At 35.3% G+C, this 72,089-nt stretch overlaps 3 protein-coding genes and 1 long non-coding RNA gene across 4 annotated transcripts; all 4 read left to right on the top strand.

The window, feature by feature from the left end:
- Positions 1-22,827: 22,827 nt before the first annotated feature.
- On the top strand, positions 22,828-24,925 carry LOC105444054 (secretory phospholipase A2 receptor-like). Its single transcript, XM_011677823.1, has 4 exons — positions 22,828-22,908; positions 23,238-23,347; positions 23,824-23,954; positions 24,576-24,925. The coding sequence occupies exons 1-4, from the start codon at positions 22,828-22,830 to the stop codon at positions 24,923-24,925; spliced, it is 672 nt and encodes a 223-aa protein (XP_011676125.1).
- A 17,461-nt stretch (positions 24,926-42,386) lies between these two features.
- Positions 42,387-59,692, top strand: LOC115922326 (macrophage mannose receptor 1-like). The gene is made up of 8 exons (XM_030981115.1): positions 42,387-42,465; positions 43,967-44,121; positions 45,559-45,665; positions 46,282-46,436; positions 51,561-51,700; positions 53,995-54,113; positions 58,164-58,300; positions 59,661-59,692. The coding sequence occupies exons 1-8, from the start codon at positions 42,387-42,389 to the stop codon at positions 59,690-59,692; spliced, it is 924 nt and encodes a 307-aa protein (XP_030836975.1).
- A 1,360-nt stretch (positions 59,693-61,052) lies between these two features.
- LOC115922324 lies at positions 61,053-63,017 on the top strand. Its single transcript, XM_030981104.1, has 3 exons — positions 61,053-61,178; positions 61,750-62,070; positions 62,623-63,017. The coding sequence occupies exons 2-3, from the start codon at positions 61,779-61,781 to the stop codon at positions 63,015-63,017; spliced, it is 687 nt and encodes a 228-aa protein (XP_030836964.1). The 5' UTR covers positions 61,053-61,178; positions 61,750-61,778.
- Positions 63,018-63,745: 728 nt separating this feature from the next.
- Positions 63,746-66,056, top strand: LOC115922273. Its single transcript, XR_004063401.1, has 3 exons — positions 63,746-63,867; positions 65,497-65,646; positions 65,974-66,056. It is a non-coding gene; the product is annotated as an uncharacterized LOC115922273 (long non-coding RNA).
- The last annotated feature ends 6,033 nt before the right edge of the window (positions 66,057-72,089 follow it).

The raw sequence follows: 72,089 nt of genomic DNA, 5'->3' as shown, positions 1-72,089 counted from the left end.
AAACTAAGGATCTTATATTAGGAATGACGAAATTGCCAGAAACGTTCTGGGATTATCAAGTGCATAATATATGTCGGATAAATGTCTTTTTTGTTCCAATTAATAACATAGTTTGCCTTTTTAACGAAATTTCAATGCCTGAATCGACCTCCTTTTCACCAGAGAGGCGCCTGCAGTGACGTCATAAACAGCTTTTTCTGAGCCTTCTGAGTCATCATTTTAAATGAGTCATGTTCGGAATCTCTGTCAAAAATTATTCTACATGTCATTTTTTTTTCTTCATTTTTTAGCCCGCTTTTGGTTAGAGTGGCCCTTAAACCGGCTGGCTGAGTCGTTGCGAAATTGTTCATGAAATCCTACCCCCCCCCCCCCCCCATTCCCCTGCTGATTCAGCGGCTGGTTGAGTCGTTGCGAAAGTTTCGGCGCGATTTTCAAATTTTAACCCCCCCCCCCCCTCCCCCCTCAAAAAAATCATGCGTACTCCCCTGCCTCAGTATAACTCTCATACATTTACTTACCACCACCGACCAACCCACAAGGAGGAAGTACATTGTCTCTAATTTGATTCTTGGTATATTAGACTTCCTTTTCAAAACTCAGTCACAATATTTGGGTACTTGAATCAGATCACAGGATATTCCAAGCTGCTCTGTCGTATGAGGGTATACAGCTCAAATGGATATAACTCCAAGCGCAATCTGTTTTGCTATCTGTACATAGGACTTGATATATTCAATATTGGACTTCACTATTGGGCACTGCATCTCACTCTCTGTGTTCCTGTGATATTGACAATGTCTGGGGATTCAATACTTGGATGGTTCAGGGTATTCCTGCCTCTTACTCTGATATGGATTATTTCATCTTCAACAGGTTTGTATCAAACTCACTGAATGTTTTACTGTATTTTTTAAAAATACATATATCAAATGTGCCCCCAAAAGGGTCAAAAATTAAATTATGTTAACATACTTCAAATGTGTATTTTTAGGATCAAGACTATTCATATTTTTGAGAAATGCAAATTTTGGAGATTAATCTATCTCCTTATTTATTCACCAGATATGAATACTATGAGTTCTTACAATAGTATTGTGAATTATATACCTCACTTAAGAAATCCAGTCATCTGATTGGTCGAAATTGCAGTCGTGGTTTTAGCCATTCCCGTAAATAAACGAAAAATGCCAAACCTATGTAATAGTTCTAGTAAATCAATAAAATCCCGGCAAAATTCCAGTTACCGGCAAAATAGTTCAGTCTTGCTGAAATAAAATGGTTCACGTGTTAAAATCTGGTAATTGTGTGCGCATACGTGTACGTCGCTGCAGCTATACAACATTTAAACTACTACTACGAATTATGACATTGTTGCATCGATTCGACCATACCATTGACGTTATAAATTGGGGCGAAACGCATTTGAAAGCACAGAATATCTGCTATTTTGTTGAGTGGAAATCATTTCTGGGAACTTGTACCCCGCTGCCTTTTGTTCTTGAATGTTGTTACGCATTCACTTTTTGAGACAAAAGTCTATGGCAGATGCCATAATTTTGTGTTGATACATGTGTGCAGATAAACTAGAGAAAAGCCAAGGTGGTGTCATAAGTTGACTCTTTTTTTCGATATATAAAATTAATAAAGACTGCTTTAATATTCGAGACATAGTTATTTTAAACGCTCAAGGGGAGGTTACAATTTTGCTATTGCCAGAGGCGTTCTATGTCTTTAAAAGCAGTCATTATTACTATACTATAGCATATCTAATAACTATGGTATAAAACTCATCTGCTATTAACTACACCAACAAATATGTGGGTCAGTAAAGGTACTATGTCCCATTTGCAGGCCAAGATGGCCGTAAGTCTGAGGTAAGAAGCACTCAAGGCATTCTTAAGAAGAAGAAAAAACGAAAAATTAAACGTAACAAAGACGTAAGAAATTATGCCCCATCTACGAAATTCTACGAAGTCACTCTGGCATTTGTTTACGAACAGGGAGATTCGTACTAACGCATCGTTCGTACGAACTTTTGTGACCGTAGCTTTGCTGTTCATTGCAAGTACGTGTACTTAAACATGCTTATGTGATCTAACAGAGTGAAATATGAAGCTAATATCGATTGTAGTCATTAAAACTCCTTATAAAATTCACTTACAAACATACTCTTTTTATACATGTTATGAACGACATTTTTCAATGTATGGTTTGTTTCCCATGTTACAGGATGTTAACATTTCAATCAGATGATCAATTTCTACAACCTCTACACTATAGATGTTTAATCAGCTTGCTTTGTTTTGTTATAAACTACAGTGTGTCATTCAATAATATAATTTACACATACAGGTATGTAAGCAAAACAGTTTTGTTTAATGTTTAAATAGAACATAACATGTTGTTTGTATGTTTTACGTTTTAATACAAGTAACAGTCATCCTTTACTCCTATTTGTAGTTGGAGGTTGTTTCAAAAGACGACAACTCTAAACGCTCTTAAATAAATATTTATTTATTATTTAATTAATTTGATTTGATTTGATTTATTGATTTCTATATCATATTTTAAACATACATACTGTCGATCAGTGTGATATAATTTACTTTCAAAGTACAATACATGATACTCATATTGTATAGAACATAGACAATACGTATAGAACATTTATTATTGTTATATTTAACATGGTATAGGAGGAATACAGCGTAAGCATGAAGCTTGAAATGCTTGTAGCCCTCGATTAAACTAAACTATTATTGATTAAACCCAAATGAACTAATCTTAACTAAACTAACAGCATATGTGTATATTAAACACAATGAAGAGAGAGAATGACTTGCAATAGAAAGAGAAAAGATAAATAGAAAGAGGGGAGACTATAGAATTCCAAAATACCAGACACCTGCTGACATTAGAAGACATGACGCCAGGTCATGGAAAATAGAGGTTGAATGAGTAACATACATAAAATGAAGATAAAAGCACGAATCATTGGTAATGGTTTAGGAGCATAGTTTTACAGCTATTTTGAAAGAGTATGTCGACTTCAGATTTCGAATTACAGTAGGGAGTGAATTCCAAGTATCTGGACCAGCATGTCGAATGGATTTGAAGGCTAATACGTTTTTTGTATTTCTCAGATGGAACGTGTCTTGTGGGATACGAGTGTACATGTTTATTCGTTCCCCGTTTTGTAAGCGGAACATAAAAAGTGCGGTTTGCAGGATACAGATATAAAAAAAAAAAACACAGTGGATTTGAATGTTCACGATAAGAAGAATTCGTACAAAGACGTACTGCTTTCTTTTGCAATAACAAAATAATATCGACATTACTCTTTGAAATTTCCCAGAGCATATTATAATACGAGATAAATGGTAAAATTTCTTCTGTTAACTATGAATCTCTATTTATCGAAATTTTACAACAGAAACAAAAGAAAGTTTTAGTTGGGATTATAAACAGAAAACCATAATCCAATCTTAGAGAATTTACAGAAGAATTTGATAAATGTTTAGAAAAAATGAACCGTGAAAACAAGCGTATTTACATAATAGGTGATTTTAATGTAAATATCATACAGCATAAACATAATGCAGTTAGTAACTTTTTAAGTGTTATATATGTTAACTACTTGCTACCTTTGATTGACAAAGCTACAAGAATTACCTCCACAACTTCATCATTAATAGATCATATTTTTATTAACCATTTTGACTTTGATGTTTCTTCATGTTTATTCTATAATGACATCTCTGATCATGTTCCTATATTTCAAATTACTAAACAGAAACTCAACATTCAGTGTGACCCTTTGCGTTACAGCCGGATTATTAATGAAGAAACTATTGATTATTTTAAGATGTTGTTATGTAATGTAAACTGAACTGGAACAATTCGTTGTTCTAATGCTAATGAAGCTTATAATATTTTTTTAGATTTGTTTAACAACTTTGTATAATGAAACTTTTATAATAAAAGAAAATAAACCAAGGAAAATAAAAATGAAGCAGCCTTGGATCACTGGTAGTATTTTGCGTCAAATTGATAAGAGAAACAGATTATATAAAGAATTTTGTAATGATCGAAACAACTTTAAAGAGAAGATATAACAGAATTAGAAATCGGGTAAACAATATTCTAAGTACAGCAAAATGGATTTGTTTACAGATTAAAGTTCCAAATTGCCAAAGGAAGCATGAAAAAGACATGAGACATAATTAATGATGTTCTTTGTAAATCTTTAAAAAAAGTCCTTTTATATCATTCAATGGACAAGATATCTATGATCCTAAAATTATTTCTGATTATTTTAACCAATTTTGGGTAAATATTTGTGGAATAGATGATGTTGATCCCAAAGTTGTTAAAAAAGTTATTCATTTCATTTTAAAACCATTATGTTCTATTTTCATTGTTCTTTGTTTTCAGGAATTTTCCCTGACAGGCTAAAATTAGCTAAAGTCAGGCGCGGATCCACGGGGGGGGGGGGGGGCCGACGGGCCTGCCCCCCCCCCCCCCCGAATAAAAGGAAAGGAAAGGAAAAGAAAGGAAAAGGGAAGAAAGAGGGGCTAAAACACGAGTTAGGAGTGGACCCAGGGTCCTCACCTATCCGTATATAGGCCAAGCTCCCGCGGTTCAGCTGGACATGCGCCGAGCTTTGGGTTGTTTTCAGTTCAAAACTAGCCCTAATTCGTGTTTTAGGCCTATGATAGAAACAAAATGCCGATGATCTCCCTACACTAGGGCGTACAAGTTACAACGTTCAAAATTATTTCAGGACTCGGTTAACTTCAGGTCCATCTGTCAAATCATCATGCTGTTACACAGGGTCCGCGGTATGGCGGGGCTCGAGCCCCCCCCCCCTCTTATTTGAAAAAAAGTATTTTAAAGAGAATTAGAAAGAAACCAAACAAAGGGCAAGGCCCCGGAAACAAAATTCCTGCAAAATGCGAGACCACATATTTTATCTACATAAAAGCGCGACTTAGCAAACGTAATTAAGGAAAAAAGCACGAAAAAATAGAAAAATGCAAAAAGTAAAAACACGGAGGCATCGTGAAGCATGTCGGCAAAGCTTCCAAATTCGGCAGTTCGCGGATTCATAAAATTAGTTCCGTAAAAGTGGTCGTAAAAGCCTGATTTATTCAGAAAATTACCCATTTTTATCACCAGAATCTGGGTAAAAACACTGCATTCAGTTGAACAGGTGCACAGAAGACGACCTGTCAGTCTAAATTTTTCTTTTTCAATCTGCCCATAATATTTATTTTATGTAAATTATACCGAATAAAATTAGTCTCATGCACATCGTTTATTAGTGTCACAGATGGGTTGTTACTGTTACACTATATGGACGGATTGGATAGATGCGTAAATCATTAAAAATTAAAATCAGTATACGATGCAAAAAGGATTCTTCTCCAGCTTCCGGAAACCAACCTGGGATTTGTGTTGTGTCCTGCAGGACGTAATTACTCACTTACTTACTCACTGCATAATGTGTGCGTGAGATTTGGTTCTTTCTTAAGCGTGCCCCTTTTCATCTCCGATGAGTGCATGCCCTTATTAAAATTTGAGAGGTGCCCCCTTTAACTCTGTAATAAGTGCGCCTTTTTATCTCTGATTAGTGCCATTTTTCTTCTGAAAATTGCACTTTTTCCGTTGTCATAAGTGCCTATTTTTATTTCTGGTGAGTGCCCCTTATAAAGTGCGAGGAGTGCCCCATTTTCACCTCTGGTAATTCCCCTTTTTTCTTTGACATGTGCTCTTTTTCATTTCAAATAAGTGTCATTTTCCCCGTTGGATATGTGCCCCCCATAAAAAGTGCTCCTAATTTAAAGGGATTAAGAGGAACTTTTCTTTAATTTCACCCAAGTGTGGCTCGGTACGCTCGCTCGTATTTAAAGTTGATATATTTATGGTTCATATTAAAGATCTTTTCAGTCTTTCATGATTAGATTGTGCTTAAACCCCCATCAGGATTTTTTTTCTTCTTTATAAGATGTAATTTTTTTTCACTGCGACCTCACAAATCCAAATTTTTTGCTTACTCGCTTCGCTCGCTCGCAAAAATTATTCTTACCATCACAAACCAACTACAAAGTTAATGTGTGATGCTTAAACAGTATGGACCATGTTAAGAGAGAAACAGACATTGAAATCATCCCTGTAATCACTTTGTAGGGGTATATACCAAGGTCTAAAAAAACTGTAAATTTTCGCTTTGAGGTTTCCCTTAGTAGGTGCCCCTTTCTCCCGGAAAGTGCCCTTTATTGTTGATGCCTCCTACACCCTTTGAATGACCTCATTTGCCCCTGGCCTGCTCAAACCTCCGAGCTTCCAGGGGCGCTTCCCCCTGGACCCTACGCCAATTTACGCTACGCTCTACCTGTTCATAAATACTTTAGCCCCCCCCCCTACTTTAAAAAACGTTCATCGGGGCCTGATGTGAGGTGTTTAAAGCTGCAGCCCGAATCAAGTTATTGCTGTCTGCCCATCACAACCGCTGCACTAGTCTTGTACTGACTGATTTTGACAATCATGTGATATCCGAGGTATTAGGAATCTGTACCGTGTCAATTGTGGTTGTCAACATTGTTGCAATTGAAGATCTTGTTTAGAAATGAAATTAAAAAAAAGGATAAAAGATATACTTTATGGACTCTTGATCTTGATGAGGGAATCATTGCTGTGTTTAGTTATACATATATCAATATTAAACACTTCCACCTAGAGGCAGTGGCGTTTGCAGGATTTTGTCAAGGGGGGGGGGTTAACATTTTGAAATCGGGCCAAAAATTTCGCAACGACACAGTTAAGTTTTTAGGCGTTTTCATTAATGAAAGTAGGTCATGGACTGACCATATTTTGTTTAGCCTATTACTTATAAAGTGTCAAATAGTGTTAGTATCGTTGGTAAACTCCGCACAGTTTTACCTCAAAGCATATTGATATTGTTGTACGATACATTTGTTTCACCATATTTAACTTATTGCAATACTGTTTGAGCAAATACCTACAAGTCGAAATTGAACTATCTTTTTTGTTGCAGAAGAAAGTGGTTAGAATTTGCTCTCTAGCTTCTTATCGTGCCCATACTAAAATCATTATTGATGAATCTCAAGACTCTTGATGTGTATCAATTAAACAATATTGCATCTCAATTTTATTATTTCAACACAATCAAGGTTTTTTGCCCAGTTCACTTAACAATATGCTTTCACTCAATAATGCAGTTCATACATATAATCCGAGGAATACAAATAAATATCATATGTGGGTTGTTGAAAAATCTTATGTATTATTTTCTTTCAGACATAAAGCACCAACAATATGGAATACTTTACCTAATAAAATAACATCCATAACGAATTACAATGGATTTAAAAGAAGTGTAAGGCAGCATCTAATCACATGTGATTTTGAGTAGAATACTTTTCCACCTTGTATATAGAAATGTGTGTGTGTGTGTGTATTTGTAGGGCTTGTATGTTTTTTTTTGTTTTTTTTTCTGTTGCTATACCAGTTCTCTCTGGGGCAAAATAATTGTATATAATTTCAAATCTTTATTATGTTCATCACATTTTGTTTAATTATTTTTGGGGAGATATCTCGAAGACTCATTTATTTAGGTTCCTATAACTTCCCTTTTTCCATTATTGTTTCATATTTTAATGTATTTATGTATATTATAATGAAATATTTTACATGTTATTTTTATAGTACCTTTTGCAAATGTATGTGTTCTTGTAATGTGATTTGTATGGAAATGAATAAACTTAATTGAACAAAAGAGCATGGGTTTGCCTATGAAAGTAAAAAGTGCTGACACTTGTTTATTGTTCATTCCCAGTCAATCAGTCACGTTTTCGTGAACAGGACGTTTTGAATGTTTGAAAATTAAAGAACTGTAATTGGCAACTGCTTTATTATTGAGGCTATCACTAGGCTTTAAAAAGAAGTTGTTGCATTGCCCTTTGCGACCGGTCCAAAAATCGAAAAATCTACTGTTAGCTTTTTCTTTAAAAAATCGTAATCGTTTTTTGTTAAAAAAATGTTTAATGAATCAAAAGATATGTATTAAAGCTTTCAAAATTGAAAAATATCAGCCGAAAGAGGGGAAAAGAGAAGATAATCGACGTCTCGTATGAGAGTCAAGAGCATTTACCAATATAGGTGGTTATGGTAAATCTTTACCGTTAAGATTACCGTGTTGATGCTTTGTATCTTATTATCTTACAGTTGAATGTCAAGAGTGTTCTACATCAGGGTTTGAAGTGTTTGGTGGCTATCGGTATCTCTTCTACCATGGTATCTTCAGGTCATTCTCTGACACACGTGCACACTGTCAAAGCTTAGGGGGTGACATGCCAATCATCACATCAGCTGAACAAAATGTACGTACCTTCTTTTAACGTCATACATTATTTATTTATTCGATTTTATGCAGCAAAACTTGTAATTTAACAGAATATAAAGTTTTTTCAATGAAACGTGGCAAGTTCCTTCCAACCATTGCATTCTAGTTCTATGAAATATCAGGATTTTGGAAACTTTTTACTTATTCAGACCAAATAGGGCAGTGAAATGTTGCCAATACTGAAATGAACAAATCATATTCTAATATGCTATTTGAACCTCAACACATACTTTTTATACAATGATATATAGGGTTCTAGCAGCTGCACTGCTATTAAAAAGCAAGGGTAATTATGCTGCATTATTGTAGAGCGCTTAGAGACTTCTGACAAAGTAAGTGTTAGGCGCTATATAAGCACTGTAATTATTATTCTAGGACACCTACCCCCTGGACATCCACCCCCAATAACTGCCCCAAGTCAACTACTCCCGAGGACAGCTACCCCCTAGGGCAAAAACCCTCTAGGACGACTACCCCCGGGACAATTAGTCAAACATCCTTACGTTGTAATGATATTGAGTTATGGAATGACCTAGACAATGATATTAAACTAAGTAAAAATCTTGATAAATTTTTAAAAAACACTTGAAGAATGAATTGTTCTCGCAGTATAAAAAAATAATTTGCTCCACATGTTCTTTTTTTGTAATGTTTTGTTATACTGCAAAGCAGCAGCAAGGGACGCATATAGGGAGGCAGTGCCGCTTGACGCCGTGTGCTGTGTGCGTTCATTGCTGGTGCTTTGCTGTAAATGTCTAATGCTCATATAGGTCTTTATAATCTTTTTGTATTTGTTTTTCCCGTTAATGTTGTTTTTGTTAATTCTTCGATATATGTGTCATGGTTGGTGCCCCAACCACAACTTTGTTTTCAAACTTCTTCAGGTTCTCCTAACCCCATATTTTTTATATTTTCATTGATTATTGTATATGTATTTGTTATAGTTGAATAAATTGAAATTGAAATTATAATTTAATTACCCCCGGACAACTGCCTCCAGACAACTACCCAATAGGACAACTATCCCCCGGACAACTACCCCTAGACCACTACCCCCTTCGACAACCATACTCCGGAGGTAGCGGAGCTCAAATTAATAATATTGATAACTCTTTGCGACCATCGGCGAGGACTTTCGATGAAAAGCGAAATTATTTCAAATATTTTTGTGGGAATTTGCATCTGGAATTTTCACTTTAAATTAGGGTGATTGTAGGTGAGATATTATCCAGAAAAAAGTAGTAACCTATGTGTAAGGCCAAGTTCTAAAAAGTGGGAGCACTTTTAAGGATTGTGCAATACAAAATCGAACCCCCTGTTTGGGGATCTTTTGGCAAAAAGTAACCCAGTAGAGCGGCACATCCCCGTATACCGTGTTAGGCGAGTAGCTTTCCCCTCCCCGGGTTGTAACTTAGATGATTACTGTATTTCAATTTTCCTGATTCCTCCTGTTCTTTCCTTTTCAGTAATATTGAGGAATAACCTTAAAGCTAATTATTTTTTATTTGTTGATGAATAGTGACAAGGAGAAATCTATAATGTATAGTTTACTCTACTTAGGGTTATAGTGCAAAGTATTATATTTACTACGAACCATTGTTTACTGGTAACATGTGACAACATTAAATAAACCAGGAGAAAACCGGAAAAGGTTGAATCTTTAGTACATAAGACTCGGTGTGTGTTAATTAAGGCGTTTAAGAATTGTCAAAATCAAATAGAATGGATTCAATTTCTTTGAATTCGATTATAACTCAACTATTTAAAAAGATGGTATTAATTAAAAACTTAATTTAAATCAATATCGGACATATGGCACAAAATGTTCTGGTAATAGTAAACAAAAAAATTGAAAGACGGAGGATAGATTATTCCTCAAAAAATTAAAATGTTAGATAATTATTAAGGGATGTTTTATGTTCTTCTGCGAATTTGCCCAAAAAGATACACACAATAATATATGTCCTCCCTGAAAATCTTTGGTAGACAAAAAAAAGAAAACAGCATCAAATAAATTTTGTCTTTATCATTTGAATATTTAATTTTACTCTCAATTGTTTGACCAAAACAAGTGCAAAATTTAGCTTACAAGCAATTTTAGTGCTATAACCGAAGAACTCGCTGGGCATAATCGTAGTCAGCTTTTGAGTACTAATGGTGATGGCAGGCGCGTACGCCCCCCCCCCCCCCCTCGAGCAAAATATCGTCTGGTACGATTTTCAAATTTCGGGGGCAAAAAAATATTAAAAAATATTGATCACTACCCCCCCCCCCCCCCCTGAGCAAAATTTCGACCTGCGCGATTTTCAAATTTACAAACACCCCCCCCCCCCCTTGAAAAAATTGTATAATGTTGTACTTACATCATAAACAGGATTTCATAGCCGGGAAATTACTAACAGATAGGGATGGAGGCCACTATTTCATCGGCTTAGAAGACATGGACCAGGATGGTGCATACAGATGGATTGATGGAACGGCCCCTGGGTATGTATCAGCTATCATCGTGATATAATGCCACTCCTTTTTTCAATTTTTTTCTCCCCTTACTAATTTCTTCATTACCTGATTAGATATGTCAGTATGTTGAATTATAGGTATACGAGTGCGGAAAAGGTGCATTTACCATTTGAAAAGGAGGAGTGGGCAGCACTTTCACTCCTAATCAATTTTAACAAGAAATTGAAAATGACCTACTTTGTTGTTTAGTGAGAAATTTATTGTGAAACTCTAAAGCTTTATTTAAATCATTTTATGATAAAATGCTAATCTGGGTCAAAAAACTTAATGAATCATTTAACTTTTACTTATGAATCACATTTTGATCAAATCGTCATATTCCAGGATTCTTCTGAGCCATGCAAAATCTTCAATTTTCTTCCTGAAAAAAACAAATTACTGTCACGTCTCAAAAAATGTAAATGGCTGATGTCAAATAATTGGACAATCATTGTTGAAACCTAAATTTATGTAGAATACTGAAGAGGTGTCACGCCACTAAATCACGTTTGTGTTCCAATGGTTTTCTGTATCCCAACGAAAAAAAAAATGAAATTGGGTTTTCTTCATGAAACAAATCTGTTATTATTATTATTTATCATGCTACCATAATCTACAGTTTAAAATTCGCTCTAAAGTCAATTCATGAATGACAAAACTCCGAGTAACATGCTAAAGCTACCATTTCAATGCCCTTACAATATTAGTCATAGGCACTTCATATTAATTTACAAAATGATTCAATGTACTTTTTTCCCAAAGAGCTGTATATCTTCAGTGTTTCTGTGGAAATTATAATGTGCATGTATATAAGTTTTATCGTTAATCCTATTTGATTTATATGAATTAATCACTTTCAAGGTATACCAACTGGGATGATCCTCTATATACCAACACGGATCCACCTTACTGTGCTTTGATGAGGAGTGGATTGAGCATCACTGACCCAAAACATGGAAGATGGAACCGAGTAGCATGCACATCATCAAGACGACATATCTGCCAAATACCTGTCGGTAGGTTATACAAGTCGTATTTTATATTCAGGATGTTTAGTCCAGTTCTGAAGGAGCATGTAAGATAACGTTGTACAATATTCAAGGTCAATATTGGCAGACTATTCTTGATACAAAATGTTTACAATCTAATTTCGTTTTCAATTTTTTGGCCCAGCTTTTATCTACGGCGTGTAATTTAAATCATTTTAAAGTAAAATGGATAACGAAGCGAGAGAGAGAGAGAGAGAGAGACGGAGAGAGACAGAGAGGGGCAGAGAGAGAGACAGAGAGAGAGAGAGGGAGAGGGAGAGAGAGAGAGAGAGAGAGAGATGTAACCATCATAATATAACCGAAAATGAAAAAAGTAAATGGAACCAATTATACACAATGATAACTATTAATACTAATATTCACAACTATCCAGGCGGGGACCCAGGGGGAGGGTGGCCGAGCGGGCCTCCCCCCCCCCCCCCGGCCAAAAAAAGAAAAGAAGAAGACGGAAAAACGTAACATTAATTGTGACCAGAAATGTACCTTTTCATGTTTGCTCAAGGGGGGGGGGGGTGTTTAAGAAAAATTATCGGCCAGCGCGATTTTCTAAATTTTGGGGTCAAAATAGAAAGAAAAAAATAAGTGCTCACTTTCACTTTTTAATAATTCAGTAGATCTCATCTATTTTTAACATAGCGTATGGTTTTATTGAACGTAATATAAACAGACGTTGACTGTAGATGGCAAGAGCTCGGTGAATCTCAGTATCTCATCAAGTATTCACCTCGCGCAACGTCGAGTGCTGCAAGGGAAATATGTCAGAGTTACGGCGGTGATTTGGCTATCATCAAGACAGCCGAAGTCAACGTAAGTATAATGAAATATTTGTTTACATTATGTATTTATGTATTAATTTATTTCTGTTATTTATACAGGGTGTCATATATCACCAATTTGATGGTCTTCCATGAGGCCCTGTTTGGTAAGAATAAATTATAACAGCAGCAAAAACTAAATAGATAAATATAAACGCATATAGACAGTTATAATATAAATTAATTGGATCCTCAGTCATGAATTGACTGAATTAAAAGAAATATGTGAATGGCTTTTCAATTTCATTAGAAAATGCATTTAAACATGAAAATAACATAAATGAAAATAAAACAAAAACTAGATGATAATCACGTATTTTTAAGAAAGAAAAAATGATTGAAAACGTACAATTTGTATAGTCTGATATAGCTTAACACACGGGATACCAACATTGTTATATACATATCTACGTTCAATTGCTCTTTAATTAATACACTTTGGTTGTTTACAAGAAAGCTGGAAAATGGATTCAGTTCAATAACCATGTCAACCGAATGTAACAATTTTGCAAATAGGAAAAATTGGTTAGCTTCGCACGAAACAAAACCCTAAAAGTTCACTTACACGTCATCTGTAGGTAACAGGGCTTTTAGAGTGTGTTTAAAATTGTTCATAGTAGGTGACGTCTTGAAAGAACTCTCAAGTTAGTTCCATACTCTAATTCCAGAAATTAGAGGACTAAGTTTATATATGTCCGTCCTAAAATTGGGGACACGCATTGCATCCCTTACAGCATGTCTTGTGATGTGATCATGTAGAATAACTGACATGACGTAAATCTTTCTTTAAATATGTTGGTGTCATGCATTGATTTATACATCATGACTCAGACGCTCAGTCCAAATCGAGGAACAATGATCAAAGTGAGGAAAAACGATGTCATTATATAGGAGTTTCAGAGATCTTGTTGGAACATACATTTTGGCTCGCTTAATTACACTTATGTTTGTTGAGCAGTTTTATTAACTTTTTACATATGTTCCTTCCAACGTAACTCCTCGTCAATCATGACACCCAGACATTTTGACATTTTTACTCTTTTCAAATTACAACTGCCGTTTAGTGTGACAGAAAGATCCTTTTCTCCATTTAGAACTTACGAACTAAGAAAATACATTTTCCATACCTTTGGTTAGCTTTTGTTTTACTTCAGAATCTGTAACATTACTCCCGCTGACTGTTAGAGTCGTGTCGTCAGCATACATATCAACCAACAATACCATCATGACTACATTTGGGTAAACTTTGTATGTAGATAGAAAAAGGAGTGGCCCTAGAATTTAACCTTGTGGGACTTCCATCATAACTTTTGAGGAACTCGAAGTAACCCCTTTAAAGCAAACCATCTGGTCACGGTTGGACAGATATGATACAAATCACTGAATACTAGTATCAGAACATCCAATGGCTGTCAATTTATGTACCAGAATATCGTGATAAACAGTGTCAAATGCTTTCCTCAAATAAATGAAAGCAACACCTGTTATTAAACTTATTGTTATCTAAATTCAAAGCCCACTGGTTTACAACTTTCATTAGAGATGTTGCAGTAGAGTGAAGAAGGTGAAAACCTGACTGGTTAGAATACAATATTTTTAAAAGACGGCAACTTATTCCATCATCTCTGGTCGCCCTATCATCACCCATGTTTTCAATTTTTGCGCTCGTGACTTGCTGTAGCTCAAATTTGCCTACTGTATTTATAATTTCAGTGGCATCTAACATTATTTCAGAATGTTTTGGGATACCACTTGTCATATTTTGAGCACATGTAACAAAATATTCATTACCAATTTTGAGCAATACTTCTATCATCTGTAATTCTTTCCCCATTCACTTCTATGCTGCAGGGTTAGACCTGATTAGATTTAGAATAATATGCTTGACACTCTGCACACCTGCCATGATTTCCTTCTCATTCTATTACAACTAGCTCGCTATCAATGTTTGATTGCTCTTTCAAGGGATGAAAGATGTAAGAATAAAACAAATATTTAAATAAATTTAAACGGTACGTCGCAATATGCAAGATACAAATTTTACAATATTAAGAAAAAGACATTTGCCGTTGACATGCATAGTTTATACATCATCATTGGATAGCGAGATAACGAGAGAGAGAGAGAGAGAGAGAGGGGGGGGGGGGGAGAGAAGTAAGAGAGAGAGTGAGATGGATAGAGGGACCCCAACAAAAAACACATGGAAAATTGCTAGCTTACGCTAAGGTTTGTGATTCTGACTTAACTTGTGAATAAATCATGAATTTATTATGATTTTTTTCTTTTCCATTTTTGCTTTACAGACATTTCTCAAAGCGCTTCTACCTCCATTTAATCCAAGTGATCCATATTTGTGTTACCTCTTCGGGCTTCGGAGGATCGGCTTCGGAACTTTCACCTGGCTGGATGATACTCCACTCCAGTATGTTCATCATATGTTTGCTCAGTGAAAATCAGTCAAGAGAAAAGAATTCATTGCAGTTAATCTGTAGTTACAATTCTCCTACAAACACGTTTCGTTTAAATGTATCCAGTTTCCATTAAAAATATAGTGGCAAACTTTTTAATACCTGTTTCTCAGATGAATACCAAGAAGAGAGAATATAAAAAGCTCGGCTCAACATTACAAGATAATGATGTTATGACCAGATTTCTGCTCTATTTCTTCGCATGCTACATACCCACATTATCTCTGTAACATCTGAGGGGGAGGGAAGGTTGAGGTTAATGTGAATAAAGATTTAAATTCAAATTAGTTTAATGATGGATTTCCGAACCTCCATGATCAATATCAATATTACAGGAACAATAATATTAAAATGATAATAATGATATTAATTATACTACTACTACTAATAATAATAATAATGATGATGAGGATGATTATACTAATAATCACAATAATACTAGTGCTGCTGCTGCTATTACTACTCCAAATATTAGTATTATTATTATTAATCATAATACATATGAAGACGATCATAACGCGAACTAAATTTATTAAGCGTTTTTCCTCCAAGGTATAATGATTTGTATAGCAGGGAACCAAACAATCCTGACTCCTGGGGTTGTCTTGGTCTACGTGATAGCCCTTCATGGTATGACCAAGATTCACGGCATTCTTTGCCGTACATCTGTGAGCGTACACGAGGTATGAATATTGATGATCCAACATTTATTGTTTTCTGGTGATTGTTGCTCCGGGCTATATTGCAACAAACGTATTGTCTTGGGTTCATACGGCATTTGGGTTGTAGCTTAGGGTTAGTGTTAGGGTCTGGGTAGCATTGTAGGACAGGTGCGGATCCAGGATTTCTTAGGGGGGCCCAAATTTGAAATTATGCGAGCCAAATATTGGTACGTAATGGTGACCAGCAGTGACGTAATTTGGGGGGGGGGGGGTGGGTGCAGGGAGGGGCGAGCTTCCCCCCTCCCTCCTCCGCAAAGCGCGGAAGCTGCGACGTTTCATTAAATCATTAGAGAAAGAAGACGATTCGTTGTACCGTTCTCGACTCTTAATCCTTGTCTAAATTCAGTCCCCCCCCCCCCTCCCGCTCGAAAGCTTCGAGGTTTCATTAAATTAGTAGAGAAAGAAGACGATTCGTTGTACCGCTCTCGAAAATAATCCTTTTCTGAATTTAATTCCCCCCTCCCGCGCGAAAGAAGACGATTCGTTGTACCGTTATGATTTTTAATCCTCGTCTGAATTTAGTTTTTACCCTCCTGCGCAAAGCGCGGAAGCTTTTACGTTTCATTAAATCATTAGCGAAAGAAGACGATTCGTTGTACCGTTATGACTTTTAATCCTCGTCTAAATTCAGTTTCCTCCCCTCCCGCACGAAGCGCGGAAGCTTTTACGTTTCATTAAATCATTAGAGAAAAAGACGATTCGTTGTACCGTTATGATTTATAATCCTCGTCTAAATTCAGTTTCCTCCCCTCCCACGCGAAGCGCGGAAGCTTTAACGTTTCATTAAATTAGTAGAGAAAGAAGACGATTCGTTGTACCGCTCTCGAAAATAATACTTGTCTGAATTTAATTCGCCCCTCCCGCGCGAAGCGCGGAATCTTTTACGTTTCATTAAATATTAGCGAAAGAAGACGATTCGTTGTACCGTTATGATTTTTAATCCTCGTCTAAATTCAGTTTCCTCCCCTCCCGCGCGAAGCGCGGAAGATTTTTTACGTTTTATTAAATCATTAGAGAAAGAAGACGATTCGTTGTACCGCTCTCGAAAATATTTCACGTCTGAATTTAGTTTTTTCCCTCCCGCGCGAAGCGCGGAATCTTTTACGTTTCATTAAATATTAGCGAAAGAAGACGATTCGTTGTACCGTTATGATTTTTAATCCTCGTCTAAATTCAGTTTCCTCCCCTCCCGCGCGAAGCGCGGAAGATTTTTTACGTTTTATTAAATCATTAGAGAAAGAAGACGATTCGTTGTACCGTTATGATTTATAATCCTCGTCTAAATTCAGTTTCCTCCCCTCCCGCGCGAAGCGCGGAAGCTTTTACGTTTCATTAAATCATTACAGAAAGAAGACGATTCGTTGTACCGTTATGACTTTTAATCCTCGTTTAAATTCAGTTTCCTCCCCCCCCCCGCGCGAAGCGCGGATGCTTTTACGTTTCATTTAATCATAAGAAAAAGAAGACGATTCGTTGTACCGTTATGATTTATAATCCTCGTCTAAATTCAGTTTCCTCTCCTTCCGCGCAAAGCGCGGAAGCTTCTACGTTTCATTAAATCATTAGAGAAAGAAGACGATTCGTTGTACCGTTCTCGACTCATAATCCTTGTCTATATTTAGTTCCCCCCCTCCCGCGCAAAGCGCGGAAGCTTCGATGTTTCATTAAATCATTAGAGAAAGAAGACGATTCGTCGTAACGTTCTCGAAAATGATTTTCGTCTGAATTTAGTTTCCCCCCCTCCCGCGCGACGCACGGAAGCTTTTACGTTTTATTAAATCATTAGAGAAACAACACGATTCGTAGTACAGTTCTCGACTCTTAATCCTCTTCTGAATTCAGTCCCCCTCTCCCCCTCCTGCGTGAAGCGTGTAAGCTTTGACGTTTCATTAAATTATTAGAGAAAGAAGAAGACGATGCGTTGTTCCGTTCTCTACTCTGAATCCTTGTCTGAATTTCAAAGATGTTCTTTGTCTGGTCCTTTTTCTTCCTACTTCCTCTTCTTTTTCTCTCCTTTTTTTTTTTTTTTTTTTGGCCGGTGATTTTGGGGGGACCGCCCCCACCGCCCACCCCCCCCCTTCCCTGGCTACGCGCCTGCGGTCAGATAAACACATTTAGATACCTTGTCCGACCCCGGAAGCTCAGGGGTTTAAGGTAATAAATTCCGGTCAGATAGGCATTCAGGAGCCCGCCTTAGGGCCCCTGGTGGGGTCGAGGCGGTGGAGCCCCCGGAAGCTCTGGGATTTTAGGCGTTTAATAAAGGTCAGATGAGCATATTTTTGGGTGGATACCTCATCATTTTGTGACAATGACAGGACACTATTTGGCGTGGGGTCCAGCTGGCGGATCCCCCCAAAATCAGGGGTTTTGGCATTAAATTACCGTCAGATGAGCATCTAAGGGCCCGCCTTAGGGCCCTAGGTGGAATCCAGGGGGCCCGGAAGCTTAGGGGTGGGGGGGGGGGCAACGGCCCCCGATTTCCTTCACCCTTTTCTTTTCTTCTTCCTCTTCTTTCTTTCCCTTTCTCTCCTCTTTCCTTTTCCCTTTCCCTTCCCTTTCCCTTCTTTTCCTTTTCTCTTTTTTTTTGCGGGGGGGGGGGGGGGCAAGGCCCGTTCCCCCTGGATCCGCGCCTGTTATAGGATAAAGTGCTAGAGTTTGCAATTCGTTTAGTGTAAGAAATCGATCGCAGAGCTATTCTCTTTGGAATATGTCTCGTACAAGCAAAATTTTGAAATAATTTCAGATATTTTGAATATTGCGCTATTCCTTAACCGAAATCCGTTATCATTACAACATAATAATACAATAATGTTATCAAACCATCATTAGATGTATGGATGTTGTATAACTTTGCATTCGTAGCTTTCTCTCACTATAAAAAAATGTCAGTTCAATATTATTGTTCGATTCACGAAAAAATGATAATCTTATTTTTTAACTCTTTCGTATTCCTTTACCGACGAAATAAACAGTTCAGATGTAAGTTATTTTAAAGAAATGACACCAAATGCAATCGTTATCTCTTTGCATACACATTTAACAATTAAAATTGTTTCTGACCCCTTTTAGTCGAACATTCAAAAGTACCGTCGACCGCTACGCCCACAGTTGGCTTTGTAGAATCAGAGGAATGCCTATACTATGCAAAGAATAATCGACGCAATTTCGTGAATATCACAATCTTTATCATCACGATACACTCTCAAATAGAAAGTATATTCTATTACAGTATATGATAGAAGCAGTGAGGCATCATTTGGAGGTCTAGATTATTTCATCTCTCCGTCATGGCTGGCTCGGTCCTACTCAGTTGCACGGATCTACTGTCAGTATCATGGAGCTGATTTAGCACTCATCAAATCACACGATATCAACGTATGTTCAAGTATAATTCTTTTATTTTAGCTAATGATATCCAAAATGTTGTTATCATGAAACCTATGTACTTTTTGTTGTTTTATTAGTATTTTATTTCACAGCTTGGAAGTATCATAGCTATTGATACAGGGAATAAATATCTTTTCACGACTGAATGACGTTTGTGACGTAATAGGCCAACTGGTTCCTCGTGAATGACTATGAATGTAATATCAAAAAGCGTAATATTAAGTTGATAGCGGAGATAATAAAACATTAATGTATACACCGTCATCCCAATCCCTAGGTTTGGAGCATCCCAATTTATTTCAAAACAGATTATTCTCTGATGACGCCGCAATTTCATTCACGTTTATATCGTGACATATTATTGTGAATAGTTTAATTTATGTATTTAAAATATTACTTATTATCATTGTTTTTATTGACATGACCATGACGCATGAACAGTCCTGTCATAGTATATTTTAGCAGCATCTAATGAACAAAAGATTTTTACTTTGTATATATATTCCTCTGAGCCCAGAAGAGGGTTAATTCTTTAGTTACCGCCTTTTGGGTTCACAGTAGGCTATTGACTCGTTGACTTTATTTTTTAAATTCCATTTTCATTATGAAATCGAAGAAAATGGCTTTACAGCCATGCAAATATGAAAAACATAAAAAGACAACGGATATTTAGGAGTTGACATATCTGTTTTCCTCTTACCAGACCTTTCTTCATGGCAGGATTTTGGGATTAAATAGCATTGTATTTTTTGGTTTGACTGACCAAACTGATGAAGGCACATTTAAATGGATCGACGGAACACCTTTACAGTAGGTTCAATAACTTTATAATGCATACATAATCGTTATTACTTTGAAAAAACTGCCAAACTCTAAATTACTTATACTATTCTATAATTATATGATTTGTAAAAATATTCCTTTCGTTTTATGCAGCTTGAAAAAATAGATTAAACAAAAACTAAGAAAAAAATCGCCGACATTTTCAATTGTAACTCGAAAAAAAAAGGATTTGATGTAATTTGTTGGTCTAAAAAGCAGATTATGCGTGATAATTTTTGTGATCACACTCACTAACTTTTGTTTTGATAATCCGATTATTGCAGTCGTTAATAACGAAAACAAAAAGAATGTTGCATGTCGTAATGCAAGGGACGATGTGTTTTAACTGGTAAATACATATTTTCATATTAAAAGAAACAATATTCCGCATAAAAAATACAACTTTTTAATATGCAATCCAATAATATCGTTGAAACAGTAGTGCATACAATGCTTTTCGTATATATTAATCTTCATTGGTTCTTTGTCGATTTAGATTGAAAAGTGATGTCGGGAAGCTTACTTTTTGATTGAGATATTTTCTTATGGATGGTTCGGCTCAAAATCCACTTTCGGAAGTAAACATTTTAAAGCAAATTTATAAGACAGTGCACTTATATAACATAGGTCATTGTAATCCAATCATCAGAATTCGGATTTAATTTCTGCCTATACAACCCCCGCCCCTATACCCAACCAAAAAATAAGAAAGAAGACACACAATTTTGTACTAAAAATAATATTGGTAAAAACGGTGCTTATAAAGCGCTTACCACAGGAGTCTCTAAATGCTATAACAAACAAAATACAATGATAAATAATGACATATTAAACAAACAAAAAAAGGAAATAATCCTACAAATGACAGTACATATGAAATATACGTCAATGCAAAAAGAGTATTAAAGTCAATTATAAAAAGCAATTTTGAATAAATGTGTCTTAAGACAAGTTTTGTTTAAAACCATTCTATCGTAAAACCATCTGTTTACTCCTGCATGCTTTTGGTTTTGCATTCTCCTTCATTCTATACACACAGGTATTCAGTATGGAGGGACCCTGAACCCAACAACGATGGGAATGAAAATTGTGCCACTCTATCTTCCGATTCAGACATGGGATGGCTTGATATTCCGTGTAATTTCAAGAAAACCTTCATATGTGAACGGCATCAGGGTAAGTCATTTGACTTGCCACACTCCACCCAGGTGAAGTAAATGGGGACGTGGTAGGAATTGATTCCTTGAAACGCAGCGCGTGTAACAGCTGCACTGCTAAAGCCAGGGTAATTATGCTGCATTATCTACGAGCAGCGTGCCATTTTATGTATTGGCCTTAGGAGGCAGGCCGGGGCAAATCCGAACAGAGGCTGCTAGGAGATTATACGGAAGTCGTGCAATTTCAATGCAGTAGCCGTGCAGTCTCCGCAGCTTTCGCACGGAAATCGTACGGAGCCCTTGCAGCTTCCGTGCAAAGGTTGCGAGGAGGAGGCACTGTGACCGTGCAACTACCGTGCCATTTTCAAGCTTTGTGTTGCCTCCATGTTCACCAGAAAACCGTACGATTGCTGCGCGATCAGCGCGAGTTCTCCGCGCGATACCCGTGCGGGGATTGTGCAATGAGACCTACGACATGTCTACGGACTAAGGGCCTACGATTTTTCATATTTGTATAACTTTCTGCGAAACAAAATTGTAGAGGCCGCGGAGCCCTGCGGAGCCCGTGACTCCGTACGATAATCTCACGCACATCTTCTGCCTCCGTACGGAGGCCGCACGGGAAAGGGGATACCGGCAGGAAACGGGCTCCGTAGACTAATCGCAGGCCAAATGTAGACCAAGTATAAGGGATTCAAATGGCGTCAGTCACGAATTGTACCTGCAAAATTCTCTGGTGACAAGTATGTTCGCAACCGTCAATCCTATCGTGGCCAAACTTCGATCACAGCTGCTCTCGGGGGACCTTCACATTATATAATGATCTCAAATATTACATGCAATGGTCAAGGGTGATTTGAAGTTATATGTTAAAGTTTACCAGGAAGATTATCTTTGACGATTTTTTGGGCAACCGTCAATCGTATTGTCACCAAGCCTGGGTCACAGATGCAGTTTGGGACCTTCACGGTATGGTGCTGTGGGGGTCATGCTAAGGTCAAATATGCATGTTAACAAACCTACTTATATCGATGTTTATTTAGGGCTGCATATCCAATATCTCTTAACCTTTTATTATCATCTGCGACATCGGGTCAAGGTTTGTCCACTCAAGCAATATGTGCATATTTTTCACTCTCTGAGGAGTACTCTTGCCAGGTATCATTTTACAGACGCACATAGTGTAAATCCCAAAAAGGAGAAGGTATACCAAAAACACCTGGGTGGAGAGGAGTAGGTTAGATTAAAGTGCCATGCCGAAGAGTGATTCCATGATCTTCTCAGCCTCGGCTACAGGTGTTATCAGTATGACTATGATTAAATACAATGATGCGTAATTGTTTGAAATTCTTTCTTCTTTTAGTCGTATAACACGATGAACATCTAATAATGGCAATCACCTCGTTTTAATCAATATGTAGACGTTCCAGAATATAAGTGGAGTCGCCTTGATGGAACCCTGTACTATATATCTCAATCCTGGATGACGTCATACTCATTTGCTAGAAAGTACTGCCAGGCTCAGGGAGGTGATCTTGTCCAGCCTAAAACAGAAGAAATCAATGTAAGGACGCATCGTGATATTAAGAAGTTCAATTCCGAAGGATGGAATACATAAATAAAACGTGATAAATATTTTAACGGGCTTTAATCTAGCAATTGTATGTGCACAAACCGAAAATAGAAACAATAACAATATGTAAGAGAAATAGATATTCTGGTAGGTTATTCGAAGACAATCGGGAAAGGGTGTAAAAGGTTATGGAGAAGCTTTGTATCAACGTGATAAGCCTACATATCGATAACATTATCCCACAGTCATGATCATGGCACATTAAAAATATTCATCGGTGATTTTCTCTTTCCGATTTATTCTCTCAACGTAATCAACAGTTGCATCTCATTGAGCTGGCCGGAGGTAACTCGTATTGGTTTGGACTCGATGATATCAATCAAGAGGGCACGTTCCAATGGATTGATGGCACTCCGCTCGATAATAATGGGTATGTGATAAACTGTATTTTTCACACAGAAATACACGCGCGCACGCACACGCACACACACGCACACGACAATATCTCACACACCCTACTCATGACAAACTGCGATCATATCATGATGCAGACAAATTGCAACAGGTAGAAACTGGTGTGTAACTTTAATAACATGATTATCTGAGAAACAGGTTGATATTCATAAAACTTGGAATGTATTTTCCAATTGGTTGATGTGACCCACACCCCCCCCCCCACCCGTTTCATATGCGGACCTCATGGAGCCTAAACTTATGCAAGATCATAGTTACCAAGGAATGCATAAATATCTATACTGTAAATACATTGAACTAATACACATTTTAGCTCAATTAAAACCCTTAAAATAACGATTTCAACCTTTCATGATAATGCCCTTTAAAGTGTTTTTTAAAATTAATAATGTGATAATACACTGCTGTTTGGAACATATTTTACCTTTTAAGATTTCCTGCTTGGTCGGATGGTGATACAACCCTATTTGAGAATGAAAGATGTGTTCATCAGCAGGTTAATAACGGATGGAGAAAACGACGATGTACATCCTACCTCAGGTTCGCATGTGAAAAACCTCCGAGTGAGTATTGTCATTATATTTCTATTATCTATATTCAGGGGCACTCCTTTATGATAGTCCATGCTCTAACGATGCTCGTTCTACCTTATTACATTACATTTGAAATTCCACAAACGAAACAACATATCGATTGATGACATTCTAATATTGTGTAACCACTATTTTGAATCCGTAGTTGTTATCCTCTCAAAACAGAATATCACCACTCATTGTAATCGATGCTTGTACAGTATTTTCGAGGCAAAAATGGAAATACTTTATCATTTGAAATATATTATCTGCATATTTAACATTCCTATTTATTTAGGATTTATCTACAATTGATAACTCGAGGGAAAGTGACTTCATAAAGTGTCATATATCATTTAGATTGGGTTTCCCATGAATTGTTATAAGATTCGGTTTTAGAAGTGGAGGCAATTTTGTTAGAAAATATATGTATGAACATGTATTTGTATTTATCAAAAGGTACAAAACGTTATGATAAGATACGAAATGTAAAGTTGAATTGGAGATAAGTTATCGCCTTGGCAACGTTATGTATGTTTCCCCTTACTTCTCCTCTAACGAAGATGCTAGGCGAACACCAATAACCTGAAAAACATAATGCTTTTTCCATAGGTCCGCGACAGATCCTTCCTGTACGTCTAATGGCAGCTACTCAATCACCATACGGAGGAGGTCTGGTGAATGCTTCATTTGTCTGTCTACTCGGCTCAGAGAATGAAGAGATTCTCACATTCTCTACAAGAAGACTCAACCGTCTGACCGAGTCTATAACTTCAGATAGTTACACAGCTCCAGGAGACAGCAATGTTGTATCATCTGTAGTATTAAGACAGACTCTTCCAGCTACTATGGAGGGCTTGGGTTTTTTCGAATGTTCTACAGTGACAGCCAGTAGAATGACATCTGTTCCTCTTGGCATTCTTCTTTCTTCACGTACATATACACAAACAGTTAACAACTAAGTTATTCATACCTCTAGTAAATTAGTGTGTGCGTTTTTCGTATTATAATGAAGTATCCGAGGTGGAATTGTTGAGTGAGGGCTTTTGTTGAACATTTTCATATGTAAGCTCTAAAATTTTACATTCTAAAGACACAATTGGGACACATCAATTTTTCACATGCAAATTTGGTAAGTTTATTAACAATTTAATTGTTAATAGTTTATATTAAAATTATGATACAACAAACAATTTCAACTCATTTGAAATATTTCTGAAAAGCAAATGCTATGATTATGTTGAAACTCAAAGTACTCCTCAATATTATAACTACGAATGCTTGAAACTCATTTCTCCCTACTGTCCAGTTTTATTCTAAGAATGTTTAGTTAATTACAATGTAAAAAATAACGGAGTATAAATGGAGCGAGAGGGGGAGGGAGAGAGAGAGAGAGAGAGAGATAATGGAAGACGTGATGACGCAATTTAATTGAATCAGCAAAAAAATAAAATTCGAATGTAAGGTGTTGTCGATTTTTCTTTCCTATTCTTTATAGGTCAATTGCAACCCAGTGATGGTCGGTTTACAAAGACAATACAAATTGGAGATGATATCACACTCAGTGTGATGAGCACGACAGGGATGGTGGGAGAAGACGGGATAAGATGGCGGAAATTAACTGATGTAGACTGGGCTAATTCACTTATTGGAATGAGTTCTGACAGTCTATCACACACGATCCAATCTGCATCTGTCTCAGACGCCGGTGTGTATGTGACGTACATGGATGGAACATTGGAACTACATCAATTCAGCCTTATAAGACTCATCGTAAAGGGTTCGAATTTCGTCTTCCTTACACATCTAAAATAAATAATTGCATATTGGTCGCAAGGGTATAAATACACTAGTTACCCCTCAGCTTTGTAGCTATGTTCATTAAAAAAACAAAAATCAAGAAGAAGAAAAAAACTGACCCGACCCGACCAGATATATTTTGGTTAATACGATAGTAAAGAATAAGGAATATCGATGAATGCAAAGTTGTAATTTTCGTGATTGAATGACAGTTTCTGTAGTATAAAGCCTAATCGAGGACTAACACATATTTACAAAATACACTCAGCTTCATCGCCTAATGGTGTGGTTTTAACTTTTTACAATGAAGTTTTGATTTTCAACCGTTTCAAAACTTTAAAAGATATGACTGATTTCCTTATTCTGGGGTATTTTGTACAGCCCCTCCCCCCACCCTCCTTAAAAAATGTGTACGTGTGTGTGACGGGGTATAACACCCATCTCCGGGATTAACGTACGTGTGGGATATACATTATAGTTGTTCATGTTTCATTGAATTAACAGAATGCCCTTATGGAAGATGGAATCCACCATTATGCGATCGTTTGTGTGATAGTTGTTATAATGGAGGTGTATGCCACGAACTCTCAGGAACATGCATCTGTCCCCCTGGTCATGCTGGAAAGAACTGCTTCCAAGGTAAAACTAAGAAATCCCTAAAGAAGATACTACCATGTGAAACTTTTTAATTCTATGTCCAATAAAATCTTTGCCTTGAAATGAGTCTTTACAATGATATACTAATCGTTGTATGATGGTGATTCCTATTAATAATAACTACAACCACAATTACAAGAATAAGAAGGAAAGATGAGGAAGAAAAGAAGAAAAAGAAGGAGGAGAAGGAGAAGACGAATGATAATAATGTTTAAGAAATATAAGAAGAAGGAGAGGAAAGGAAAATAAGAACAAAAGGAAAAGAGGAAAAAGAAGAAGACCAATTATTATGATGATGATAATGATGATGATGATGACAGTACTACAAATAATCGTAATTAGTATAATAAAAACAATAATGATGCCAATAACACTAATAAAAATGATGATTTAAAAAAAAATGCTAAAACTATTAAATATAATGAAACACTAGTTTTATTAATACGTACATTTTTACTTGTTTTGTTTCCATAAGTAACTATTAGTTTAATTGAATTATTATTTGCCAATGATTACAAATGTCAAAAACAGACTTTTTTCACAATCAAAACAAAAATAATAAAATACTACAATGGGAAACTTTTCAATTTCTATGTCCAATACATTTTTTGCCTTAAAATGAATCTTTACAACTATATACTAATTGTTTTGTAATGGTAATTCCGAATGATAATAACAGCAACAATAAATATTAAAATAAGAAGGAAAAGAAGAAAAAGAAGAAGAACATGAAAAAGAAGAAGAAGGAGGAGAAAGAGAATAATAATAATAAGGAGAAAAGGAAATAGAAGAAGAAGGAAAGGGAAATAAAATATGAAGAAAACAAAAAGAGAAAATAAAGTCTAATGATTATGATGATGATAATAAAGTAATGGTAATAAGTATAATAACAACAATAATGATGACAATTCAATTCACAGTTTATTCAAAGTTTATTCAACACTCTTCATAAAATCACTTAAAACATACAAATACAGAATGGAATGACAAAAACAAGATAGTGATAACAAATAGCAATGGCAATTTATGAGAACATTTGGGATAGGCAGAAAGGAGGGATTCCTTATATGAAAGCCTACCCCTAAGACACACACACACACAGGAAAAAAAAAGAAACAGAACCACAAAAAACATACTAACACATACTATCATGTACAATCAGAGTTAAACAAATGTCAAAGTTGCCCATGCTATTAATACTGATTATTATACTTATTGAACAGAAATGTTTTATATGTAATTATTTAAAAACACAATGATGATAAACATAATAAATGATGATATCAGTAAGGATAATGAAACACTCGTTATTATAAATGAACTTCGTGAGAGGATGAACCATTTTCACTTGTTTTTGTTTCCACAAGTTACCATTAATTTAATTCAATAATTATTTGCTAATGATTATAATGACAAAAAAAGACGTTTTTCCCAATCAAAACAAGAAGAAAAAACAATATTGCTGCCTGGGACATAACAGTTTTGAATGTTTTTAATACTTTTGAATATTACATGCTCGACTCTTCTGAAATTGTAGAATATTTTAGAACATTTTAATTATATTTAAATTAATCACTCTAATATATACATTTTCATGCAGCGTGTGGGATGCATAAGTTTGGCTTGGACTGTGAATTTGAATGTGGACCCGGTCAGCCTCTGGACAAGTGTGCTGGAAGTCAGATCTGTCTACCCGATCCTTTTGGATGCACCTGTTTAGCTGGATATACAGGAATCTACTGCAATGAAAGTTAGTGCTCTAAACGACTGTTAGCATTATTGACATTAGGAAGAAACTTTGAAATACAAAAGGTATTTTAACCTTTCGTTTTACACAACTTGCACATTTCAAATCCGAATTCCTACGCAAAATTTGTCTAAGATGTATATTTTAAAAGAGGATTTATATTGGCATATATGCATGGATATTATCATGGTTTAAGAACTGGCACCTGTGTATTACTTCGATAATATATTAGGGCGAATGTGAATTGAAATATTATGCGGAGCAAATTAACTGAATAATATCTCCACAGATCTACAAATCTCGTTATCACTTCTATTTCGTCCTAAAGCATGTGCAGATGGTATGTTTGGAGCTGATTGTCTTCAAGAATGTCATTGTACTGATGGGGCAGATTGTGATGACGTCACTGGAGAATGTCCTGGAGATTGCTCGCTAGGATGGTCTGGATCAGCATGTCAAGGTACAATCATTTAATTTACTTGAAAATGACATATGAAGGTTCATAACAATGCTGAATAAATTTCATTGGTAAAAAAAGGGGCCGAGATAAGTCCCAAACTTTCATGTTGATTATTTTTTCCCAACGCAACTTCTTTTCGATGTGATTTAAAAAGCCAATTTTCTTTTTGAATATTCCTATGCCGCGATTTCATTCCATCCGTAAACCGACAAACAATTAACAGAATAAAAATGCATGTTGCCTTCATTAAGTTTCTGTTTTTAACGTAATGGCATAGTAAATAAGTGTACATATTAATAAATTGCTTTAAAAACATGGCTAAACAGTACCAACAAAATATTTTCTATTGTCTACAAGGACATTCACATAGACATTCAATGCACTTCAAAATGGCAAAATATTTCGTATATGATTATCTTGCACTCCTTTTCTGTGTATTTCGGTCTGCACTGTAAGTTAGGATGTGGCATGCATTCCTTGAGATGCTCTACAAGGCGAATTTATGTAAATTACCCTAAACAAACACCCCCCACTGGACCCTGGGCTGTTCCATGAACAAACGGGGGTGATTCTGTTACATAATATATATCACAGTGACGGTAAATGCACTGCAAACTGGCAACATTTATTCTTGCATTAGTTGAATTCTAGCGATACATTGACTTTCGACAACCCACACCGCACTGGTCAGGCAGGATGAATTATTTTCCTGCACAACTCTATTGCGTTCGAAATCAGAATAGAAATAAATGTTAAAACGGCGCGCTCAGTATGAATTCGTGCAATACTTTTGCGTTCGAAATCATTTACTGCAACAATTCTTGATATCAAGAATTTGATTTCTTGATATCAAGAAATAATTTTACGTTGTAAAGCAATGGTAGTTCTTGATATCAAGAAATAATTTTACGTTGTAAAGCAATGGTAGTTCTTGATATCAAGAATTGAATTCTTGATATCGAGAATTCGATTTCTTGATATCAAGAATTCATTTTTTGATATCAAGAATAGAATTCTTGATATCAAGAAATATGAATAAATGTTAAAACGGCTTGCCATACGCACACACGCACATCTTTCCGTACGGTGAATCATCATGTCTAGCTGTGCAAACAACCTATTGGGACCGGTCTGTTCACATACCATTAATCATTACAATCAATTATGATCATATGCTAGTACAGTGAAGCTCTGTCGATAAAGACCACTTAATGGAGCCAGGAAATGTAGTCTTTGAAGACAGGTGGTCACTAGAGCAGGTTTGACTGTACCGGATTCATTTATCATTTATCTATCAACTCTATATAATGCTCCCTCGGTATGTCTAACTCCTGTCTTTCTATACCATCCTAGTTCCCACATCGTCCTCTTCTCCACCACAATCAGATTCAACTGGAGTTCCTTCAGGTTCAACAGCAACTGTCGTAGGAAGCTCTGTTGGTGCTATTGTTGTGATTGTTATCGTTATAGTGCTCATCATCATCTTTTACAAGCGAAGAAGGTTAGAGAGATACCTTGTACTTATCTTGTCCCTCTCATTAGTCCATTATCATCGTATTTCCCCATGGCATAGGGCTAATACCGTATGGACATGATAATACAAGCTGAAGTATGATTGTATTTTTAGAACATTTACAAATTTATTTAATTACTTTCTTCATTTTTTAAATTGCTATTCAATGTAAATATAATGAAGCAAAACGCTTTCTAAAGGGAAACCAGGGCAACATGTTTGAAAGAATTATGATGTTACTGACATGTACTTTAGAAGTACCATTTTGTACTAATTCCCACATATCAGTTGTCATGTTTACAGGAGTTAATTTGTACCTATTTATTGGTACCCTATGTATATATCCTAAAGCATAACGCTATTAAAATGTTCTGGCTACTCTCTTGAAAGGATTATTATTTTAATGACATGCATTTCAGAAGTACCATACCAATTCCCATGTGTTTTTCTATATATTTATTTATTGGGACTTGATAATTCCTTTAATTATGCATTTCGTCAATGAAATTTATCTTTGCTTTCATATCATTAACTTTCAGCAATGAATCAGCCTCTACTAAGTCTATAGGGAAGGAGTCCGGTTCGTCTCCGCAGTATAAGAACCCTGTATTTGATCAGTCACAGACAGACGTCCATACCTACCAACATCTTAATACTAGCACCCATACCTACCAGGATCTGAATAGTGATGCTCAGGGCTACGAGATTCCTACCGGCCCTCATCCCTACAAAGATATTAATACTGATGATCAGGGCTACGATGATATTGCCGACCCTCATACCTACCAAGATATTAATACCGTTGCTCAGGGCTACAATGATATTGCCGACCCTCATACCTACCTGGATCTGAATAGTGATGCTTAGACTCTTAATAATAATAATAATAATGTCAACTTATAAAGCGCACATATCCATTCTAAAAGACTGCTCAAGGCGCTCTTGTACAACATCAAAATAATTATACAATATTAAAACTACGACATAATTATACAGTATTAAAACTACGACATAATTATACACTATAAAAACTACGACATAATTATACAATATTAAAACTACGACATAAACAAATGGTGCTTAAGTTTCTTCTTAAATATTTCAACTGATGATGATTGTCTTATTTCTAATGGTATAGTGTTCCATAGTTTGGGTGCAACGTCTTACCGACCCTCATACCCTGAAACTTGATCAAGGAGCTAACTACGAAGAATTGAATGACGCCATAGAGAAAGATTATGTCAACGTACCAGGCATTGAAACATTACTATAATCAAACATTAAATACAGTCTTAATGTGCTAATTAAGATTTGCATATATTATGAGAAGAAGAAAGATCCAACAATGATCTAGAATTATCAAGAAAAACAAGTTTTTATAATTTTGAGAGACATAATTTATTAAATAAGTCCATGTTTCAATTATTAATTCAGTGACGATGAAACCATGATTTAAAACTAATCGTGACATATTAAAGTGTATCTTAATGAGTGGAAGAATAACTATGCTGATGGATTTGGGCGTTTACCATCATGTAGCATATTAGAATACCATGACGAAAAGTAAAAAAGAAAAAAAGGCTTTCTTTTCTGTGTCCTGTGCTCCTTTGTTTTTATTTACCATATCTATTCTCGTTACTCCCAGATCTGTTGATATCGGGGATCAGTTGAAATATTTCCTATTTCCTTTTTGACTCACACAGTCATGCCTAACAAATTTGGGTACATTTTGCTTATTTACACAATTTATATTTTACATTATCAGTTTGTATATTGTAAGACATTGTTGAGTATTCTTGTTTTTTTAAAGTATCGATTGTAATAGTAAATTCATTATTTTTTGTTTTGTTACGTTTTCTAAACTGATTTGTACCAAAATACTTTGTTAAGCTGTGTAAGGGGTTAGGCTCGACTAGCACATATGCTATTATCTGGTCACTTTTACCATCTAATAGTTTTTCTTCTTGTATATGTAAAATCATTGTATGAAATGTATTGCTGTTGTTGGTAAATAAATCAAATCAAATCAATAGATGCGGACCTTAGTTCCCACCAATACATGAAGGTCAGGGTATGGGATTAGTTTCTTTAATTCAATTCAATTCAATTCTATTTCGTCCAATAATGACATGGGAATTCATTGTGGTATTTTACATATTGCGTTTACATCAAAATCATGTATAAAAAGACATCAAAAGCATGACATTGAAATAGGAAATAATTACATTCAAAATCGGTGAGAAATTGGAAAAACATATTAAACATGACATCGACACAATGCACCAAATAGTAAAAAGGCCCCGACATAACATATTGTATTAATAGGACATCTACATATAACCCTAAATGTTACATTAACAGGACACCATACAACTGGTATATTACCCTGACCCTTACCCTAGCCCTAAACCTAACACTAACACTAATTAAACCAATGACTATTAATGTTTCTTGGGAGGTCTATAAGTTTCCTCTGTCTGCAAACGTAAGGAGAGGTTATAGTAATTATATTGTTCAATCGTTAACAGGACATGAAAATGTATCATGCAGTTGCAAATATTAAGGAAAAATTATTGAGTCATGTATATACTCGTATGCCATAAAGTACGAAGGCATATTCCATCTTGTTAATTGTGTTTTGATATATCAGTAAGACAATATACAATGTTCTACTGTACTTGTTTTTCTGTATTGATCCGTATAGTGTTATTGTCTGTCAGTGGATGGGATTAGTTTCTTTAAATGGATATATATATATATCATATATATATATATATATAACCTTTCATGTTGTATTAACAGGACATCTATATATAACCCTAAATGATACATTATCAGGACATCATAAAAACTGGAATACTACCCTAACCCTAACCCTAACCCTGACCCTAACACTAACACTGACCCTGAATTCAAAATAATATAACTAATTAAACTAATGACTAATGAATAAACCTATTGTTTCTTGGGAGGTCTATAAGTATCCTCTGTCTGCAAACGTAAGGAGAGGTTATAGTAATTATATTGTTCAATCGTTAACAGGACATGAAAATGTATCATGCAGTTGCAAATAGAGGGAAAATTATTGAGTCATGTATATACACGTATGCCATAAAGTACGAAGGCATATTCCATATTGTTAATTGTGTTTTGATATATTAGTAGGACAATATACAATGTTCTACTGTACTTTTTGTCTGTATTGATTACTAGTGTTATTGCCTGTTATTACTGATGATAAGCATTATTACTACATTAGTGGAAAATAATGAATAAATAATCAATAATTATTATTCTTGTTATTATTAGTAGTAGTATTAGTATTAATACAGCTGCTCCTACGACTACTAAGCAGTGGAATTCAAGTTGATTAATAGGTCAACGGTAGTAGATTTGAACGATAAAATATAAAAAATAAGTTTTGAAGATAGACATAGATTATGCATATTAAAATTAACATGAAGGCGTGTATTATGTAAAGGTGTATTTTTAGTTAATAATTAACTATTAGAATTAGAAGTTAATCAATAGAATTAGATTATGTAATCCAAGTCAACTTTTATGTTCAGGCACATATCAAATGTGAGTCCTGATAAATATAATTATAGAATGCACATTATGTAAACATAAAAAATGTACAAACAATAAAGAATACCTCCAAAATATACTTACTTTGTTTTGTTTAAACTCGTCAATTAGCACTTTGAACATTTCTTAACAAAACTAATCCGTCTGATTATTTAAGCATTTTTAGATTTGTAATACATGGGTGAATAATTTTTAAATTTTGTGTTTAGGTTTTATTTCCACCTTATCTGCATATGAAAAGAATTTACTAAGTAACGCATTTACAAGGTAACAAAACGTATAAATATATTAGATAGATAGGTAATATTAAAACTATAAAAACGATTCCATGCAAGTCATTAAATACAAAGGATGCTAACTTAATCTACAGTAATGAAGAGGAAACCTTAGAAGCATTATGCTTGTAAATAAGGTTCCTTTTGTGAGATGGGTTCCCCTAACATATTTTCATTTGATAGTTATTCAAAAAATAAACCATTCTAATTTTAGTAAAAATACGATGATATGAAAGTTGTGTCTAATGTTTTAGGCTTCAAAAAAGTTTTGGTTTATCTTTCATTTTTTTTCTTCTTCATACTTCATCTTTCACAAAGATTCACATTTCTTACATAAATCATAAGCAATAAACAACAGGAATGAAAAGAATTGTTCTTTCAATAGGTGTACAAATACATACAGTAATATCAGGCCGTGAAAGTAAAAATACAGTCGAAATAACATACGAAGATATAAATACAATTGCATGGTATTTAAAGCCCCACTGTCCTACTTGTAGCTGCTTGCTCCCTCTATATAGAAAATTTCCCCAATCGGTGCCTGTTGGTCTCCCATGATCCTCTATTTCTTATGTTATTTTAGAGCTGAGTTGATGAGATAGCCACCTGTCAGTGACCTCGCTGTGTGGTATAAACCATCCTAGCCAAACTAGTTAAGACTACTGACGGTCTTCAATCTGTAATTAGACAAATTTAGTTGTCATGAAATATAGGGTAATCTAGTAAAAAGCTAAGCTTGTAAATTTTAGATTCGCTCGTATATTTAAAAACAGTCTATTGAGCACGTAGATTAAGTTCAATAAAAAGTAGAATGAAAAAAAAGGGGGGAAATGAGAGAGGCGAAAATAAGACGAAAGAAAGAAAGCAGTATATGTCAGGGAGCCATGGGATGAATTACGTAAATGTTTGAAATGAAAATGTTGAATTTGCTTTTAAGCGGCAGAATAACGAATGCACAGTGAAAGGCCACAGTTTCAATGGGTAATAATATATTATATTTTATGTAAACATTTTTTTTAAATATTTGTTTTTGCGTTTTATGGTATGACCTTCTGCAATGAGAAAAAGGATCGTAAAAAATTGTCTTAATGTTACGGCATGACTCAACATAATCTTTCTGTAGTATATACAATAAAGACCTATCATTGAAAGGTGATTGTTTGAAGTTCAGCGATATTTCAGGAAGCCGAAGGAGCGAGATAGAGAATGAAGGAGATAACGGAGAGAGGGTGTGAGAGGAGGAAGAGAGGGGAAGAGAGACAGGCATACAGAGAGAGAGAAACACAAAGTGATAGACTGGAGAACAGAGCCGGGGGGCAGGGGTTGCAGGGGGCACATCCCCCCATTCTAGTACCTGTAAAGGGACTCTTTTTTAACATAGGAAAGATATCCCCTTTTACTTCAGATAAATGCCCCTTTTTATTTCTAATAGATGCCGTTCCACAATTCTATAAGTTCCTCTTACTACCTCTGATAAGTCTCCTCTTCACCTACGATAGTTGCATCTTTTCAAATCTTAGAGGTGCCCATTTTACTTTAAAAGTGTCCTTTTCTTTTGTAATAAGTGCCCCCTACCGTTCTAACACAGTTTAATTAAGGGCCACTCATCAGTCAATCTATCTCGTTTTGACATTCAACTTTTGCACGTGTACACAGAGCAACAACTGAAATGTAGTTAATGATAATAGTCAAATTTGACTGATTGCTATATAACGCTGAATTCAACAATTCAACAATAAGCATTCCTCAATGCTCGAAACACATAATTACTTTAAAAAACGGATAAATCTAGGGGGAAATCAACCCTGATATTAAGTTTGTTTTATTAAAAGCAGAAACATAAGGGAAACAAATTATGGAAGGTGGAACAATATCCGATTAAAATGTTTACATTTTTGTAGTTGTCATCGGTGAAACACTGACTGACAATTTTGTGTTCTCTACAGAAATGTTCATAAACTAACATTGTCTTAGTTATTGATGATGGAACAAATTTGTTTCATACAGGGGTTGCATGAAATCATACTTGCAATAATTCATAATGTATGATTGAAAACTTCTTTAAATGAAAATATGTGTATTTTGGGGTACATTACAAATGGGAGGAGACCTCGCTAAATACATGACAGCGTTGTTTATTTGTTTTTTATTAGTCGCACCTTCCAAAATTCATAACTTTCTTAATTTCAATCGACACTTGCTCCGACTTTCACTGACCTGTTTATTTCCTTCATTCTACTTCTAGTAAAACTATACAAATATCAGGATAGAATTCTCCTTTAATGAGCATAGGCGTACTAATCGGGGAGGGGGAGGGGGGACTGTAGACACTCTAACTTTTGGCATTTGTTCATATCTAAAGTTTTGATATTCGGGCAACCAGCATCTCAAACTTGAGGAGCGAGTTGAAAAAGTGCACACACAAAAATGTATAGCAATTACTGGCTAAAGACTGCAACACACTTTTAGGCTGTGGAGGGCCAAAGAGTGCAGCGTTTAGATAAATAAAAATAAAAAAATCTTCTCGCTCCCTCGCATAATATTAATATCCTTCAAAAAACAACTAACAAATTACCTGTACAACTCCTCTGAAATTGTTGATAGTCTAAGAGAGCATTGCCTTGTAGCCTTAGGAAGAGGCGCTATATAAATCCAATTATCATAATAATTATTATTATTATTATTGTTGTATTATTATTATTATTAAAACTTACAAGTAAATATTGTCGAAAATCTGTGTTCCGTTTTTATACTACAATTTTGCTAAGGAATGTATTTTGTTTATACAACAAAACTTCAAAACTTGCAAGGGGGTAGTCAGTTCCGTTCCCTTCGCCCCTCTCGTTCACTACGCTCCCTCGTCCCTCGCATTTCGCACCCCCCCCCCCCCCCTCGGTCATGAAAAGAAAACGCCGACCCTAGAGCAGTGACAAAGTGATTTGAAGATTTAAGAGACACAGATAGAAGTGTCATGGGCCCACGGCCAGTGATATTTAGCAAAATTCCTTTTCAAGTGTTCGAACGTTCTGTTCTTGGTTAGTATCAGGTTTTGCGTCCGTTTTAACGTCTAATTTAGGTTAAGGGGCATGACTATCATAGAGCATTGCGGCATGGGGCTTACGCCACATCTAAGGTTGGCACCATGAAAATTCAGCCAATGTGTCTATCAAGACTATCATCGCCAAAGTGTAATAGCTATAAAGTACACTGCTGAGTTTGATTATACAGGGGCTTTCCCTACGAAACCCAGTGCAATGCAAGTGTGTATTGCTCGGTTGACAGGTATACAGATAAAGTTGACGCCTCGCTGATTACTAACAATGGTCGAGATATTGTAACAACAGATACCATCATACCAAGCAGAAAACCCTAACTGAATTATATTTTCGTTATTTCCATATCACGACGCAATGGATGCAAAGGGACCGTTGACAAAAATACATTATTTGTGCAGTTTACATCCTTTAAAAACAAACTGTCTAGGAGTAGTATCATAACGTCATATTAAACCTTGAAAATTATTATACAAACACAAGCGTGAAATCATATTTTGTCGCCACGCAATTAAATGACTTAAGTACGAATACCTGTACCTCTATAAATGACTTTCCAAAGGGTAATGGATTAAAAATTGCACATTTAAATATTCGAAGTCTTAGACAAAAGGTGGATGATTTGCAATTTTATTTGAATCAAAATCCGTACGAAATTCTGAACTTGTCAGAAACATGGCTAAGTGAAAACATTCGTAATTCATTGTTACTAATTGATTGGTATCATTTCGAAAGACTTGATAGAGATGAAAAGGGAGGAGGAGTTGGATGTTTTATACAAAACAGATCTTGAAGACGGTGAGTTCGAAATTATTGTGGCTAGAGATTAGACTACACAATCACAAATCAAAGAATCTTGGAATTGTATATCGCCCCCTTAACAGTAGTAGTGTATTTTTTAATAACCTAGAAATTAATTTAGAAAATAAATGTACGCTATCAAACGATATTGTAATATTAGGTGATTTAAATTGCAATATGCTAACTCATGATAATCTTTCAAAGCAGATAAATGATCTGTGTGACAATGTGCAATAGCTGATCAGGACCCCGACACGTATAACCGTTATTAGTACAACCCTTATTGATCTAATTACTGTGTCAATTAATTTGAAATCACTGAAAAGTGGCACACAGTCTATCGGTCTAATGATCACTTAGACCGCCCAAGTCATCATTTATTGATTTACCTTATATCAAAAGTAAAACCACCACCCTCCATAAGTATGTTTTGTGAGTACCTACTGTTCATTTAGATACTTTAATGACTTTTTTTGTTTAAATGATGTTTAGGATATAAACTGGGATAATTTGTACTTAAACAATTAAAATGTTGATAATATGTAGAATATTTTCAAACGTAAATTCAAAGACATTTGTGATCTTCATGTATCGTATGTCACAGTAAGAAAACGTTCTAGGGGATCACCTTGGATTACTAACGAATATTTATGTATCGCAAGAGGTAAGAATTATTTTAAACGCAAATTTGATAAACACAAACTACAGACGACTGGGAAAACTTTAACGAATTCAGAAATAGGGCAAATGTACTGAACAAGAATTTAAAGAAACAATATTATGAGAAGCGTTGCATTGGAAATGGTAATGATATGAAAAGTTACTCCCAAAGAAGGATGCCAATTCGAATATAAAATCTCTAAATAACCAAATTTTAGTAAAGAAAGGAAAGGTAGCAGAAATGTTTATTGAAAGTTTTGATAATATCCAAAGCCAATAACAGAAGCGAATGATTCTCATCTCCAAATAAATGCATGAGAAACATTAACGCAAACAGAACATAATTTAGAATTTACAGAGATCGAAGAATGTTTTGTATTAAAAGAGCTACTCAAGCTTTAGGTTTCAAAAGCAGTTGGTATTGATGATCTTCCTCCAAAGCTACTTAAAATAGCTGCCCCACATATTGCTAGAGTTTCAATAGTATTGTTCATTGTCAAAAAGGAACTTTCTTCATCAATTCAAATTTGCCTTTAAAAAAAACGTATTCATAAAGGTGAAACCAAAATGCATTTAACTAACTACCGACCTAATTCTGTTCTTCCTACGATTTCGAAGATATTTGAGAAGGCTGTCCACAACCAGGTTTATACTAACTTAAAAAAAAAAAATCTTTGTTAAGTGAACGTCAATCAGGGTTTAGACCCGGGCAGTCAACTCTGACATTCTTGACTGAAATAGTCGAAGGTTTTACTTGATGATATGGACAGAGGCCTGGTCACTGGAGCCATTTTTCTTGACATGAAAAAGGCGTGCGACGTTATACCACACCGCTTGATTCTTCATAAAATGTTATTTTATGGTATTGGGGGAGTTGAACTTAAGTGGTTTGAGTCATATCTATCCAATAGGCAACAATGTGTATTCTTGCAAGGGACGAAGAGTACTTTTCCAACTGTGAAATCAGGCACTCCACAAGGATCGATGCTGGGGCCATTTATTTTTTGCCTCTTCGTGAATGATATTTGTAATCTGCAACTCCATTCTGAGACCAAAAAAATCCTTATAAATGAAGAGTTTAGTTCCAAAAGGAGCTAAATTAATTTTTGAAATTTCAGAAAAAGTAGAATTTGTTCACTACATTTTGACCAGGCGTCTATGGAAAAGTGATATTATAAGGTGCATTTTTCATAATTGTTCACAAAATTTAGGTAAATACTTCTGTTGAAAGACGGGCTCTGAAGTAATCAATGTACTGAAATCAATAACTCAATTTTCATCAAAAGTGGATTTATCTCCTTTTGGAATTAAACTCTTCATGTGCAGATGAAACGGCAGTGTTTCATCATGGAAAGAATTATAAAGTTTGTAAATGAAATCTTCAAAAAGACCTTTCGAGTATCGTAACAACAAAATGTTTTAAATGTAAATAAAACCCAAAACAATACTCTTTGGTTCTAAAAGAAAAATTCATAATAATAATATTTGTATTCATTACAGTGATAATATACTCGACTCAGTCGAAAGTATATAATATCTAGGTGTAACACTATGACAAATGTCCAACGTGGTCGCTACATATAAGAACAGTTGTTAAGAAAGTATCGAGTACGATTGCCTTCATTATACGGATACGCCATTATATATCCCGTAATAATTTGATTGACTTGACTTATGCCGTCCACGCAGGCCAGGGTCCTCGTGATGGCTTCTTCATGGTGATGGTATGCCAAGTATTTTTGTCTGCAGCCCGTCTTAACGCATATGTCAGCCTTGTTATAGACCTTGCTTTACAGTCCTCTGAGATGCAGTCAAGCCATCTTTTGGGTGGACGGCCTCTGGGTCGATTTCCTGTGACATTTCCTTCAACAGCAATTTGGGGGTATCTTGTGGGTTTCATTCTTAAAGCCCCACTGTCCTACTTGTAGCTAGCTACTTGCTCCCTCTATATAAAAAAAAAAAAATCCCCAATCGGTGCCTGTCGGTCCCCCAAGATCCTCTCTTTCATATGTTAGTTGAGAGCTGAGTTAATTAGACAGCCCCCTGTCAGTGACCTCGCTGTGTGGTCTAATCCCTTCTGGCCCAGTAGTATTGACGGTCTTTAAGACGTGGCCAAAATATTTGAGTCTTTTAGTGGAGACTTGGTCCACAACATCTTGATCGAGGTTGAGGATACTTTGATAGGATCTTGTCTAGTCTTGTCACCCCCATTATGCGACGGAGGCATGCCATATCAAACACTTGAAGCCTAGCCTGTTGCTAACTTCTTTTCTAAATGTCCAGGATTCTGCCCCATAAAGCGGTATTGAGAGGATGAGTGGTTGATACATCTTCCTGTGGCTACTAATGCTTTTTGATGTCCAGGGGGGTGTTTCACAAAGATCCTAAGTTGAACTTATCTCTAAGTTGGACGTAAAAAATATGGAAAGCCATTAGCATCTTTGAAAATATTTTGTAAAAGTTATTTTAAAAGGCATTCATTGTTTATTGAAATCATTTATATTTTCTATCATCAAGGAGATTTCATGTTCTGGATGTGGAATTAATAAAAAGTCTAAAATACTTGAATTTCTGCTTTTGAATATATTTCATTTAAAGACTCCAATGGCTGTCCATAATTTTTAAGTCCAACTTAGAGTTAAGTTCTACTTAGGATCTTTGTGAAACACCCCCCAGATGTTATTGAGCCTTTGGAAAGCTGCCCCTGCTTTACTGATGCGATTCTTAATGTCACTTTTGTATTTAATATCCTACCGCATTTAAACTACTGTAATTCAGTATGGGGGAAATACTTCCAAACAAAGTCTAACAAAGTTGCACAAATTACAAAATAGATATGCACGATTAGTTCTTCGTGCCGAATATTTTACACCCCAAAATAATGTAATGAGTAAATTGAAATGGCAAGTAGAGGAAAGAATAAAATATCAGAAATGCATCTTGATTTTCAAAATCAACAACGACCTATCACCACCATATCTAAATCCATGTTACTTTAACCTTTATTAATCACATTTCATTTAGTTTTCTCAATTTGATAGTTGTTTTTGTTGTTTCTTTTTCTCTTTTAATTGTTTATGTGTGTTATTATGTTACCTATATTGACTCTTTTTTCCCTTTTTCTTCTTGATATCAATTTGAGTTGAATTATTGTATATGCCATGTATATTTTTACCTTCGTATGTATGTTTTGAATTCATGTTTTTATTGTACATATTTTTATGTCAATTGAATGCTCTCTGGGAGAGCAGGTCCAGAAATGTACTTGAAATAAAACCACCCTCTTGAAATAAAACTAGAAAATATAAATAAATGAATAACGATGAGCCTCGAAAAGGGAAGTAACTTTGTACAAATAAGTCCTACTCGGCTTTCCCGCGTCATTGTATGGAAATATGACCTTCATTGAGGTTTTTTTTCCTGATAATCATAATAGCATATTCAAGTGTCTTTTTGTCCGTGAATCACATGACTGATTCACAAAGACAAACCTGTTCACGGTTCTACCACGAATGTGTTATCAAAAATATGATTTATTTCACTTCGCGCGGTACACCTCATCATGCCTCAGTAGCTCTCGTACATGTACGTACCACCACCCTCGGTTTAGGGGGTGTTAACCCACAAGGAGGAAGTACATTGTCTTTAATTTGATACCCGGCATATTCGACTTCCGTTTTAATACTCAGTCACAATAATTGGGAACTGGAATCATATCACAGGCCATTCCAAGTTGCTCTGCCGTATCAGGACTTAAAGTGTAATCTTTCGTGCTATGTGTACATATATAGGGAGGAATTCATATATGCAATAGTGGACTTCACTATTGGGCATTGCATCTTACTCTCTGTGTTTTTGTGATATTTACAATGTCTGGGGATACAGTACTTGGATGGTTTAGAGTGTTCCTGCCTCTTACTCTGATATGGATTCTTTCATCTTCAACAGGTTTGTATCAAACTTACTGGATGTTCCTACCAAATGTGTCCACAAGAGGGTCAAAATGAAATTATGTTTACATACTTCAAACATGTATTTTTAGGTTCAGGACTATTCATATTTTGAGAAATATTTTGTTGATGTTTCCTATCTTTTCATCCTTATCTATTTTGTTAATATTTTAATTTTGATGTTTTAATAAATAACAACCCAACGAGGGGAAAAAATCGACCGACCAACCCAGGTGCTGGCACCTAAAGGGCAATACAATATTTGTTATTTAGGCCCTATTTAAATTTCGGTAGGCTGAACTTATACATTGACAAAAATATATCGTTGCCTAACACAGTAGGAATAATGATGATTTGGTCCTATTTTTACAGCCGAGGTAGGCGTGTTTGTAATTGGGCTTTTACATACGTGTATCAATCAGATATGATTATTTACGTCTGCGGACCGACCTTTAACGTCACCATCCGAAAAAACGTGACTCAGTTTCGAACCTGCGTCCTTGGCTGAATCTGTTTGTAACTTCCATTTTTAGCCGGATTACAGGCGCACGCCACAACGCCCCGTTCAAGTTCTTAAAACTGCTGTTCCTGTGGGCTCGACATTTTATACATTCCTCGGCATTGACAGGTACCAATTGATTACACCTAGGGGCATGGGGAGGGAGAAATGTGGGCAATAAACCTTGTCTAAGGATCTTAGCAGCAAGCAGGGAGGTAAGAGAAAGGAGTGGAATCAAGCCGCTTTCCTTTGACCCCATGCTCAAAGCCGCCGAAAGGTTATGCGCTAATCTGCGACTTTTGACCAGGTGGTGAGATAAAAGAGCGCTTAAAATATCAGAAAACGGTTTCACAGCAACTGTTCGCTGTCCCTTTCAGTAATTTCCCATCCATTGTCGAATGTGTAATGGGTAGAACACAAACACAAACTTGTGTAATTTCATCCTTTTTCCAACTGCAAAAATATAAAAAAACAATCGAAAACACGCATTAGCAAACTTAAAGTTATCGAAGATTGTAAATCATGGATTAAATAACGGGACATTAAAACATGCATACATCCAAAAATATTGAGTTTTTGTCAGGATATATTTTTTCTTCTACCAACTCTGGCACACAAATTATAGGAAGGGTCGAGTACTAAATTTGAAGAATTGTTTGATGCACTATTCCCAATACTATCCCCACATAAAGTTATAATTTACACTGAAATTTTGCCTGTAATTTGATATTTTGTAATACATGTGAAACTGGTGCCTGGCCTCCGAAAGTCCCCGCAGTGGAAGCGCGGCTCGGAGCATGGAACTTCAAAACCAAGTGGAATGTTACACATCCCATTGTTACGCTTTATAGCTCACGAATGCGTTTAAATAAATTAAAAGACTTTCCACTCCTTTCGTTCCCCTCCTGCAGCAAGTGAGCATTTACTAATTAAGGGGTTTATGGTGAATCCCGACCGTGAAGATTACCGTGTTGATGCTTTGTATCTTGTTATATTACAGTTGAATGTCAGGAGTGTTCTACATCAGGGTTGAATGTGTATGGTGGTTATCAGTATGTCTTCTACCATGATGGTCAAAGGACATTCTCTGAAACACGTGCAAACTGTCAAAGCTTAGGGGGTGACATGCCAATCATCAAATCAGCTGAAAAAAATGTACGTACGTACTTTTACCGTATATTACATTATATATGTATCGGTTCTTATGGAGCAAAACGTGTAATTAAACACATTATATAACTTTTCTACTGAAACGTTGCATACTATGTCTATAAAGTATCCGGATTTCTGGCAACTTTTTACTTATTCAGACCAAATACGGCATTGAAATATTGCCAAGGCTGATATCAACAAATCATAATTTATGATCCTTCGTTTATATCTTACCCAGAATGTTTGTTTTGCCTACGCTCATGGAGGGGGGGGGGGTTAGAATTACCTGTTTATAAATCAGTCAGAAGTGGAGCTCAAATTAATGATAAATCTGTGCGACCATCGATGAGGACTTTGGATGGAAAAGCGAAATAATTTCAAATATTTTTGCCGGATTTTGTATCTGGAATTTTCACTTTAATTAGCGATACTATAGGTGAGATATTATCCAGAACAAAGTAGTAACCTATGTTTAAGGCCAAGTTCTGAAAAGTGGAGGCACTTTTAGGGACTTTGCAGCACAAAATCAAACCCCCTGTTTGGGGATCTTTTGGCAAAAAGTAACCCATTAGAGCGGCACATCCCCGTATGGCGTATTAGGCGAGTAGCCTCCCCCTCCCCCGGGTTGTAACTTAGATGATTACTGTCTTTCAATTTTCCTGATTCCTCCTGTTGTGTCCTTTTCAATAATATGTAGGAATAACCTTAAAGCTTATGATTTTTATTTATTGATGAATAGTGACAAGGAGAAATGTATGATGTATACTTAAGTCTATTTCGGGCTATAGTGCAAAGTATTATATTTACTACGAACCATTGTTTACTGGTCACAATCATGTGACACTAAACCAGGAGAAAACCGGAAAAGGTTGAATCTTTAGTAGATAAGACTCGATGTGTGTTAATTAAGACGTTTGAGAATTGTCAAAATCAAATAGAATGGATTCCATTTTTCTGAATTCGATTATAACTCTACTATTTCAAAAGATAGTAATTACAAACTCTATATTTAAATCTATATCAGATATATGACACAAAATGTTCTGGTAATACCAAACATATAAATTGAAAGACGAAGGATAGATCATTTCTCAAAAAATGAAAATGATTGATAATTATTAAGGGGTATTCTATGTTCTTCTGCAAATTTGCCCAAAAAGATACATATGGTAATATGTCTCCTCCCTGAAAATTGTTAGTAGACAAAGTAAGAAAACAGCATGAAGTAACTTTTTTCTTTATAATTTGAATATTAAATTTTACACTGTAACTGTTTGACTAAAACAAGTGCAAATTCTAGCTTACATGCAAATTTAGTGCTATAACCGAAGTACTCACTTGGCATAATCGTAGTTAGCTTTTGAGTATGATGGTGATGGTATTAATGCCACTTTGATGTAAACATCCACATTCATGATGTTGCATTTATAACATATACAGGATTTCATAGCCAGGAAATTATTAACAGATGGAGGTCACTATTACATCGGCTTAGAAGACATGGATGAGGATGGTACATACAGATGGATTGATGAAACGGCCCCTGGGTATGTATCAGCTATCATCGTGATATAATGCCACTCCTTTTTTCTATTTTTTCTCCCCTTAATGATTTCCTCATTACCTGATTATATATATCATTATACTTATGTTGACTTATAAGTATATGAGTGCGGAAAAGGTGCACTAGCCATTTGAAAAGGAGGGGTGGGCGGCACCTTTCTGCCTAACGAATGAGAACAAAATGACCGACTCTGAAAGCGTGTCACGCCACTAAATCACGTTTGCGTCTTACGGTTTTCTGTATCCCAACGAAAAAAAGATGAAATTAGGTTTTCTTCACGAAACAAATCTGTTATTTTTTAATTGTTAATCTGTTATCAATAATTCCTCATGCTACGATAATCTACAGCTTAATACTTGCTCTAAGCTCAATTTTGTCAACGGATGAATGAAAAACTCAGAGTAAAAGGCTAAAAACTACCATTTCAATACCTTTACAATATTAGTCATAGGCACTTTAAATTAATTCAACAGGAGATTCAATATACTTTTTTCCAAAGACACTCGATTCGTAATGTAGTAGAGTTTTATATCTTATATGCATAAATACAAGTTGTATCGCTAATCATATTTAATTTATATGAATTAATCACTTTCAAGGTACACCTACTGGGATTCTCCTCTATATACGGACCAACAACCACCTTACTGTGCTGTGATGAGGTCTGGATCGAGCCTCACTGGCCCAATACATGGACGATGGAATCGAGTAGCCTGCACATCAACTAGACGACATATCTGCCAAATACCTATCGGTAGGTATTTCAAGTCGTTTTGGATATTCGCCATGTTTAGTTTTGAAGGAGCATGTAAGATAACGTTGTAAACGTATTCTAGATCAATATTTGCAGACAATTCTTGATACAGAATGTTTACAATCGAATTTCGTTTACTATTTTTTGCCCAGCTCTCATTTATGGCGTGTGAATTTAAATTATCTATTATTAGTAAAATAGGATACGAAGATAAAGAGAGAGTGGGGGGATCCAATGTAACCATCATATAACCGATAACGAAAAAAAAGTAAACAATGGAACCAATTATGCGCAATGAAAATGATTAATACAAATACTAACAATAATGACGAAAAAATAATCCCAAAAGTGATATCCATTATATCAGAAAACCATTCTGCTTCTAAATAACGATACAAAGCATTTTCCCTTCTCATACACATTTCGAGGATCGTCAGCTGTAATCTCTGCTCTAGACGGGCTTTCATTTTTGTAATCATAAAAAGTTAATTTCAAATGATAAGAGCGGAACAAAAAAAATAGATAGTTTATTTTTATTACAGTGTTAACTATACTCGTATCAATTGTCGATTTAATTGAGTGTGGTAGAAATGATTACAAACAAAATGCAAAAAATATTCCGGGAACTAATTGCACAATAAAGAAAAATGGTCCTAAAAAAGGATCCTCGATTAAAACAAAGAAGAAAATCAATAAGAAGTGGTAATAATTCACTTACACTCTTCTAGGTGAAGTAAATGTTGATCGCTGAAGAACAATGAGTAAAGTAAATTTAAAATAGTATAAAGATATCGACTGCTTTGAGAGGACTGGCTGTGTTAAAGGCTCAAGGGAACATGCGCACATCCTGCTATGACCCCGAGGCGCACATTGGTGTGCACAAGTTCCCGAGAGCCTTTAAAACAGCCAGATCTCCAATACTAAAGCAGTCGATATCTCTTTTATATGCCGAATTGAAACCCTCCAAAACTAACAAGAATGGTTACCTTATCCTTTTATCGAGTAAAGATTGGTTAAAACATCACGGAAAATCTGATAAACTGTTTGTTAATCTTCGCTGGAAAAATGACTGACAGTTGGGAATCGCAGACAAAAAGCACTGTATGGTGTCCTTGCTCGCACAAAGAAAATGTTTACACGTGAACCAATGGGGATCTTAGTGTAAGGAACCACACAAGACAAACCTAGTCTTGCATGTTTGATGACTTGAGCTGCACTGTTAGATTTCAATACAACCACAAAAATGGCTGCCAAGATGGCTGACATCCAGTCCATCCAACAATAATAACCAATCACAAGATTGGACAAGAAAAGTAACCAATAGAAAAGCTTGTTAAAGATAGAGTGCCATGTGCCTATAGTGTGCTGGGTTGAATAGCTAAGAGATAGAAAGAGTGTGTGTGTGTGTGTGTGTGTGTGTGTGTGGTGCTATGGCAGGTAATGTGCATTAGGATGAATGAATAGGGACAGAACAATAGAAGCCAAGAGCTAGCAGACATGAGAGAATGAATGTAGGTCAGGATTGCGCTGAAGCATAACGGAGTGGAAAGCTAAATGTACAGTAAGATAAGATAAGATAAGATAAGATATTTATTCGTCTTTCTTTCAAATGACATATAGAGCATAACATTGGATCATTACACATTTACAATGCAAAATAACAAATTATGGCAATGATAAAAACAAAGTTAACTAAAAGAAAGACGAGGAGACCCTGGTAAAAGCAGAGCTTGTAATTATTAGGGTCCCCTCTGAGCCGGATAAACATGATAAATAGATATTTGTGACTTCCCAAGAATACAAATAGGGAAAAGGGGGTATAAAAAACAAGAAGTGTACATACACACAACAACAACAACAACAAAAAACGAGAGACGAGACTAGACAAGACGGGAGAAAAGAGAAAATATGAGAAATAATAGAAGACTACAGCACATCGACAATAGGCACAGCACACAACGGGCACAAGACAACAGGGGGAGGGAATAAGAGGTTGACAATCTGAAAAAAACATTCAGTTAGACACATATTAATATCAAGAAGAAAATTTACATTTATAGTAATACATAATATATCTTGGCACCATAATAACTACAAAAATGAACTACTCTATGAGTCACAGTATTTATCGAGAAGATAAACAAATCTTCTGTGTGCCCATGCCTTGAGCCATAATGCATGGCCGTCCAGAGGATTTTTTTATGTTGGGGACCGGGGTAAAATGCAATAAATTATTGAATATTTATTGCATTTTCTTTTTTTTTTGTAATTTATGGAAACTGCCCCCTACCCTAGCCCCGGCTGCGTACAGTCATGGTTCAGTGACAAAGCAATAGCCTCGTAACTGTGAGGCCCCAGGATCAACACCGTGTCGATGTGCTATATTAGTGCCCTTTTGTAAGGCATTAATCCTCATTACTGTCATTTATGACTTAAGGGCATAGGTCCCCTAGTTGATAAACATAGTAGCATAATATACATGCTTTAGCAGTCACGCAAAACACATATTGGCAAATTATTATTCAATAAAATCTGAGACTGTATACTATTATCTAGATCTAGTATTTTTTAATTATTTTTAAAATAATTCCATAAATTGGGATAAAAAAAATATTCCACCGTTATGAGCAACAGTGTATGAATTTTCCAACTCATTTGCTCATCAATGTGCAAACCAAGGAATTTTGTTGATGATACCCATCTATCAATACATTATTAAATGATACATCTCCTGGGAGCACTTTGATTGTATTACTAAAAAAACATATAATTTGTCATTTGCAGATTTAAAGACAATTTATTTGCTTGAATCCACAAAGTAACTTTACTTAGTTCGAAATTAACCGTTTCTAACAGAGTTTGTAGATTTTTGTGTGAATAGTACAAGCTGGAATCATCAGCAAATAAAATGAATGACAAAACATCAGATGAGAAATGAAAGTCATTAATATACACAATAAACAAGAGCGGACCAAGGAGAGATCCCTGAGGAACGCCGCATGTGACATTCTGTAACCCTGAATCAAAACCGTTTAAAGTAACAAATTGTTTCCTGTCAGCTAAGTAGCTCTTAAAACCAGTCAAGAGCTGTGCCCCTGACACCATAATGCGATAATTTCCCTAGCAAAATTTCATGATCTATAGTATCAAATGCCTTGGAATAATCAAGAAATATACCAATTGTGTGCATCTTTTTGTCTATTGCTTGTGAAATCTTATCTATAAAGTGCAGCAAGGCATGAGAGGTAGTATGTTTCTCTCGGAACCCAAACTGAAAATTTGAGAATATTTTACTTTTGTTGAAAAATTCTAAAGTTCTAACATAAATCACTTTCTCAAGGATCTTTGAGAAGGAGGTTAGAAAGGAATTAGGACGGTAATTTGAAATAGATTGAGGATGTCCCTTTTTTAGAACGGGTACGACTTTTGCAATTTTCATGTTTTCAGGGACTATTCCTTTTAAAATTGATGAATTAAAAACATTAATAAGGGGTTGAATAATCCCTAAGATAACCTGTTTAATTATGTCATTATTGACACCATCGTAACCAGGACTTTTCCCAGCCTTAAGCGAATTCACAATAGTAAGCAACTCTTCCCTAACTAATGGGAAAAGGAATACGCTTTTCTTGTTAGATTCTTTCAGGAAATCGTTAAAAGATTTTTGACAGGAAGGAACCGCCCGTGACAGATTAGGACCAATACTGCAAAAATAATCATTGAATTTTTCCACAATAATATTCTTATCTTCAACTAAACGACCATCAATTTCAATATTCTTTACATCAGAATTTTTTTCTTTGACTTGAACACATTTCTTATCACTTTCCAAGTTCCTTTGATATCGTTTGAAGTTGCTTGAAACTGAGCAAAATAATAAGTTTTCTTTGCTGCACGCAAGACTCAAGTAAGGGTGTTTTTATAATCAACATATCGTGTACGTGATGATTCTCTTCCACTAACTTTATAAGAATAATACAACTTATTCTTCTTATTGATAGACTTCAACAAGGAAGCACTGACCCATGGCATACGTGGAATTTTCTTACGATTTCTAGTATTACATTTGGAAAGCGGAACAATTTTATCATAGAGTAGCAAAAACTTAATAAAAATATTGTTGAATGAAATATTAACATCCTTTTCAAGTAAAACTGCACTCCAGTCAGTTGCCGTTAGTGCTTCTCGAAACTTCTCAATGCGAGTGGGATTGTTTTTACGAATATATTTACTTTCATGTTTATGAGCAGTATTACGAAAGTTCACTTTAGTGAAGATGGGGAAATGATCTGAAAGATCTGATATTATAATACCTGAAGATGGAAAAGGTTGCAAATTACAAAATATGTTATCAATAAGGGTAATATAAACAAGTAACCACTTGGATCAGTGAAATAAAAACCTTATATTAGCACAATCTATTTATTCGGCCTGTTACCAGAGGCAACGGGCATCTTTAAAAAGACTATTGACTGGTAGGCGGGAATCGCTAACATCACGACTGCAATTTCGACCAATCAGATGGCTAGATTTCTAAAGAGAGGTATATAATCCACTATATCATTTCGATAAGCTTCTTGAAGCCCTCGAAGTTTCGGTCCATATATCATATCAATACAAATATCAAAGAGTGTTCTTGCTGTAATTATATATTTTCAGTAGTGCCCCGAGGGAGGAAGCAGAAACGACACAAATCGAAGTTACAGATATTTTTGTACACGGCAAACGGGAGAGTAGTCCGTGTCCACGTCACAATCCACGGACCCGATTGCTATTGAGATCCACACCTAATTAGTGGTCTCGCTTTGCAAACATTCATAATTATCTTATTATTGAGGCGATTAATTTCAAACTGTCACAATTGTGTGTGTGTGTGTGTGTGTGTGTGTGTGCTTTCGTAAAAATGAACTTATTACACGGGTTAGATTGCCTTTTAACGATTTGTACTATGCCTGAATACAATGACAAGCGCTATTATTAATATACTTGTGAACGGGTAATCTATGCTCTTTGACATTATAGATTTGATAGCCTATCTAACATTTGAAGAATTTTTATTAAACTAAAGTTCAGTTGATGTAATCTAATTTTAGCATAATGTTTTATTTAATGTTATATAAACAGACGTTGACTGTAGATGGCAAGAGTTCGATGAATCTCAGTATCTCATCAAGTACACACCTCGTGCAACGCCAAGTGATGCCAGGGAAACATGTCAAAGTTACGGCGGTGATTTGGCTATCATCAAGACAGCCGAAGTCAACGTAAGTATAATAAAATATTTGTTTACATTATGTATTTATGTATTATTTCTGATATTTATACAGGGTGGCATATATCACCAATTTGATGGTCTTCCATGAGGCCCTGTTTGTTAAGAATAAAACAAATAACAGCAGCAAAAACTAAATAGATAAATATACACGCATATAGACAGTTATAATACAAATTAATCGGATCCTCAGTCATGAAATAACTGAATTAAAAGAAATATGTGAATGGCTTTTCAATTTCATTAGAAAATGCATTTAAACATGAAAATAACATGAATGAAAATAAAATAAAACTAGATGATAACCACGTATTTTTAAGAAAGAAAAAAAAATATTGAAAACGTACATCTTGTATAGTCTGATATAGCTTAACACACGGGATACCAACATTGTTATATACATATCTACGTTCAATTGCTCTTTAACTAATACCCTTTGGTTGTTTAAAAGATAGCTGGAAAATGGATTCAGTTCAATAACCATGTCAACCAAATGTAACAATTTTGCAAATAGGAAAGATTGGTTCGCTTCGCACGAAAAAAAAAACAGTCCACTTACACGTCATCTGTAGGTAACAGGGCTTTTAGAGTGTGTTTAAAACTGTTCAAGGTAGGTGACGTCTTGAAAGAACTCTCAAGTTGGTTCCATACTCTAATTCCAGAAATTAGAGGACTAAGTTTATATGTGTCCGTCCTAAATTTAGGGACACGCATTGCATCCCTTACAGCATGTCTTGTGATGTGATCATGTAGTTAACTGACATGACGTAAATCTTTGTTTAAATATGTTGGTGTCATGTTATGCATTGATTTATACATCATCACTCAGACGCTCAGTCCAAATCGAGGAACAATGATCAAAGTGAGGAAGAACGATGGCATTATATAGGAGTTTTCGAGATCTTGTTGGAACATATATTTTGGCTCGCTTAATTACACTTATGTTTGTTGAGCAGTTTTATTAACTATTTACACATGTTCCTTCCAACGTAACTCCTCGTCAATCATGACACCCAGACATTATGACACTTTTACTCGTTTCAAATTACAACTGCCGTTTAGTGTGACAGAAAGATCCTTTTCTCCATTTAGAACTTACGAACTAAGAAAATACATTTTCCATACCTTTGGTTAGCTTTTGTTCTACTTCTGTAACATTACTCCCGCTGACTGTTAGAGTCGTGTCGTCAGCATACATACCAACCAACAATGCCATCATGAATACATTTGGGTAAACTTTTTATGTAGATAGAAAAAAGGAGTAGCCCTAGAATTTAAACTTGTGGGACTTCCATCGTCACTTTTGAGGAACTCGAGGTAACCCCTTTAAAACAAAACATCTGTTCTCGGTTGGACAGATATAACAAAATCACTGAATATAGTATCAGAACAGGCTGTCAATTTATGTACCAGAATATCGTGATAAACAGTGTCAAATGCTTTCCTCGAATCAATGAAAGCAACACCTGTTCACTTGTTGTAATCTAAATTTAAAGCCCACTGGTTTACAACTTTCATTAGAGATGTTACAGAAGAGTGAAGAAGGCAATTCAAAAACCTGACTGGTTAGGATACAATATTTGTAAAAGACGGCAAATTATTCCATCACATCTGGTCGCCCTATCATCACCCATGTTTTCAATTTCTGCGCTCGTGACTTGCTGTAGCTCAAATTTGCCTACTATATTTATAATCTCAGTGGCATCTAACATTATTTCAGAATGTTTTGGGATACCACTTGTTATATTTTGAGCACATGTAACAAAATGTTCATTACAAATTTGAGCAATACTTCTATCATCTGTAATTTTTGCCCCAGTCACTTGTATGCTGCAGTGTTAGACCTGATTAGATTTAGAATAATATTTTTGACACTCTGCCACACCTGCCATGATTTTCTTATCATTCTATTACAACTACCTCGCTATCAATGTTTGATTGCTCTTTCAAAGGATGAAAGACGTAATAATAAAACAAATGTTTAAATAAATTTAAACAGTACGTCGCAATATGCAAGATAATATGAAAAATTTACAATATTAAGAAAAAGACATTTGCCGTTGACATGCATAGTTTATACATCATAATTGGATAGCGAGATAAAGAGAGAGAGAGAGAGAGGGGAGAGAGAAGCAAAAGAGAGAGAGAGAGAGAGAGATGGATAGAGGGACCCCAACAAAAAACACATGGAAAATTATTAGCTTACGCTAAGGTTTGTCATTCTGACTTAACTTGTGAATAAATCATGAATTTATTATGATTCTTTCTTTTCCATTTTGCTCACAGGCATTCCTCAAAGAGCTTCTGCCTCCATTTAATCCAAGTGATATATGGCTTTGTTACCTTTTCGGGATTCGAATGATTGACAGGGGATCTTTCTACTGGCTGGATGATACTCCACTCCGGTATGTTCCTCATAGGTTTGCTCTGTCGAGATCTGTCAAGATAAAAGAATACATTGAAGTTAATCTGTAGTTACAATTCTCCTACAAACACTTCTCGTTTAGTTGTATCCAGTTTCAATTAAATTATATACTTTATTAGCATACTTTTTAAAATCTGTGTCTCAGATGAATAGCAAGAAGATGGAAAATAAAAAGCTCGGATCAACAATACAAGATAATGATGTTATGACCAGATTTCTGCTCTATTTCTTTGCATGCTACATACTCACAGTATTTCTGTAGCATCTAAGGGAGAGGGGGGTGAGGTTAATGTGAATAAAGATTTAAATTCAAATTCGCTTTGATGATGGATTTCCGAACTTTTATGATTATTCTCAATATTGCACGAACAATAAAATAATAATAATTATGATAATGATAATACTACTGATAATAATAATGATGAGGATGATGATAATAACAAATAATAATGCTACTACTCCAAATATTATTATTATATTATTGATCATAATATAAATAAAAACGATCATAATGCGAACATAATTGATATAGTGTTTTCCTCTAAGGTATAACGATTGGTATATCACGGAACCAGATAATCCTGACTCCTGGGGTTGTCTTGGTCTACGTGATAGTCTATCATGGTATGACCAGCCTTCATCTTATTCATTGCCGTACATCTGTGAGCGTACACGAGGTATGAATATTGATGATCCAACATTTATTGTTTTCTAGTGATTGTTGTTCCGGGCTATATTGCAACAAACGTATTGTCTTGGGTTCATACGGCATTCGGATTGTAGGTTGGGGTTTGTGTAAGGGTCGGGTTAGCATTCGGATAAAGGGCTGAAGTTTGCAATTCGTTTAGTGTAAGAAATCGATCGCAGAGCTATTCTCTTTGGAATATGTTTCGTACAAGCAGAATTTTGAAATGCTTTTCAGATATTTGGAGTATTGCGCTACTCCTTAACCGAAATCCGTTATCATTACAACATAACAATAGAATAATTGTATCATACCATCATGGGATGTATGGCTGTTGTAGAACTTTGCATTCGTAACTTTCTCTTACTACAAAAAATGCCACCTCGATTGTTCGATTCATGAAAAAAGGGATAATCTTGTTTTTAACTCTTTCGTATTCCTACACCGACGAAATAAACATTTCAGATAAAATTTATCTTTAAGAAATGACAACCAATGCAATCGTTCACTTTTTGCATACATATTTGGAAAATAAAAGTATTGAGCTCTGTAGAATCTGGGGAATGCCTACACTGTGCAGAGAATAGTCGACGCAATTTCATTAAAATCACAATCTTACTCACCACGATACACTCTCAAATAGAAAGTCTGTTTTATTACAGTATATGATGGAAGCAGTGAAGTATCATTCGGTGGTCTAGATTATTTCATCTCTCCGTCATGGCTGGCTCGGTCTTACTCAGATGCACGGATCTATTGTCAGTATCATGGAGCTGATTTAGCACTCATCAAATCACACGATATCAGCGTATGTTCAAGTATACTTCTTTTCTTTCAGCTAATGTTATCCAAAATGTTGTTATCATGAAACCTATGAACTTTCTGTTGTTTTATTAGTATTTAATTTAACACCTTGGAAACTTACATAGCTATTTTGCAAGTCAGTCGCTATGGCGTACAGGGAATAAATATTTTTTCATAATAACACGATTGAATGACGTATGTGACGTAATAGGCCAACTGGTTACTCGTGAATGACTATTTAAATAATATCAAAAAGCGTGATATTTAGTTGATAGCGGAGATAATAAAACATTCATTTAGACACTGTCATCCCCAATCCTTGTGTTCGAAGCTTTCCGATACATCTCAAAACAGATCATTCTCTGATGACGCCGCTATTTCATTCACGTTTATACCGTGATATGAAGAGTTTTGAATAGTTTAATTTATATATTTCAAATATTACTTCTTATTATTGTTTTAATTTACATGACCATGACGCGTGAACAGTCCTGTTATAGTGTCTTTCAGCAGCTTCAAATGAACAAATGATTTTTACTTAAAGGTAAAGACCAGTATTGGAAGAGCCCCAATTTCAAAAAATGAAATAGAAGCTCTCTTTACCAATCATGTGAAAGAATATGTTTTGACTAATACATGATGATACAAAATTTGCCGGGAAACCGCCTACTAATTCATATATTTGGTAAATTTGTTTCTCCCGTGGACTGTGAGAGATATAGGGTAGTCCCATATACATCTTTCTGTGTATAGTGCTTGTAACTTTACGAAGAATGGGCCAAATTTCTTATCATTTTGATGATTCCAGAACCTTGCAGATGCTAGATGCTAGATGATCAACCTTTTCTGATCGATTCCACAACGTTTCTTTCACAATGCAATCGCATGACCATTACTGGTCTTTACTTTTAAAATATATTCTACTGAGCGCCAGAAGAGTTTTATTTTTTTAGTTACCGCAAGGTTCACAGCAGGCGATTGACTTGTGTTGATTTTATTTGTATTCGTTTGTTATATTTTGTAATACTCATTTTAATTATGAAATCGATGTTCATGAGGTGACATTTCCATTTTCCTTTTACCAGACCTTTCTTCATGGCAGAATTTCGGTATTAAATACCCTTGTATTTTTTGGTTTGACTGACCAAGCTGTAGAAGGCACATTTACATGGATCGATGGAACACCTTTACAGTAGGTTCAATTATTTTATAGTGCATACTTATCCGTTTCTACTTTGAAATAACTGCCTTACTCTAAGTTACTTATATTATTCTTTAATTATTTGAGGTGTAAAATGTCCTTTCATTTTAGGTAGGTTCACATACTAGTCCCAAAAATAAAAATATAAGAATCCGGCACATTTTTCATTGTAACTCGATAAACATTAATTGATGTAATTTGTTGGTCTGAAAAGCAAGTATGCGTAACAGTTTTCTTGATTATACTTTGATTGTAAACTTATGTTTTGATAATGAAATTATTGCAGTCGGTAGTAACACAAAAAGTAAATTTTGCATGTCGTAATGCAAAGGAGGATGTGTGTCAGTATACTTGTTTATAAATATTGTGTACAAGTGCATTAAAAAACAAATCCGCATAAAAATTACAACTTTCAAATTTGCAATCAAAATAATTTGGTTAAAATAGTAGTGCATACTTCGTTTTTCGAATACATTAAGGTCATGAGTTTCTTCTCGATTAAGATTGAATTTGGGGAGGGGGGAATACTCAAATTTGGTTTGGACGGGGGTGTGCAGTTCAAAACTCGAAACCGTACTATTTTTTAAGGGTCATTTTGGGGGATTTTTCTCGAAGTAAGGCCCGTTTTTCACGATTTTCAGGTGTTTGCCATGCGAACACCCGAACAATTTTGAGATTTTGAGAAAAAAACGGACCCATGTTTAGTGATATTTTTGTTTTAAATGGAACCCATGTTTTGGGCTTTGTGAAAAAGTGACCCATTAGAGCGACACACCCCTATGTCTTTTTATATGAGTACCCCCCCCCCCCTTCCCGGATATATTCTTATGGATGTTTCGGCTCAAAAATCCAGTTAAGAAACTAACAAGTTTAATATAAGACGGTGCACTTATATGACAAAGGTCATTATAATCCAATCATCAGAATTCTTCTCTTCTTCTTTTTCTTCTTCTTCTTCTTCTTTTTTTCTTCTTCTTCTTCTTTTACTTCTTCTTCTTCGTCTTCTTCTTCTTCTTCTTCTCCTCCTTTGGTATGAGGTAGTAGTATTATATATCAAGTTATTTCTTGAAGCGGGGTAAGCCAGTTGACTTGTGCATCCTTTGGGCTTGACAGATCAGTCATCCCGTCAGGAGGTGGGAGAACAGAGCAGTCATCAGAATTATCTGAATTTACAATTCAGAAAGAAAAAAAAAATTACAACAAAATACACTTCCCCCCCCCCCTTTAAATAAGAAGAAAATAGGACATTGTATTTTATAGAACCATTCTTTCGTATAACCGTCTGTTTATTCCTGCATGCTTTTTTTTTTTTTGCATTCTTCTTAATCCAATACACACAGGTATTCAGCATGGAGGGATCCTGAACCCGACAACGATGGTGATGAAGATTGTGCCACTCTATCTTCTGATTCAGACATGGGATGGCTTGATATTGCGTGTAGTCGCAAACAACCCTTCATATGTGAACGCTATCAGGGTAAGTCACTAGACCTAACACTATGACCGTTTCTGTTTCATAGCCAACATTTCATTTTTCTTTTCTCTCTCTATTTCCAATTGCTTAAAAGTCTATTGAATTGAACTAGTAATTTATAAGAGAGCCGCTAATCCACAGTTGTCGAGTTGCAGAAACCTTCAATTCTATTTTTTAAATTAAATTTTAACCCCCTCCCCCCCCCCCTCCCATAAGCGGGTTTTGCCAATGTGGATAAGTCACCGGATTGTGGATCTAGTACCACGGGGTTTCCATCGTTGCAAAGTTTGGAATGATCATGAAGAAACATATATGCTAGTATACTAAGCTAGAAGATATATTTTTGAAAGTTTTAACTCGAAATTCTATTGATTTTATCTCACATTGACATGTAAAATTACGAGATCATGAAAAAGTGCGAGAATGTAAAGCGACCTGTCTCTCTACAAAATGCCCCACTTCACAGCCTTTAAAACCTCTTATGCATCTTATCTTACATGCGACAAAGAGAGGGTTCAAGTCCGTGCTGCGCCACTTAAGTCCTTTGGCAAGGCACTAATTACATTTGCCACACTTGGCCCAGTTGTAGTAAGTTGGCACTTAATTAAGGGTTTATTCTTTGAATGCACTGAGCGTTAAGAGCTTTGATTAAAAGCAGGGCTAATAATATCCAATATCGTTTGGAAATGCAGAGATAAATATTATTATATGATATTGTGATATGCGCTATGCAAGAACGGTATATCATCATTGCTATTATTGTCACGTCCACCGAAGGTGGAGGCGAGACTAAGGGATTCAAATGGCGTCCGTCCGTCCGGCGTCCGTCACAAAGTGTACCTGCCAAATTATCTTGTGGCAGGTAACTTCGCAACCGTCAATCCTATTGTGACCAAACTTTGGTCACAGCTGCACTCGGGTGACCTTCACTGTGCTCTGAAGGGTTACATGCTAAGGTCAAAGGTCATTTGAAGTCATATGTTAAAGTTTATCTGCTAAAAAAATTTGTCACAAGTAAAGTACATCCGAACTTGGGTCAGTGATGCTCTTTGGAAATATCGATATCAGTTTGTCACAGGCATGCGATACACGATCCGGTGATTGCCTGAATTTGCTGAAAATATTGTCATGTCTAAACACATCTGCAAATGCATGTTAACAAAACTACTTATAATGATGTTTATTCAGCACTGCATACACAATATCTCTTAGCATGTTATTATTATCTCCATCATCCGATCAAGGTTCGTTCATAAATACAATGTGTGCACATTCTCCACTCTTTGAGGAGTACTCTAGCCAGGTGTCATTTTACAGACGCCCACAGTGTAAACCTAACACAGGAGACGTTTGCATACCACAGGTTACCAACGACACATGGGTGGAGAGGAGTAGGTTACATTAAAGTGCCATGGCGGAGAGTGAATCCATGATCTTCTCATCTCTGGTCTCGTGTTTTATCAGTATATGACTATGATAAAATGCAATGAAACGTAATGGTTTGAAATTCTTTCTTCTTATATTCTTATAACACGATGAATGTCTGATAATGGCAATCACCTTGTTTTAATGAATACATAGTCGTTCCAGAATATAAGTGGAGTCGCCTTGATGGAACCCTGTACTATATCTCTCAATCATCGATGATGTCATACTCGTTTGCTAGAAAGTACTGCCAGGCTCAAGGAGGGGATCTTGCCCAGCCTAAAACAGAAGAAATCAATGTAAGGACGCATTGTGATATTAAAAAGATTAATTCTAATACATAAATGAAACGTGATAACAACCTTAACGGGCTTTTATTTAGCAATTGTTTGTGCAAAAAAATGAAAATAAAAACAATAAAATTAACGTAAGAGAAATAGAGAATCTGGTAGTTTATGTGAAAACAATCGGAATAGGGTTATAAAGAAGTAAAATATCGCTGTGATGAGTTATAAGGAAAACAAAATATCTTATTTCAACTAGTTCAACTTTCGATGATGTTATAGACTATACAGACGAATCGATAAAGTTATTCCACTTTCATGATCATGACACATTATAAATAGTCATCTGTGATTTCTCGTTCTAATTTATTCTCTCAACGTTTTCAACAGTTGCATCTCATTGAGCTGGCTGGAGGTAACTCGTATTGGTTTGGACTTGATGATATCAATCAAGAGAGTACGTTCCAATGGATTGATGGCACTCCGCTCGATAATAGTGGGTATGTATTAAACTGTATTTTCACACACAAATACACGCGCGCGCGCACACACACACACACACACGCACACGCACACGCACACACGCACACGACAATATCTCACACACCCTACTCATGACAAACTGCGATCATATCATGATGCAGACAGATTGCAACAGGCAGAAACTGGTGTGTAACTTTAATAACATGATTATCTGAGAAACAAGTTGAAATTCATCAAGCTTAGGATGTGTTTTCCAATCGGTTGATGGCACCTACACCCCCCCCCCCCCCCGACATAGATGAAAGTCATTAATCTATTCTACTTTCCATGTGTTTTCATATGCGGAACTCGTGGAGGCTAAAATGATGCAAGATCATAGTTACCAAGGAAGGCATAATTATCTATACTGTATTTACATTTGAACTAATACACATTTTAACTAAATGAAAACCCCTGACATAACGATTTCAACCTTTCATGACAATGCCCTTTAAAGTTGTTTTTTTAATTAATACTGGGATAATTCATTGCTGTTTGGAACATATTTTACCTTTCCAGATTTCCTGCTTGGTCGGATGGTGATGAAACCCTATTTGAGAATGAAAGATGTGTTCATCAGCAGGTTAATAATGGATGGAGAAAACTACCATGTACATCATACCTCAGGTTCGCATGTGAAAAACCTCCGAGTGAGTATTGGCATGTATTTCTATAATCTATATTTCTATATAATCCTATGATAGTCCATGCTCAAATGATGCCCGCTTCACCTTTTTACATCACATTTTAAATGCCACAAACGAAACAATATATCGATTGGTGACATTCTAATATTGTGTAACCACTGTTTTAAATCCGTTGTTGGTATCCACTTAAAACAGAATATCACCACTCATTGTAATCGATGCTTGTACAGTATTCAGCAAAAAGGGAAATACTTTATCATTTGAAGTATATAATCTACCTATTAAACATTCCTAGTTATTTAGGCTTTATCTACAGTTGATAACTCGAGGGAAAGTGACTTCATAAAGTGTCATATATCATTTACATTGGGTTTCCCATAAATTGTTTTAGAAGTGGAGGTAATTTTGTTTAAAATATATGTATGAAAATGCATTTGTATATATCAACAAGGACCAAACGTCATCATAACATAACATGTAAGGTTGAAGTGTGAGATAATTCCCTCCTACTTCCCCTCTAACGAAGATGAAGGCCGACACTAATTACTTGCAAAACATAATGATTTTCCCATAGGTCCGCGACAGATCCTTCCTGTACGTCTAATGGCAGCTACTCAATCACCCTACGGAGGAGGTCTGCTGGATGCGTCATTTATCTGTCTACTCGGCTCAGAGAATGAAGAGATTCTCACATTGTCCACCAGAAGACTCGTCCGTCTGACCGAGGCTATAACTTCAGATAGTTATACAGCTCCAGGAGTCAGCGATAATGTGTCGTCTGTAGTATTAAGGCAGACTCTTCCAGCGACTATGGAGGGCTTGGGATTTTTCGAATGTTCTGCAGTGACAGCCAGTAGAATGACACCTGTTCCTCTTGGCATTCTTCTTTCTTCCCGTACATATACACATACATATAAAAACTAAGTTATTCATACATCTAGTGAATTAGTGTGTGTGTGTGTGTGGGTGTGTGTTTGTGTGTGTGTTTCGTAACTGATGAATGCAAGGTGGACTCATTGAATGAGGGCGTTTGTTGAACATATTCATGTGTAAGATAAGGCTTTAATATTCTAAAGACACAAATTGGGACAAATTTTTCACATACTGATTTGGTAAGGTTATTAATAATTTAGTTGTTAATAGTTTACGTTAAAATGTAATACAACAATTTCAACTTAATGTAAATATTCATAAAAAGCAAATGATTATGTTAACAGCTCAAGAAACTCCCCAATACCATAAATGCTAATGCTTGAAACTTGTTTCCCCTACTGTTTCATTCTAAGAATGTTTAGTTGATGACAATGTAAAAAGAATGGAGGATAAATGGGGCGAGAGGGAGCAAGAGAGAATGGAAGACATGATGACGCAATTTTGTTGAATCAGCATGAAATTAAGATTCGAATGTAAGGCCTTTGTTGTCGATTTTCCTTTTTATTTTATATAGGTCAATTGCAACCCAGTGATGGTCGGTTTACAAAGACAATACATATTGGAGATGATATCACACTCAGTGTGATGAGCACGACAGGGATGCTAGGAGAAGACGGGATGCGATGGCGGAAATTGACTGATGTAGACTGGGCTAATTCACTTATTGGAATGAGTTCTGACAGTCTATCACACACAATCCAATCTGCATCTATCTCAGACGCCGGTGTATATGTGACGTACATGGATGGAACGTTGGATCAACATCAATTCAGCCTCATAAGACTCATCGTAACGGGTTCGAATTTCGTCTTCCTTACACATCGAAAAAATATATCATTGCATATTGGTCGCAAGGGTATAAATTCACTGGAACTAGTTACTCTTCAGCTCTGTAGCTATGGTCATTAAAGTAACAACAATCAAGAAAAACCGACCAGATATATGTTTGTTTATATGATAGTAAAGCGTAAATAATATCGATGAATGTAAAGTTGTAATTTCTATGATCGAGTGACAGTTTTTGCAGTATAAAGCCTAATCGAGAACTTAAAGTATTTACATAAAAAATTCAGCTTCATGGCATAATGGTGTGGTTAAAAAAAAATTCAATTAAATTTTGATTTTTAACCGTCAAATAATTAGGTTCTGCCACTTTTTTCATCAAGTGACCATTTTTCAAAAATTATGTATTTGGACCTACTTCTTTGCAATTAAGGTATGCTTTTGCCGGAACCACTATGCATCATAGGTTATGGGAATGTCTTTTCGTGTCAATTCATTTCATTAAACTACCTGTTTTCGGGTATCAGTGGCCGAAGTCCATTCCGAGGAGTGTGTGTGTGGAATGGAGGGGGAATGTTGTGATCCTAACACATGCATGACTCAAAATGGAGCTGAAAATGACAGGTTTTTCATTTAATATCGTATAAATTGTAGGACTTTTAAATACATTTTTAAAAACGTTTTAAAAATATGATTGATTTCCTTAATATGGGGGGGGGGGTATTTTTTTACAGGCCACCCCCTTCAGAAATGTGTGTGGGTGGGGTATAACTCCCATCTCCGGGATCAACATACGTTTGGGATTTAGATTATGTTTTTCCATGTTTTATTGTATTAACAGAGTGCCCTTATGGAAGTTGGAATCCACCATTATGCGATCGTTTGTGTGATAGTTGTTATAATGGAGGTGTTTGCCACGAACTCTCAGGAACATGCATCTGTCCCCCTGGTCATGCTGGAAAGAACTGCCTCCAAGGTAAAACAAAGAAATCCCGAAAGAAGATACTACCATGTGAAAAAAGTTAATTCTATGTCCAGTACAATCTTTGCCTTGAAATGAGTCTTTACAATTATAAACTAATCGTTTTATGATGGTGATTCCAATTAATAATAACTACAACCACAATTACAAGAATAAGAAGGAAAGATGAGGAAGAAAAGAAGAAAAAGAAGGAGGAGAAGGAGAAGACGAATGATAATAATGTATAAGAAATATAAGAAGAAGGAGAGGAAAGGAAAATAAGAACAAAAGGAAAAGAGGAAAAAGAAGAAGACCAATGATTATGATGATGATGATGATGATGATGATGACAGTACTACAAATAATCGTAATTAGTATAATAAAAACAATAATGATGCCAATAACAGTAATAACAATGATGATTTTAAAAAAAATGCTAAAACTATTAAAGATAATGAAACACTAGTTTTATTAATATGCACATTTTCACTTGTTTTGTTTCCATAAGTAACTATTAGTTAAATTGAATTAGTATTTGCCAATGATTACAAATGCCAAAAAACAGACTTTTTCACAATCAAAACAAAAAAAATAAAATACTACAACGGGAAACTTTTCAATTTCTATGTCCAATACATTTTTTGCCTTAAAATGAATCTTTACAACTATATACTAATTGTTTTGTAATGGTAATTCCGAATGATAATAACAGCAACAATGAATATTAAAATAAGAAGGAAAAGAAGAAAAAGAAGAAGAAGATGAAAAAGAAGAAGAAGGAGGAGAAGGAGAATAATAATAAGAAGAAGAAAAAGAAATAGAAGAAGAAGGAAAGGGAAATAAAATATGAAGAAAACAAAAAGAGATAATAAAGTCTAATGATTACGATGATGATAATAAAGTAATGGTAATAAGTATAATAACAACAATAATGATGACAATTCAATTCACATTTTATTCAAAGTTTATTCAACACTCTTCATAAAAACATTTAAAACATACAAATACAGAATGGAATGATAAAAACAAGATAGTGATAACAAATAGCAATGGCAATTTATGAGAACATTTGGGATAGGCAGAAAGGAGGGATTCCTTAATACCTACCCCTAAGAAACACACACACACACACAGGAAAAAAGAAAAGAAACAGAACCACAAAAAAAACAAAAAACATACTAACACATACTATCATGTACAATCAGAGTTAAACAAATGTCAAAGTTGCCCATGCTATTAATACTGATTATTATACTTATTGAACAGAAATGTTTTATATGTAATTATTTAAAAAACACAATGATGATAAACATAATAAATGATGATATCAGTAAGGATAATGAAACACTGGTTATTATAAATGAACTTCGTGAGAGGATGAACCATTTTCACTTGTTTTTGTTTCCACAAGTTACCATTAATTTAATTCAATAATTATTTGCCAATGATTATAATGACAAAAACAGACATTTTTCCTAATCAAAACAAGAAGAAAAAACAATATTGCTGCTTGGGTCATAACAGTTTTGAATGATTTTAATATGTTTGAATATTACATGCTTGACTCTTCTCAAATTGGAGAATATTTTAGAACATTTGAATTATATTTAAATTAATCACTCTAATATATACATTTTCATGCAGCGTGTGGGATGCATAAGTTTGGCTGGGACTGTGAATTTGAATGTGGACCCGGTCAGCCTCTGGACAAGTGTACTGGAAGTCAGATCTGTCTACCCGATCCTTATGGATGCACCTGTTTAGCTGGATATACAGGAATCTACTGCAATGAAAGTTAGTGCTCTAAACGACTGTTAGCATTATTGACATTAGGAAGAAACTTTGAAATACAAAAGGTACTTTAACCTTTCGTTTTAAACAACTTGCACATTTCAAATCCGAATCCCTACGCAAAATTTGTCTAAGATGTATATTTTAAAAGAGGATTTATATTGGTATATATGCATGGATATTATCATGGTTTAAGAACTGGCACCTGTGTATTACTTCGATAATATATTAGGGCGAATGTGAATTGAAATATTATGCGGAGCAAATTAACTGAATAATATCTCCACATATCTACAAATCTCGTTATATCACTTCTATTTCGTCCTGAAGCATGTGCAGAGGGTATGTTTGGAGCTGATTGTCTTCAAGAATGTCATTGTACTGATGAAGCAGATTGTGATGACGTTACTGGAGAATGTCCTGGAACTTGCTCGACAGGATATTTTGGATTACCATGTCAAGGTACAATCATTTAATTTACTTGAAAATGACATTATGAAGGTTCATAACAATGCTGAATAAATTTCATTGGTAAAAAAAAAAAAAAGGGGCCGAGATAAGTCCCAAACTTTCATGTTGATTATTTTGTCCCAACGCAACTTCTTTTCGATGTGATTTAAAAAGCCAATTTCTTTTTGAATATTCCTATGCCGCAATTTCATTCCATCCGTAAACCGACAAACAATTAACAGAATAAAAATGCATGTTGCCTTCATTAAGTTTCTGTTTTTAACGTAATGACATAGCAAATAAGTGTACATATTAATAAATTGCTTTAAAACATGGCTAAACAGTACCAACAAAATATTTTCTACAAGGACATTCACATAGACATTCAATGCACTTCAAAATGGCAAAATATCTCGTATATGATTATCTTGCACTCCTTTTCTGTGTATTTCGGTCTGCACTGTAAGTTAGGATGTGGCATGCATCCCTTGAGATGCTCTACAAGGCGAGTTTATGTAAATTACCCAAAACAAACACCCCTCACTGGACCCTGGGCTGTTCCATGAACAAACGGGGGTGATTCTGTTACATAATATATATCACAGAGACGGTAAATGCACTGCAAACTGGCAACATGTATTCTTGCATTAGTTGAATTCTCGCGATACATTGACTTTCGACAACCCGCACCGCACTGGTCAGGCAGGATGAATTATATTCCTGCACAACTCTATTGCGTTCGAAATCAGAATCACGGAATAAATGTTAAAACGGCGCGCTCAGTATGAATTCGTGCAATACTTTTGCGTTCGAAATCATCCACTACAACAATTCTTGATATCAAGAATTTGATTTCTTGATATCAAGAATTCGATTTCTTGATATAAAAAAAAGAATTCTTGATATCAAGAAATAATTTTACGTTGTAAAGCAATGGTAGTTCTTGATATTAAGAATTCGATTTCTTGATATCAAGAATTCATTTTTTGATATCAAGAATGGATTATTGATATCAAGAAATATGAATAAATGTTAAAACGGCTTGCCATACGCGCGCACACACGCACATCTTTCCGTACAGTGATTCATCATGTCTAGCTGTGCAAACAACCTATTGGGACCGGTCTGTTCACATGCCGTTATTCATTACAATCAATTATGATCATATGCTATTACAGTGAAACCTGTCTATAAAGAACACTTAATGGAGCCAGGAAATGTGGTCTTTGAAGACAGGTGGTCACTAGAGCAGGTTTGACTGTACCGGATTCATTTATCATTTATCTATCAACTCTGATGCTACCTTGGTATTTCTAACTCCTGTATTTCTATACCATCCTAGTTCCCATACCATCCTCTTCACCTAGTGTCTCTTCTCCACCACAATCAGGTCCAACTGGAGGTCCTTCAGGTCCTTCAGGTCCTTCAGGTCCTTCAGGTTCAACAGAAACTGTCGTAGGGAGCTATGTTGGTGCTATTGTTGTGATTGTTATCGTTATAGTGCTCATCATCATCTTTTACAAGCGAAGAAGGTTAGAGAAATACCTTGTAGTTAACTTGTCCCTCTCATCAGTCCATTCTCATCGTATTTCCCCATTGCATGGGGCTTATACCGTATGGGCATGATAATACAAGCTCAAGTATTTTCTTAATGTTATAAAGTTATTTAATCACTTTCTTCATTTTTTGAAATTGCTATTCAATGTAAATATTCGAAAGCAAAACGTTTTCTAAATGTTAGGGCAACCAGTTTGAAAGACGTATGATGTTACTGACATGTACTTTAGAAATACCATTTTATACTAATTCCCACATACCATTCGTCAGGTTTACAAGTTGATTATATACCTATTTATTTCGACCCAATATAGATATTCTAAGGCATAACACTTTTTAAATGTTATGGCAACTCTCTTGAAAGGATTATTTTGTCAATGGCATGCGTTTTAAAAGAACCATACCAATTCCCACATGTAATGTTGACCTATTTCTCTCTATATATTTATTGGGACTTGATAATTACTTCAATTATGCTTTTCATCAATGAAATGTATTGTATCAATTGAACGTATAGTATCTACGCGTCTTCAGTCCAGCATAAATGACCAAAACCTTCAAAACCCCTTTCAATCGGCCTACAAGGAAAACCACAGTGTGGAGACGGCACTATTGAAAGTACAAAATGACATTTTAATAAATATGGATAAGGGGAAAGTTACTGCATTAGTTCTGTTAGATCTCAGCTGCGCCTTCGATACTGTTGACCACAATATCTTAATCGACAGACTAAAAAAGATTGGCATTGGTGGAACATGTCTTCATTGGTTTCGTTCCTACCTTTCAAATCGATCTCAAGCGGTTAACCTTCATGATACAACTTCATCGGTTGTTAATCTTCTGTTTTCTGTGCCCCAAGGATCTGTTTTAGGTCCCCATCTGTTTAATGTATATACCTTACCACTTCATGAGATAATCAGTAAACACAATATAAGCTATCATATGTATGCAGACGATCTACAATTATATTTTTCGTGTCTTCCTATTCAGGAACAGGTAGAAAAACGTGTTGAAGATCTTGAAAGTTGTATTCATGATGTACGAAAATGGATGAATGATTGCTATCTCAAACTAAATGACGATAAAACAGAATTTCTCTTGTTAGGCTCCAGACAACAACTTTCCAAGATTGTTATAACTCATATATGTGTTGGTTCTGTGCACATTGCTCCTTCAGATAAGGCAAGAAATCTTGGTGTCATTTTCGATACAAGCATGTCTCTTGATGCACATATTTCAAAATGTGTGAAAGCTGCCAATTATCATCTTCGTAATCTTCGCGCTATAAGGAAATTTTTAACCCCCCAAACCACTCAACAATTGATTCATGCTTTTGTAACATCTCATCTCGATAACTGTAACTCTCTCCTTTATGGACTTCCTAAATACCAAATTCACAGACTACAAAAGGTTCAAAACGCAGCTGCCCGCCTTGTCACTAAATCTAAACGTTCGACCCATACTACTCAAATACTCAAGAACCTTCACTGGCTTCCAATAGAACAGCGTATCAAATATAAAATTCTACTACTCACCTACCGTTCACTAAATGGATCAGTTCCTGAATATATTTCCTCTCTTCTTAATATATCTTTAAGTTCTCGTGCAGGTCTTCGTTCCTCTAATTCAACAAATTTAACACAATTAAGAACAAAGAGGAGTTGGGGAGACAGAGCTTTTACAGCTGCTGCACCCCGGTTATGGAACTCCCTACCCCCATTCAATCAAAATGTCAGCGAATCAAAATGTGTTCCAAAAACAATTGAAAACCTATCTAATGTCTGAATTCCTTATTTAAGACGTAGTGTATTTCACAATCTGATGTAATTAACGTTGTTGAATTATATTTAATTATGTCATATTATTTTCGTTCAATGTACTTACCTTGTTAGGCGCCTTGAGCATCTCTTGGGGTGGATATGTGCGCATTATAAATGTTGTTATTATTATTATTATTATTATTATCTTTACTTTAATATCATTAACTTTCAGCGATGAATCAGCCTCTACTAAGTCTAAGGGGAAGGAGTCCTATTTGTCACCTCAGTATGAGAACCCTGCATTTGATCAGTCACAGACAGATGTCCATACATACCAAGACCTTAATACCGACCTTCATACCTACCAGGATCTCAGTACCGATGGTAAGACCTACGCGAATCTTACTGACCCTCAAACATATCAGGATCTGAAGAAACCTGATCAACAAGCTAACTACGAAAAATTGAATGACGCCATAGAGAAAGATTATGTCAACGTGCCAGGCATTTAAACATTACTATAATCAAACATTGAACACAGTCTTAATGTGCTGATTAAGATGTGCATTTATGAGAGGAAGAAGGATCCAAGTCCATCACAATGATTTAGAGTTATCAAGAAAAACTATTTTTTATAAAACTGGCAACTTTGAGTATATTATTAATATCTGAAAATGTTCATGAATGTTGGGGATTTTTCGGTTCGTTCTTATTAGTTCAGTAATGTTTATTATCGAAAAAATTTGACTGAGTAAACGTTCATAACTACCACCTATACTTGATGACCTCAATCAAGTCAATTATTGTATTTTTATCTCATGTTTTGATCTTACTTTAATAAACTGATATTGTAGTCGTGCGGTAACCAGGCATGTTCGCGCACAATGTTAAATATTCATTTGCTTAACATTTTTTCAACAGACATGCAAGCTAAAACCAAAAAACCATTTCAATGGTTTGTAAGGCTTCCAAACCAATGATTTCCTACTTCTTCCTGAAGAGAGAGAGAAACGGGAAAAAAAATAGCATAATTTTGTATATAAAGTGTATTCTAATATCTATCTTGATCTTTTTTCCTCCACTCGTGGGCTTGGTTCATAGAACGTGAGTATGCGTCGTAATCAAATTATAACTTTATATATATTCTTGTCACGTTTTTGAATATTTGTCCTTGTATTCACATTCCTTGCGTCATTGAACATTTAGATCGAGGTTAGTCATCAATGTATTTATACAACACAAAGTTTATCACAAAAAGGAAATGTAGAGTCGAAAAGCCTGACATTTCTTATTCGATTTCTAATCGCATGTTTAGAGTTAGCATGTACATCTATCTTCTAATAGTTGATACTTATGTATAGGATTGCTTTTTAAAATAATGTTATAGGCCTGTCATGTACAATGATAATATAATGGGTTATGAATGAATATAGTCTGGAAACATGTAACATGTCAATTCTTGCTGAAGTCATTAAAATGAGAAAAAGTACGATGAAAAGAAATTACTAACTGTTACACGAGACTGAAAACAGGAAAGAAACAGCTTGACTGTAAAATATGAAATGGTAAACGTAATTCATTAAAACATAAGATCTTAGTTCTGCCATTGAATATAAGAGTAATAGTTTATCAGTAAAGTTACGCCTCTCACATGATAATTCAGAATAAGGTGACATTTTAGATCCTTTTCTCATGAATATAATACATGTAATGTACCGTCGTAAAGTTCATTAAGGAAAAATGTAAAAACGCTGTATAATATGACATTATAATTATTCACGATTTTGAACAAAAATGCCTATTTGCACTTTATATTCATAATTTCTTTATCTCTTCTCTGCTTTCCCTGATCTTCGTTCCCAGACGGTAAGTATGCGAAATGGATAAAATTATGAATATCCGATATGTTTCAAAATTATTTGGGATTTGTGTCCTTTTTTCTGATTCATCCCCGATCTTGGTTAACAGTCTATTAATAGGAACCTTAGATTATATTATACATATCTGATATGTTTCATAAATGTTAGGGATTGTCGGCTTTTATTTCTCATGAATTTAGTAATGTGTATTATTGAAAACCTTTGACTAAGTAAACTTTCATGACTACCACCTATACCTGATGACTTCCAACCATCGGTTTTGAAATTTAAAATGTTAATATTTTATGAAGTCAATTATTGAATTTGTATCTTATGTTTTGATCTTACTTTAATAAACTGGTATTGTAGTCGTTCGGTAACCAAGCATGTTCGCGCACAATGGTAAATATTCATTTGCTTAACATTTGTAAACAGACATGCAAGGTAAAAATAAAGGTATTTAAATTGTCTGTAAGGCTTCCTACTAATGATCCCCTAATTCCTCCTAAAGAAAGAAAATGAAGAAAAAAAAGTATAATTTGTATATAAAAGTGTATTCTAATATTTATCTTGATTTTGTTTTCTCTATCCGATGGCTTCGTTAAAAGTTAGTAAGTATGCATCGTAATCTATTCATAATTTCATATATATTCTTACCACGTTTCTGAATATTTGTCCTTGTATTCACATTTCATGCTTCATTGAAATGTTAAATCCAGGTTTGTCATGAATGTATTTAAAAACAAAAAGTTTATTAAACTATATAGGGAATGTAGAGTAGAAAAACCTAACATTTCTTATTTGATTTCTAAACGCTTGT

The sequence above is a fragment of the Strongylocentrotus purpuratus genome, unplaced genomic scaffold, assembly GCF_000002235.5.
Source record: "Strongylocentrotus purpuratus isolate Spur 01 unplaced genomic scaffold, Spur_5.0 spur5_contig_821, whole genome shotgun sequence".
NCBI classification, from domain to species: Eukaryota; Metazoa; Echinodermata; class Echinoidea; order Camarodonta; family Strongylocentrotidae; genus Strongylocentrotus; species Strongylocentrotus purpuratus.
The sequence above is the reverse complement of the archived record's forward strand: the minus strand, read 5'-3'. Positions and strand labels throughout refer to the sequence as shown.

Bases quoted from the DNA above. Each gene is read 5' to 3' on its own strand.
- LOC105444054 (XM_011677823.1), top strand. From the start codon at position 22,828: ATGACGTCATACTCATTTGCTAGAAAGTACTGCCAGGCTCAGGGAGGT. The intron at 22,909-23,237 runs GTAAGGACGCAT...CGTAATCAACAG, and splicing joins CTAAAACAGAAGAAATCAAT to TTGCATCTCATTGAGCTGGC. The intron at 23,348-23,823 runs GTATGTGATAAA...TTACCTTTTAAG, and splicing joins ACTCCGCTCGATAATAATGG to ATTTCCTGCTTGGTCGGATG.
- LOC115922326 (XM_030981115.1), top strand. From the start codon at position 42,387: ATGTCTGGGGATACAGTACTTGGATGGTTTAGAGTGTTCCTGCCTCTT. The intron at 44,122-45,558 runs GTACGTACGTAC...TAACATATACAG, and splicing joins TCAAATCAGCTGAAAAAAAT to GATTTCATAGCCAGGAAATT. The intron at 54,114-58,163 runs GTATGTTCCTCA...CAATACACACAG, and splicing joins CTGGATGATACTCCACTCCG to GTATTCAGCATGGAGGGATC.
- LOC115922324 (XM_030981104.1), top strand. From the start codon at position 61,779: ATGGCAGCTACTCAATCACCCTACGGAGGAGGTCTGCTGGATGCGTCA. The intron at 62,071-62,622 runs GTACATATACAC...TATTTTATATAG, and splicing joins TGGCATTCTTCTTTCTTCCC to GTCAATTGCAACCCAGTGAT.